Source organism: Akebia trifoliata, unplaced genomic scaffold (assembly GCF_017979445.1).
Source record: "Akebia trifoliata isolate Shusen 1 unplaced genomic scaffold, ASM1797944v1 Contig00095_ERROPOS300000, whole genome shotgun sequence".
NCBI lineage: Eukaryota > Viridiplantae > Streptophyta > Magnoliopsida > Ranunculales > Lardizabalaceae > Akebia > Akebia trifoliata.
The window spans coordinates 43524-96628 of NW_028236846.1; the positions used below are offsets into that span (position 1 = coordinate 43524).

Consider the following 53105-nt stretch of genomic DNA (forward strand, 5'->3'; position numbering starts at 1 on the left):
AGTAGAGAATGATACATCCAATTTTCAAAGGTTTATGATAAAGGACGAATGAATACAAACATATTCATAATTTTGAAGATTTAATCATCATATTTGATTTGAGCGTCTGTTTTTCTAGAGTTGTGAAAATCTGACTATCCCATGTGGCAAACTCAATCGACTACCTGACGTGACAAGTTCAAGAATCATAGATTTGTACTTCTTGGAAAACATGATTCCCTCGAGATACACTTTTTTCTAACCTTTAGATTGAGTATCTTTAGAGTACTTGGATATAATCATTTTCCAATCACCAATGATTCATTCTCTAAATCCACCAAAATATGGACTAGATATCTTGGATCAATGGTACAAACAATCGTCTACTTTGTAACATGGGATGTAACAATTATAAGGTTGATCCTAGCTTGATATACCGACATGATTAGTATGTAAGTTGTTACAACAAAAACAAATGATAGTCGAGGCACCTTCGAGGGTATTGTGAATATCCTCAATTTCAATTATTCATCTTTAATATTATAATGAGAGAAGGTAAAATAGAAGTGGTTCGAGATCAAAAATTGGATTCCAAAATTGCTCCCACTTTAACATTTAAACTGACTATAACCAGAGTCCTCTGGTAAAAAAATCATGAAAATTGTAATGTAATGGCATGTTCTTAAAATCATGTAGATTAGTTTTCAAAATAACATATATATATATATATATATATATATATATATATATATATATATATATATATTCTTTGCCATGATATCTTCAAAACTACTCTTTAATTAATATTTTGAATTACCCTTCGGGTACATGTGCACTTGCACATAAAATGAATGAAATGCTATCACATTTTATCCTCAAAGATGCAATATCTTTAATTTCTTCAACCCCTATAATGAATATGGCTCTTGGGGAGATTGACAATGAATGAAATTTGGGGAAGTAAAATAAAGGATATTTTGCAAGAGGCCAAGGATGTTGACATGATGGATTGAAGACAATATTTAAGAGGCTTAAATAGATTAATAATGATAAATGTAGTGGTTTGTACACGGTTGATGTGGCAAGGGCACATAATTATAAATATTATTTCTTGTGTGTCCCAAAGAAAAAGAAAAAACATATATGGTTTTGTGCCCTTGCCACATCAACCGTGTGCATTTATCATGACTCTTAAACAAAACTTACCATAGAGGTGAAAGACATGGCATTGGAAAAAATAAGAAATTTTTGACAAAAGGATTGAAGATGATGGCAATTTAATCATTTCCACTTGATACCAAGACATGGCATTGATTTGAAATTTTTTAGGGGTTTGTCTAGTTTCCACCTTAAAGTAGAGCTTAAAATGGGTCGAGTTCGAGCCGGATCTAAGTATATCCATATTCATATCTGGATCCGAATTTGACTCGAATCATATCTAAACCATTTTACTTTCACTAAAATTGTATCCGGATCCGATCCAGTCGAATTATTTGATTTGGTCGGTCAAGTAAGATAATTTTGAGTTGTTCAATGTTTTTTTACTATAGATTATTTTTAATAGATATACTATTATATTTTACCAGTATAACTCTTTTTTATTTAATAAGAATTTATATTATTTTAATGTAGTAGAAGAAAGGTATTTTGAAAAACATAAGAATAAATTTATTTTAAACAATATATCATTCATATCTAGATGGGTATATGGATGGATCTGTATCCGACTCGGATCAAGGAACATCAACCCATATTTGACTCATTTTTTTTAATTTGGATATACTCTAAAAAACAAAGCTCACTAAATTTGGATTTCGGATAAAATTCAACCCATTATTATGCCCTACCTTGAAGCTAGTTGGGAGTGTTGATACCATCACGTTTTCATTAGACATTAAAATCTAAATTACCAAAATATTAGGGAAACAAAACAAGAATTGTTCTAAATTAACTTCATTGGACATTGCACTCAACATTACACTGATGTGGCAATGGCCAAATAACCTAGTTCTTTTTTCTCGAGATATACAAAAAAATTATATGGTTCTCTACCCACTGCCATGTCAGCACAGTGTCCAACGAAGTTAATTCAGTCTTTTTCATAAAATAAAATGTTGATTGATACAAATTCAATTGAATCATTTGATATTTTCAAAATATGGGACAACTCATAGTGATTTTCAAATGAGTCAATGTAAAGGATATCACACTTGTTCAACAATGACATTGAAATAGTTCCATGGTTTTAAATCTCATTTGAGTATTGTCCATCAACGAGACAAATAGACGAGGCATATCAGATGTGTAAAATATCGTGAGACGAACGATATGACTTGGATGATATTTTGAAAATCTCGATCGAGTCAATAAAGCTCGTATGAGTCAATTGGGATTTTGTATACTTTAATTAAAATATATATATATTTTTTAATTTAAATATTTATTATATAAATAATATATGATTTTATGATTAAATATTTTCTAATTTATCATATATATATATATGAATAAATAATTATAAATTGAATAAACGATTTATCTCGTTCGAGACAGCTTGGTCTCATTCCATGAACGAGATGAGATGCAAAATAGATGACTCTCTCAACTCATTTTTGTCTTAGATGACATTTTAAACCTTGAGTAATGTTAAAGGAACCCCCAATTATTATACAGGGCATCCCATTACAAACTTTTTTATTTTTTTTTGTGTCTCATATATGTTACAAGTTTCGAAATGAGCCGATTTTTGGCGAGGATGACCTATATGGTGAGTAGATCATACTCACAAAAAAACCAACTCATGAAAATTCAGCCTATTCCGAAACTTTAACCCGACAAAATAATTTGGTTATAGTGTGGGCTGTCCTTATTAATACGTGGAGTGCCTTTAACATTATGCCAAAACCTCTGAGTCACCCAACGCAATTAACTATCCAACAAACAAGAAGCTGTATGCTTTATTGCCTTTGCTCCCAAAGAGAGAGAAAGAGAGAGGTGCATCCATGGCCGATCACTCAGACGATTTAGACGAACTTCTCGACAGTAAGTTTGATAACCAAAACTAACCCTTTTTGAATCTCTTTCTCTCTTCTGTAAACAGAGTTCTAAATTCTCTTTAAAATTTTTCAGGCGCTTTGGACGATTTCGATAATCTCAATCTCACTACTTCCTCACATAGGTACCCTTACTTTTGATTCTCCTTTAATCTTTTGTTTTACAACATCTTTTCTGTTTGATTTTAGTTCTGGGTTTCTCGTTTTTTGTGTTTTAATAGGAGCGAAGATGGTGGAGACAAGAAAGAAGAGAAGCCTTCTTTGCCTTCTGGGGTTCAAGGATTGGTTGTTGGTTTGCCTGATTTGCGAAGTAAGAAGAAAGGGAAACAGAAGGCTTTGAAGGAAGATCATGTTTCTGAGACTCTCGAGAAGCTAAGGGAGCAGACTCGAGAGGCGGTTCGGGGTTTAGAGTCGACAACTGCCCAAGCAAAAGTAGGTGGAGATGGTTTGGGGAAGGATGAAATGATGGAGGATTGGGTTAAGCAGTTTGAAGAGCTTGCTGGGTCTCAGGTATATTTAAATTTCCAATTAGGGTTTGTTGGGTTCTTGGAACTTTGTATTTGTTTCTAAATTTCTACCATTCACGTTATGGTTTAGTTGTGAATTGTCTTTTTTAGATAATTATAGCAATATATGTACATCAGATAAATGGAAAGCAAAGATATAGGAATAGAAGGTCGAGGAGATCCCCTTTTTTATTTGATCCGCGAGTGAGATTAGTGTTTTGTAGTAATTAGCAGGTGAGGGCGGGTTTTGAAGCCATGTTGTATTCAAAAATTGACTCCCAAGTTGGTATGCATTGGAATGTATCGGCCAATACGGTATTCATTAACCGAAAAATTCAATTGATATGATATTTGAAACCTTGCATAGTAGTGCTTAAGAATGTTGTCATGATCTTTGTACCCTCAATAACTTGGATTGCCCAAGTTGGTGATTCATATGTTATCGGTGATAATTCTACTTGCTCAACGTATTGGATTTATAATCTTATTTTCATAGGTGAAGTATTAGCTTTATATGGAATGGTTAGTATCTTATTGTATAATATTATTTTATGTTCCATCCAAAAGGTGAACCATTGATTGAATGACCCACGTTGATTCAAGTTGCATTGATGAAGGCACCACGAACCATTGTGTTACTAGAAATCATATATTGTTAGTTGGCTCACTTTGTCTATGAGAGTGTTCTCACCCCAATCAGAATCTCTCAGTTTTTCAGTAGATGGAAGGTATTTCAACAATCACAAGGCATAAATGAAAGTTCGATTTCAACTCCAAACCTTGAAGAAGGGGACATCTACCATGGGTAATTAATTCCCTTAACATTTTAAGGTCATTACACACTCATTGTCTGCCATCCAACAATTGATCTCTTGCTAAGATCTCATTTCCATGGTAATCTCTCAGATAGCAAGGTATTTGTTGTGACAGTGGAATCCAACATTGATTCTTTAGCAAAAGAATTGGATTGTGAGGTGGGTAGTTTTCCATCTTGTAACCTTGGCCTTTTGTTTGGAGCTTGTTGCAGATTGAAGATAATCTTGAATGCAACAGTAGAGAGAGTTGGTAGTAGACTCGTAGTGAATACTAGGTTCTTATCAGAAGAGGCGGTATAGCAATCATTGTCCAAATTTTTCTCTAGCATCTCCTTTAATTTCATGTTTATCTTTGCCATCCCGAAGTTAGTAGTCAAGTTGATTGAGATATTGTTAGAGATTTCTAATGGAATGATAAGGAAGATACCCCTAAATAGTATTTAGTAGATTGGAACTCTAATTGTTCACCAAAGAAAGCTGGTAGTTTGGGTTTTAGGAATTTAATGCTTATGAACAAAGTCTTGTTAGGAAAGTGTCTTTGGAGATTTGGAGTTGAACCTAATTGTTTTCGGATGAGAGTAATCTAAGCTATTTATTTTACAAATTTGAAATTTCAACTTAGCCAAGTGGTAAGACATGTGGAGTGTTGTTCCCACGTCCTATGTTCAAACTCCTTTGAACCCAACTTCATTTGCTAAACACTAACCCTATACCCATTGAAGAAAAAAGAAAAAAAAGAGAGAGTAATCTAAGTCGAATATGGAGTAGGAATTTGGGTTGTGGAGTGGAGATAGGAGTTCGTTATTTGGGTGTAGGGTATGGAGAGGTATTTAGAATGGGTCAGAATTTAGCAAGATGTTGGTTTAGAAGTAGGTAAAAAGGTGGTATTGGGAAAGTTGGTGTGATATTTTCAATTGATGACTTAATTTCTCGATCTATATTCTATTTCTTTTAAATATAGTAATTCAAATTTTTTTGGTGTTTAGATGATGAGAACTCTTGCAACCTTGGTTTTATAAGAAACTTCAATTATTGGGAGGTGAATTCCACAGCTTGTCTCAGACAATATATTTATAACATTCCCATTTCCCCTGAAGTCCTTGTCAAATGCATGTGGAAGAGGAGTTGTGATGTTACTTTTCAATTAGATCATTCCACTACAATTAAATCTTTTGAGATGTTCTAGCTTTCCTGCTTCTTTTATCTATGGTAATGACATATCCTCTAAAGTGTCTTTATTGGATCACCGCCCTAGATAAGATCTTAATGACCATCTCATATCTTGTAAGATCATCATAGTCAATTGCTCAACGTGCAAAGCTAGCTGTGAAACTATTAATTACCTAATCTATTGCAAGTTAGCCTTTATAATTTTGTGTTATTTTTTATGTATCTAGTGGACTACTATATGATATATCACCTCTTTAGTCCAAAATTGGAATTCCCAATCCCAGGTCTTTTCTTCTAAACTCTGCAATGTATTTGGGGTATACGGGTAGAGAGAAATGTAAGAACCTTCAACGGGAAGGATAATCAATGCAAGATATCATTAGTGTCAACACACTTTTATTCTTACGGTTTGAACTCTATAACGAGTTTACAGGTTTGTTTTCCGAGGATTTTGTATTTAGATGGAACCTTGTGCTATACGGAGGAAGTTAGATTGATAATTACTTTGATTTAGCTTTGTGTTATTTTCCTATGTGGGCTTATTTGCTTAGGTTCTTTAAAAGCAAATATGAGAGTCTTGGTAAGAGATGAAGAGAATAAGGAAGAGAATAAGGAAAGGTCGATTTTTTCTTCTTCCAGAAATTACTAAAAAGGACCAACAAGGAGACTTGGGGCTAGCAGGATATACATGGAAGATCCGAGTGCACATATACATCCATAGAATTATGGTACAAAAGTGGAAACAACTCTAGTAAAGATGAAAGCAAGTAGGCCCTTAAGATCAGATGATATTATTCTAATGTTAGTATGAAAATGAATGAGAAGTTTTGAATTGTCCTTGCTAACTAAGATATGGAATAATATTTTAGAGACTAATAAGATTTTGGATGACTGAAGAAAAAGCATTGTCGTACCTTTAAATAAGAATGTAGGAGCAGAGCTGTACCGACTATTGGGGTATTAAACTGATGAATCACACCATGAAACTGTGGGAAAGGGTGATCGAGTAAACGTTAAGACAAAATGAATTTATCATATAACCAATTTGTTTTATGCCAGGTAGATCAATCGTCAAGGGAATCTTTTTTACTTAAGGCAATGATAGAGAACTATTTAGAAACAAGGAATAATCTTTAAAAAGCGAATTTGGTAGGTATGGGAAAGAAAATAGTCCCAAGGACATGTATGAGAGGGTTTTGACTATTTGAGGGGAAGGATATGAGAAAAATGTGTTACCAATTACAATTGATTTATGTAGTTGAAGCTATTACAATTGCCTCTGTTTTTCTTCATTGAGAAGCCAAGGAACTGCACAAGGTACTATTGTAGCCACTATTCAAATAGATCTCTAACAACATCCTTTTTGGCTATGATAACACTTTTTTTTTTTTCCTTTTAGAAGCTTGCTCTCTCTCTCTCTCTCTCTGTCTCTCTCATGCAAGGTCCTTTTGTATTATAAAATATTCCTTATCACAACCTTTTGAAGGCTATTATTAATGCATTTTTTTATTTCTTTTGTGTAGGACATGGAGTCTATCGTGGAGACCATGATGCAACAACTTTTGTCCAGGGATATTCTTCAAGAACCCATGAAAGAAATTGGAGAAAGATATCCCAAGTGGCTGGAAGAGCACAAATCTGGATTGAACAAAGACGATTATGATCGCTACAAGCACCAATACGAGCTCATAAAAGATTTAAATGGAGTTTATGAAAATGATCCTGGTAACTTCACCAAAATTGTTGAACTCATGCAGAAAATGCAAGAATGTGGCCAACCCCCAAGTGATATCGTGCAAGAGCTTGCTCCTGATCTTGATCTAACCAACCTTGGCCAATTGTAAGTGTTCTATAATGTTTTGTATGACCATCTAAATTTGTTAAGCATGCATATATCGTGTTACGACTTGGACATATTATTAAGATATGAACTAGATTCATCAGCCTTTTAAATAATCGTTGTTAGAAGGTTTTTCAAAACCTTGCAACTTTGATGTTGGCATCATCCTTCATGCCAACATTCTCCAGCTTGTATGCTCTACCTATATGAATGTAAAATCATAGAAAACTTTTCAAACTTTATTCGGCATCATATAGATACCAAGGTTTAAAATCTTAGTTTTAATGCAATGTTTATGTTTGCCGAAAAACCATAACAATCTCAACTGAAACACTCCGAGACAATCCAAACAATCATGAAACAATGAATGTTCCAGAGTTGATATTTCGTTCCAGTCTTGGCCAAAACCAGAACCAGAATTTTCCATAAAAAAGTTTTTGGCCTGATTATGAGGTCCAGAAAAATTGGAAATTTCAGGCCATCAAGCAGTTTTTTATTTTTATTTTTCACAATTGATACTTTGAACTGATTTTGATTTTGATGCAATGACTGCCTTCTTTTTCTTTGATCTCCTTGTTCCACTCACATTATGATCACTCCTAGTCCTTGGATTAAGAGGAAAATCTGGATTGAAGAGAAAGGAAATCTAAAGAACACCGAGAGCCCGAGATACATAGGTTTCAAACTCAAGTAGCCCTTGAATCTCATCTTTATGAAACAACCATCTTTCACTTTTAATAATTAATGTCATTTTTCAATGGGATATTTTGGACCCCAGAATTTATGCAATGTAACTTTTGTTAGGGCAGTTCTAGGAATGAGGCGCTAGTTAAGCTTGATGGGCTGGAAATATCCCAAAGTGTTCGTTTATGTTATTTCAGTTCAATTACCCATAGTGATGGAGTTATTGTTGAGGATGTTGCGATATAATTAACTTTGCTTTAGGGAGCTGAATGTTGGCCAATCAAGAAACATGTCCATAGATAGAATGAGTGTGAGAGAGACAACGATGTTGAAATGGACAAGTGAAGACTAGGAAACACAAACCAGACATGAGAACATTAACGAAATCTAAAAATAGCTCCAATAGGAAACAAAGAAAATTGTTTGTAGTGGTTTGTACATGTAGAAAGAAGACTGATGACCGTATCAGTTGAAGAGCGCTTTGGTGCAAGTCAAGAGATCTTGAAGTGTGAGAGGGATGGTGAAAATGCCATGGATGGAGATAGTAAGAAAAAAAAAGTGAAGATACGTATACCTTGACTGAAGCTTTGGCCCGAGGTATAGATGAAAAGTGAAATAGAACAAACAATAACTAAATTCGTTTATGGGAGATGGTCATGTGAGAACAGAAAACGTCCAACATGACTTTTTTTTCTTTATAATTATAAGATTTCATGCAACCCAAAGAAGAGATGAAAACCTAAATAGGTCTAGAGGGCCATCCTTGAAACATACAAAGAAAATTACAGTAGAAAGCAGATTGATACCTACTACATCTCAGTCTTCAAAGAAGAAAACCTTAATTTCATGCAGTAGTACACCAGAAAACCAGGACCAATAATCACATTGTGCATCATTCTTCTTGATATTTTATAGAGAATGATATTGTAGCATTGTTACATTACTTGATGATTTGCACTTTGTCTCTAACATTATCTCTCTTGTTTTTCTTCTGTGTGCTACAGATCACCGGAGATGCTCGAATCTCAGTCCAATTGTTGTATAATGTGAGACAAATCCTCAGTTATATTTCTTTACTGCACTTTTCGCTTCCTTCTCTTGTGTACTCTTTTTAATTTCATTTCCATGATATGAAAAAATAAGGTAATTTGATTATATAACTTTATCATCTTTTATTTCAATTTCATTTATTGAGTCAGTGCTTCAAGTTTAATGTTGTGTTTATGGTAGCATGTGTATCTGTTGGAACTGCATTAAGAGAGGGTAGAAAAATTAGTCTTCACTAACACGATAGAAGATTACAACTTTTATGCAGCCACATTACCATAGCTTCACACATGTGCACACACAAACCCTTCTCATGGCCCGGCCAATTTTACAGCCACATTAATCACTATCTCCTTGTGTCTCTACTCTTACCCATTAAAGTGATAGGGAGGCTCACTTTTCTATATCAACGCAGTCCACCAAATTTTCAATGTTTTATAATCTTCTTATGTGTAGCTGTGGATCCATCCACAAAGAGAAGCTTTTGAATGATTCTCTCTTTAGGATCAATGATCGATAAATGTGTGGCCACACCCCTTGGTTGACCAACGTACCAACAACCAGTCCTGTCTGGTGGAAATGCAATTTTCCTCTCATACCTTGAGATATGTGCAATGAACCATCAAGATCTTTAATCTCCATTATCAGCTTGAATTCTATGTTAATGGGGTTATTGTGAATCTTCCATTGGACAATACATCGCAAAGGTAAGAGTGTTTGGAGGCGTTAAGATCATTGTTTAGAACAAGTTTTCATAAATGAAAACCTCAAGTCGTTGAAATTGCTAGTCTCATTGGAGCTCAAAGGTAATAATATTAAGAAAAGAAAAAAAAATGATTTGTTTTATATTAAACTTCGGCTATCTTTTTTAACGATTTAGTAGTTATCTCTTTATCCAACTGATGAGACAACGTGCAAGATGATTTACATTGAACACCCTGTTCATTAACGACGGTGAGATGACTCACTTGGTTCGAACGAGTTTTGAAACCACGTCTTTCTCTCTACATCTTCTACATCTTGAAGAAAAGATATCCATCACTGCTCCATTCCTTTCTAGTTGTAATATAAATTGGTGATTTAAACATATCCTCTATATTTTGGACAAAATTAAGAAAACCCTGTATTTTAAAAAAGCCATTGATTTTCCTCCCCAAGCAATCATCTTCCCTTGTAAGATTGTGATCTCCTTCGATCTTTAAACCTAAAAATACATGATAAAATATTTTAAGAGAGCTGTTATTGGCAACGGAAGTCTTACTTATTACACCCCACTTAAAATAAAAAATAAGTCAATGATTAAGAAACATGATTTAAAATATCATACCTGACTCATAGAATATAACGGGGAAGCCGGCCCCAAAAGCAAAAGAAGAAAGCTCAAGATACGGGTTCAAGCTAACGGGAAGTCGGTGGGAAAGAACTTCTCTTTCAATCGATCAATGAAAGAACCGTAATGTTGTGTTATAATGCTTTGTAATGTTTGAATGATGTGTTTTAATCTTTAATTAATATTTGATTAATCATTTAAGAAAGTGGATTGTAATAAGTAAAGTTGGGGTGCCAATAGGAGCTCTCAATTTAACCTATTGAAAAATGTAATTTTTTTAAAAAAAAATAGAAAATTAAGGATTTTTGACTAGAAGTTGACGTGAAATAAGACGAATTTTTTAGAGAAAAAAAAACTAGGGGTTTGGGAACTTGGGTTAGAAGTTGAAGATGGGGGCATTTAGGTCATTTTTATTAGTCTCTTTTAGAAGACCAAAAACGTTGGGGTATCTCAAATAAAAATAAAATAAAAAAGATCGATCGTTTACTTTTCTGTCGCACTTGCATCCAATCCAACATTCGATTTTGCAATGGTTTTTTGGAAGAGGTAATTGTTGATTTCATCCTCTAATTTACCTCTCTATCAGTTTTTAAATTACTGAATAATGCAAATCTTCTGTTTTTTGTGCCCTAATATCTTGTTTTCTATTACTGATTCATCACTTTTTCCCTTAAACTTTTGATTGATTAATTAATATTTCATAGTGAGAGGAGAATCTAATCTTCTACCGAGATTTAGTCTAATATCATCGGTAGTATTTTCGTCATTTTCATTAGACATCATAAAGAACGAGAAACTAATGATTGATTGGGGAAAAAAGTTGGAAATTTGATTCTTTGGAATCACTCCCATTTGGTTCTCTGTGTTTTTGTTCATCAAAGAGACAAGGTTTTACCATAATTGTGCTATTTACAGATGATAATTTTGCTTCTTGTTGAGCCCTTTAAAGGTTTGTTAGAGAGGGCATCAGTGTTGTTCTGTTAAGGAGTTAGCAGTTTTTTAGTTTGTATTTGTGAGCTTGAGTTCGTTCTATAGTTGCTAAGAACAAGATTGTTTTGGTTGAAACAGTAACCATGGTTTTAAAACTTGTTTTGATGTCTCGTCTCAGATGTGTTTTCCGATATCGTTTGAGTTGCCTCGTTCAACAATGAGAAAAATGAACTATGGTTTTAAATCTCGTCCGATACGTTTGACTTGTCTATCCATCTCGTTGGTGGACGATACCAAAACATATCGGACAAGTTGTCTCGGTCTTGGATGAGATTTAAAATCATGACAGTAACATGTCGGTTATATACAGGCCAAAGTTGTGAAAATATGAACAAATGGTATGGAGGACAATATTGGGGTTTGTATTCTATTTGTGTAAGATTTTCAAAGAGTTTAGAACTGTTTTCTTTTAGGATTTATTTATTTATTTATTGATGTTCTATGTGGAATATATGTAGGTTGAATTTATTTCTACTTAGGTTGATAGCAGATATATTATACGATCTACTTATGCACACGCTGATTTAGGTATTGTTATGTCATTTAGTATGCTAACTGCTAATGATATGTCGTGGAATGAGTCTTATTGGAGTCAATATTTCAGACACCTTGCGTCTATCTCTGCCCTCTGATCTAAATCAGTGTTTTCAAAGGCGTTGAACGTGTATATATATCTTTAGGTTTGCCTCGGGCAGGGCTCTCAAAAAATTCCCTGAAACTTTAAGGATGCCTTATTCAAAGTTGTATTGAAAAAAAAAAATCTGAACTCCTTAGTGGAGGCACATGCCTTTTTGGCTCCCTTAGATTAAGTCGTATGCCTTATGAAGATGCGTTGTATTTCTTTTTTTCTCTATGTTTTTCTAGCATCATTACATAATCAGCCTTATAATTATAAATTGTTCCTTTTAAAACATTCAATTTACATAAAGATCCTTCTTTTGTCCCTAATCTCTAAAGCCCCCCCGACACTATGCAATTCCAATAATGTTTGATTTTTCTTCTCTTTTCCTTATTTTTGTGTTTCTTCCCTCTTAATGCCAAACCTACTACACTTCTTCTAGTTTGAGAGTGTTTTTTTTTTTTCGTTCTTTTTTCTCTCTTTTTATTTCAAGTTAGAGAGGGTTGTTACTCTTCAAGTGTGGATTTTTTTGCTTGATGGATTAAAAATTGGAAAGTTGGAAGTATGAAATTATGGTCATGTTATAGTTTTAATTTGATTTTGAGAAGTTTGGAAATTGAATTTAGATATTAAGCTTTGTAATGTGAAAATATTTATTGTCATGTTATTCTTTCTTGTTCTTATAATTTTCCTGATATTCTCTTTTATTTTGAAATTTGTTATTTATTTGTACATTTTGCCACCCTAAGTATGGGAAGCGTTTGGAGGCCCTAAAGAGAGCCAAACATTGTGCCAAACAATTTTCAAAATAGGGGTCAGTAGTTTAGGAATGGGCTGATTTTTGTGAGGATCTCTATGGTGAAGAGATCATCCTCACCAAAAATCAGCTCATTCTGAAACTTCTAATCCAGTTTACAAGTTGAAGAATCGTGGACCGTCCGATTTTTCTAAACCACTTTTGATGGGGTTAGAAGTTTCGGCATGGGCTGATTTTTGGTGAGGATGATCTTCTCATCATAGAGATCATCATCACACAAAATCAGCCCATTGCGAAACTTCTAACCCATACAATGAAAAAATGTTTGGCTCTCTTTAGGGCTTCCAAATGCCACCTTTTAAGTATTTGTCTAATGCCTACTCAAGGCTTTGGCTAGTGAAACCCCTCGCTTCATGTCTGTGAACTATGTATTTCTCATTAATTGTCCTATGAAGCAATTCATTTCATGTCCCAGATTATCAGGTTAGACTGACCAAGTTAAAAAGTCTCCATACTTATTGGTCAAAGCTATGAGTTATTTTGAAATTTTTAGTTAGTTGCTTCCTTTCCACTGTCTGATGTTTGGTTGTGAAGTGCCAACTTAGCTAAGTGGTAAGACGTGTAGAGTGTTGTTCCCACGTCCTAGGTTCAAACCCCCTTGAACCCAACTTTTTTTGCAACCACTAACCCTATACCTATCAAAAAAAGAAAAAAGATGTTTGGTTGCTACATCATAATATGTGCTAACATTACAGTTACTTCCATCCTGCTGCCAAATCCCCCTACCATTAAGTTACCCAATTTACAAACCTTTGGGGGCCTCTGAGCTCTGGCCCCATCTATTGTAAGAAATTGATTTCAAAATGGTGTTGAGGGGGTTGACAAAATCAGATCCATCTTTTGGCTTCTCCTGTCTCTCAATATCCTTCCCTGATTTGAAGAGGATCAATTCTTGATAGCACCCTTGCTGGAGAAGCTGGACCAGACCTACCATCAGCTTGCCTACTGTAAGAAATTGAAGTAGAAATGATATTGAGGTGGTTGGCAATCAGAGAACCACCTTTTGCTCTTTTTCAATATCCTTCTTGAATTGAGGAGGATCAATTCTGAATAGCACCCTTGCTGCAGTAGCTGGTCCTGATCTCCAACAGGAAGGGCTGGTTGGCTCGGGCTAGCTAGGATTGGACCCCTCTCATATATTTTAGGCCAATTTAGCAATTAAAACAAACTGGATTTCCTACATTTTAAGGTTGAAGGTTTTAGGAACACCAAGGGGCATGAGATTAGGGGTGGTAATTTTAACACGACCCGCAAACACACTCGAACACAACACGTGATGGGTTTAGGTTGAGCCTAATCGTGTTGACCCATCTAACACGTTTGTTAAACAAATCGTGTCTGGGTTGGGGATGTCAACCTGTCTAACCTGTTTTGACACGTTTGGTTATCGTATCACTAACGTGTTGTGTTGACCCGTATACAAACACATTTAATAGCTTTTTTTTTGTGTGTGTGTGTGTGTGCAGTGAAACTTGATTTATGTTTTACAATACTTATGTTAATGGTAGGTTGGTAGATGTGGGTTATAATCATGTTTGGGTTGTAGTTAAGTTTATGTTCAGCTGTAATTGTGTGTGTGTTTGAGTCACAATCATGTTGTGTTTCACGAGATATATGTGCCAACCCAAATATGACACATCCCAACATGTTTATTAAATGGATTACACAGGCCGTGTCGTGTTTCCTATAAAATAAAGGGGCTAGGTTTGGCTTTAAGGTTTTGACATGGTTATTAAATGGGCCAGTTTCGGGTTAAATTTTCAGAATACCCTTACCTCAAAACGACAAGAAGACAATACAAAACCCGACCCATTGCCATCCCTACCTGAGATAATAGTTTCCAAGCCAGTTGGTTTTTGGTGGACATAAAATGGGTGATGGGACCAATTAAATGTTGGAATGGGGCCAGATCCATGCTTGTAGTGGCAAAAGATTCATTTTTAGAGTTCATCACAATTGTTTGACCTATGCAAAAGGATGATCCATAATGGTAAATGGATCTGTATTCATTGTTTAGTTTCTCAAAGGGAACTTGATTGTTTGAAAAAGGATCAAGTAGCATTTTGGCTATCATATCTTGTTATTGTCAATTTGGAGCATTGGTTCCCTTTTTTACTCTTTTCTGCCATATAAAAATTTCCCTAATAAACTTCTCAAGGTTTCGATTTTAATTTCAGATAACGATAAAACAACTAGTCAACAAATGAACCAGGCAATGTCATCCCTATCATGGCCACCAACTGTAGTTACTACAGCTATTCCCCAGGTCCAGTTAAGAAGCCTTGTACCGTGGAAAGCACCAAGGCTCCTACATGGAATCACTTTTCCCCATCTTCACCTCAAACACTCCCCTATTCGCTGCACCAAACTAACCCCTTGGGAACCTTCGCCCTTCACATACGTTCCCACCGAGGAAAGTGAAGGAAGCTTCTTAAAGGATAGTGGCAACATTTTTGAATCCATGAATGCAGAAGAAACGGTTGAATCTCAAGTTAGTACCGAGGATGCTGTTGGAGAAAAGCAATCATCCCAGCCTCTTAAATGGCCTATGTGGCTTTTGGGTCCTTCCGTGCTACTTGTTACAGGAATGGTACCCACATTATGGTTACCTTTGTCCTCCGTATTTCTTGGTGCCAACATAGCCGGCTTGCTTTCCTTGGTAGGACTCGATTGTATTTTTAACATTGGTGCAACTTTATTTCTCCTTATGGCCGATACTTGTGCTCGACCAAAGAACCCAATCCAAGCCTGTAAAAGCCGGGCTCCTCTCAGTTACCGGATCTGGAATATAATTGCTAATGTAATGGGCTTCGTCATTCCCTTGACGTTGCTCTTCGCTTCTCACAAAGGCTTTCTTCAACCACAACTATCTTTCATCTCATTTGCAGTGCTTCTGGGCCCCTACCTTTTACTTTTATCCATACAGATGTTGACTGAGATGCTGGTGTGGCATTGGCAGTCATCAGTGTGGCTAGTAACACCGGTCATTTATGAAGCTTATCGGGTGTTGCAGCTTATGAGGGGTTTGAGGTTGAGTGCTGATATTGGTGCACCCATTTGGATTGTGGAGACCATTAGAGGATTGGTGTCATGGTGGGTGTTGATACTTGGGGTGCAGCTTATGAGGGTAGCTTGGTTTGCTGGATTCACTGCGCGAGCTCACCGTCAAACTTGAATCTAAACTACCATCGACTTACAATTTTTTTTTGTTGCTGGAGGACAGGTCGAGAGACATGTTTGCAAAAGGTATACTACATGGCCATCAAAGAACATGTATGTTTTATGATAAAATGTAAATAAGAAATAGTAATGTGTAATTCTCTCTTTTCTAATTGTATTTATTGTGATTTATACAGAACTTATGCTTCTGAGATATATTCATTTAATGCGTATGGTCTTTTTCATCTTTTTTTATTTATTATTATTTTTGTGATCTGATCTAAGTAGGCAAGTACAGAGCGGCAGTTTGAGATTTTTTTTTCTTCAGTATGAGCTGGCCGATCAGATTCTCACTTAGCTGAGAGAAACCCTCCCCAACTGGTTCGAACCGATCGACATGAATTGATATCATGGTTTTCAAACATGTATCCATTTCTTCTCGGTCATGAACAAAGAAAAAGGAATAAAACTTGTGGAAGAAGATTGCGGTGGTTTCATCACATCTCGTTCATGAACTACAAGAATTGTCTGACCATGTAGTGATTGTACCGAGCTCCTCATTTCAGCATGTAGACTGCCAAGTTGGTCCAAATGGCACCCCAGCCCTCTAGATTTTGTGGTCTCGATTGGGATTATAAAAAGAATAATGATTTTCTAACATATTCCCCCATACTCTCTCGATGTGGCATGTGCTAGAACCAAAGATCTTTTTTCTCGGGATACACAACTGTACAGAGAGTATGGGGGAGTATGTCAGAGGGAGGGAGGGAGGGAGGGAGGGAGGGACTTTTGTAAGCAATTTCATACAAAAGGAACCCAAAATTAAAAGTAGTGAACTCCACTTATTTGCAAATAATGCTAGTAATTCTTCAATTATTAGTGGTCGTGGGAAAGTTAGGAAGGTGATTGAAGTTCACTTAGATGGGTTTGTGCATATTTGCTATATAATTTGTAAGTAACGTCCACCGATGATTGTATATTTAAAATTACGAATGATAAAGTATGATTCGTGATAATCTAACGCCCCCATCATAAAACCGTAAATCATTTACCTCGGAATACACAAGAAAAAGATTTATGGTTCTGCATATCCCGAGCCAAATGATCTAGGGCTCTGTGATGGGGGGATGTGTATGTCAGAGGGAGTCGTCATAAAATCATTTTTCATAAAATATAACTGTTGGATTTTAATTCAATTCAAGTGAGAATATAATGGCATACATATATACCAATGGTATATATAAATAAACTATTTAGTAATGTTAGTATATTAATATAAAAATTATTTAATTTTTATTTTTACATACATAAGAAATCTTTTTATTTTTATAAATATGCATTAATATACACATCTTTACCATTATAATGAGAGAAAGCCAAGCCTAATAGGTGATTGTTCACACCAAAATTTGTCCCACTTTTATATTATCCAAACTGTTATTAATCTTCCTAAAAAAAAAAGTATTTGAACAATCCCACAACTCCATAACCATCTTAATTGGTTTTGGAAAATATTATCTATGAAATCAACTTATTTAATATTTTAAATTACAAAAAATTCTTATACCATATTAAACTAGAAGGTGGCATATGCCAACACACATGTATCAAAACGGTTTATTTGTCATTTAAAATATTGATTATAGGGGTTTTGAAGTATATATAGTAAAAAAACCCTGAGGGGTTGGCTCAATGATAATTTTAGATTGATAAGTGATTAATTCCCATAGGTCATGAGTTCGATACCTAGCATGAACATTAATTTCTTAGGAACCACCCACAAAGGTGCACCCTCACTTACCCAGTGCATTATAAAAAAATAAAATAAAAGATTAAAAAATAAAAATGTTACATTTATAATTTTGAAAACTAAGTAACGTTAGGGTTACAATTTTCTTGTTTTTTTATAATTAAATTTATCAAAAAGACCTTGATTATAGTAAATTAAATTATAAAAGTGGAATCCTTCGTGGCCACTCAAATTTTATTATGATCACTTATAAAAACCTTTTCTCATTATAATAATAAATATGATAAAATTAGATTATCTATTTAAAGTAATTGAAAAAAATTATATTATACATAAATAATAATTTTTATAATACATGTGTGTTTGTACATGCCACCGTTTACTATATAATATTAAGATAGTTATTTTAATAAGGTCAGGTTTCGACAAGTCTTCACAAAACAAAAAATCCAAGTATCAAGATTTATAAGTACTCCCATAACACAATCTTAGAGATTCTTATCTTAAGGATAAATTTCAACCATTGAATTATGTGTTTAAATAGTTGAGATCATATATTTTTTTCATTAGTCATTTTTTACGTATCCCCGTGAGATCGACTCTTTCAAATATTTAAAAAAATAAACGTCAGCAATACTTATTAAAATGTGTTTTTTTATGAGTCATTCTTCACGGATCATCATATGTATTCCGACTATTTTAAATATTTTTAAAATATAAACGTCATCAACCTTCTTTAAGAAACATATTATTCTTCTAAATATAAGGAAGGATACATGAACCTTCCCAAGAAATCGACTAACCACTATTATAATATTTTTTTTATTTACACGTGTCATGAAAAAAACATAGTTGTTTCTAACCTGTGACGAACTAGGTACGACTAGTCGTAATCAAAAGTTGTGGGCGTGGAGGGAATTACATATACTTAAAGAAAGGGTATAATTGTAATTTCAAAACATTCATTTAAGTGTAATAATATATATATATGGGTATAATTGTAATTTCAAAACATTCATTTAAGTGTAATAATATATATAAGACATTAAATGAAACCGAGGTGAAACTTCCTGCTTGGCCCCCACGTGTCGGGAACTCTTACGATGCGGACAAGCTATGGGAAGTCGGCCAAGAGCCTAAAAGAAATTATGCCACATGGACACATACGACAACAAAGCCTTTATTTGGCAAAGCTCCTCCGTAACTTTTGCCAAATCATCTGCCACGTGTCAAGTAAGTTGTAAGAAATAGGCGGCGGCCCTTTATCTATAAATTATCCGTTTAGAGGATATTCGAATCTTTCGTAAACGGATAAACAGAAGTTGGAAATTTTAATATGAGGCCTACTAAACTAAAATATATGACGGCAACTAGTTAATTACTTAATAAAATTATTTCAATTAAACACCTCTTGATTTAAAAAAGAATATCGATAATATGATTCGTTAGGTGGCATACTCAATCGACTTCCTAACATGAATAAGTTCACGGGGAATCATGTATCCCGAGCCGTGTAGATCTGCAATTCATGAATTTGTCAGGTCAAGAAATTGATTGAGTATGCCACTTGACGAGTCATATTATCACGAATAAAATGTAATATATAGAAAATACTTTTCATATCTTTATTATTATAATGAGAGAAAATAAGAAATTGTTGGACACCAATTTTTGAAATCCACTAATGCCTCCACTTTTGCATTTGAATATAATATATTCAAGGTCATTTTGATAAAAAAAACCTAAAAGTTTTTATCGTGCAACCCTAAGAATTTAGTTGGTAGTTTTCAAAATTACAAAAAAAAAAATCCCTTTTATTTTATAATACTCAAAAACCTTCAATCAGTAATTTAATTACATATAAGCCCTTTTAATACATGTGCATTTACACGTGGCCTTTTAGTATATATATAATGGGAGATAGAAAAATGTAGATGGTATTGTAAGTGAGAATCGAGCCAGAAAGTATAGGGAGATGGGATCTCATGGTGATATCAAGAAAATGGATCCACACAAAAATATTTGAGACTTAAAAATATATCACACAATGTAAGGGAGGATCCGAGGTAGCGTTTCGTAAAAATATTATGTGCTAATTAGACCAAGAAACCAAATCATCCCACACGTGTACTGTTTCCTTGATATCATACACCTAGCCTTCGTTGGTTGACAAGATATTGGACAACTTACCATCTTAGGCATTTTGGACAAGATCGTAGGCAGTCTGGAATATCGTAACCGATGCAACAATGGAGCTTATATATTGCCATGTGCCATCATCCTACCACCTATACAACCAAGGTTTCCTAAGCTGTCGCAATGTATTCGTTGCTCCTTTTACTTTCTCCATGGTCTCTTTCAACAATTGAATTCTCCACAAAATCCATCTTAGTATTTTAATAGAATCCTACCAAGATTATGTGACTACTTTTATATGAGATTTTTTCTAATAATGAAGCACATAGTCTTTCCCTTCCACAAGATGTATCAACACATAGGCATTGCTTTCCTCATAATAATCCCTTTTTTGTGAGTCGAAAAACAAATTGATTCAATAATGCTTGATGAATATTAGGTCATCAACATTGGATTTTTATGGGAAAAATACATTGCAGCATGATTATTTTCCTATTTAATATTTTAAAGGGTATTTTTGTTATTTCAATTTGTTATTCAAAACTTAAAGTTAATTTTCCTAAGGGTGACTTTTATTGTAAATCAAACTTAGAACTTGTTTTGTTTATAAGAAAATAAATTACAAAGAACAATGATCAAATCATTTTGCATAAGAGACGTGTTAATGGTTCTTTAAGATAGTCAAAGCCTCTTATTTATCCAAGGGAACATGACAATACTATCTCCAGGATTCAACCTTAGCATAAACTCATCCTTTTTCTTTATATGTTTGCATTGATTGGTAGGAACTTATATTCTGCCTCTTTAAAATTCTCAAAATTATAATAGAAAGAATAAGTTCTCACAAAAGTATGAAATTATTATTAAAGAAAAATGAGATATATGAAAAATCTGCCCAAAAATAATAAGGTTAAGAGATTGATATAGTGATGGAGAAAAATTTGGGACTATGAATTACTATTAATTGATATATGTCCCACAATTTCTTTACGTTTCAAGATTAAGTGCATTATTGTACATGTATTTATTTGATATATATATCTGAAAATGTCTTCCAACCTCAACTTCATCTCTTTTGATCGAATTCACACGCCTCAATTTTATGAATAACCCTCGGTCTATGAATGAGGATAAATTCATAAACTTTTATCCATGAACTTAGGTTTCAAATTAAATACAATAAATTTCATTGATTCAAATAAAGCATCCCCTTTGGAAAGAGTTTAAAGCTCAACTCCACGTTTTAATAAAAAGAATTATATAAATTTTATTTATTTAAATCATAAACCAACAACCTTAGTTTTTGATATTTTACTAGGGATGTTGTTGAAGAAGAATCCTTTTAATTTTAAAAGTTATGTCTTAATATTGTTTAATAAAAGAAATAATAGTTAATGACTTTGCTTGTTGTGGCCTGTGGGGCCTTATAGAGAGAGAGAGAGAGTCAAAATTCTCTCCTGAGTTCAGCTCCATTCGGACTCAGTTCCAATTCCACCTTGCTAAAATTGACTCGGTGAGTTACTTGGCATTTTTAGATCACATGAAAATGGATTGAAAAGAATTGAATCGGTCGAGTTGGCTCGAAGCAATCCAAACTAAGTCCAAAGCCGGTGTGCGGGACAGGAGGCGTGCGCTGCAGGTAACATTCTCAGAAACGGTGTGCGACGCACGCTTTTGATACCACTTCAGTATATAAAATATAAAAGAAAATATTAATGATAGGAAATGAACACCACAATTGACTCTCAAAATGACCATAATTGACCCTCAAAGTGACTTTTGAAAGCGATACAATTATATATAGAGTATTTTAATTAAATTGGTGATATTAGATTTACCCCTTTTGCAAAATGCAAGATTATGTTTAACCCCTTTGTTTGTAAATCAAGGTTTATTCTCGAGATATGTATTATTATTATGATACAAGTAACTCTTGACCATTGCATTGAGCATTTACAAAGTCATGATCACATGTTTTTGCACGAGTCATTTTCTAGGAGTTATAAGTACCTAACATTGATAGATATATATATATATATATATAGGGTCCCGTTCAGCAACAAATATTTTGGCAAAATATTTTTCAAAACATGGGTTAGAGGTTTTGGAATGGGCTGATTTTTGGTGAGGATGATCTCTCACCGTAGAGATCATCCTCACCAAAAATCAGCTCATTCCAAAACTTCTAGTCCCAGTTTACAAGTTGAAAAATCGTGGACCGTCTATTTTTTGTAAATCATTTTTGATGGGGTTAGAAGTTTTAGAATGGGCTGATTTTTGGTGATGATGATCTCCTCACTGTAGAGATCATCCTCACCAAAAATCAGCCCATTCCAAAACCTCTAACCCATATTTTGAAAAATGTTTGTTGCTGAACATTTCCCATATATATATATATATATGGGAAATGTTCAGCACCCTAAGTTTTACCACACACTTTAACAAACGTTTTTTGTCCTACATGGGTTAGAAGTTTTGGAATGAGCTGATTTTTGGTGAGGATGATCTCTATGATTAGAAGATCATCCTCCCCAAAAATCAGCCCATTCCGAAATGTTTAGCCCCATGTTTGCACGTTGAAAAATCGTGGACCGTCCATTTTTTGTAAATCAATTTTGATGGGGTTAGAAGTTTTGGAATGAGCTGATTTTTGGTGAGGATGATCTCCTCACCATAGAGATCATCATCACCAAAAATCAGCTCATTCCGAAACTTCTAACCCATGTAAGACAAAACGCGTTTGTTAAAGTGTGTGGTAAAACTAAGGGTGGCGAACGGGACCCTATATATATATATATATATATATAGAGAGAGAGAGAGAGAGAGAGAGAGAGAGAGAGAGAGAGAGAGAGAGAGAGAGAGAGAGAGAGGGCGGTTCGACAGCCCTAAAGATTGTCAAGTTTGGTGTCAAACATTTTTTGTAAATCACTTTTGATGGGGTTAGAAGTTTTGGAATATACTGATTTTTTGTGAGGATGATCTCTACGGTGAAGAGATCATCTTCACAAAAAATCAGCTCATTTTGAAACTTCTAACCCTAATTTACAAGTTGAAGAATCGTGGACCGTCCAATTTTTGTAAATCACTTTTGATGGGGTTAGAAGTTTTGGATTAGGCTGATTTTTGGTGAGGATGACCTCCTCATCATAGAGATCATCCTCACAAAAAATCAACTCATTCCAAAGCTTCTAACCCATATTTTGAAAAATGTTTGGCACACAACTTGGCAAACTTTAGGGTTGCTGAACCGTCCCCATATATATATATATCCATCAAAGAAAGATTCATTAAAAGTTTAATTGTACCTTTATCCTTTTAAGTAGATTGGTAAATGGAAAATCAAGTCTCTCTAGTCTTTTGAATCTTTGATTCCATCTCAAATAGATATTTAAATCAAAGATCAATCACCCCAATTAGGGATTTTCTAAGTATTGAGTCAAAATATTTTTTATTATTAACTAAAAATCATGGTAGAAAACATTAGGCTTTTAAGTATGATTTTAAATCTCGTCCGGGGCCCAAGTCAACTTGGCCTCTTTGAGCAACGATATGGATATATGAAGTGTCTCAACATTCACATCATCTAACCATACAAATGAGATGTCTTGGATGATATTTTGATGGTCGAGTCAATTGGGATTTTGTAAATTTTAATTAAAATAATTAAGTTTTTTTTTTAATTTTAAATATTTATTATATAAATAAAAAATAATTTTATAACTAAATAATTTTAATCTATTTTACTTTAATTTAATTATATGTAAATTAATCAATATAAACCCAATTTACTCGTCCATGGACGGGACGAGACGAGACGAGAAACCAGGGTTTTAACTTTTAAGCCATTTTTTTTTAACCAATTCATGGAGGGCAATATCGTAATATCAATAATAAAGAATTCATAAGGGTATTTTAGTAATTGAACAGCATCATCAGCATTAATAAAAAGCGTCGAGTAGCAGCAACCAGTGCATTCGTTCGTAAGCAACTGAAGTGAAGAACACAGTCAGAGAGCAAGCGAGGTATGTTCATCTCTTCATCATCGACTTTCTCTCTCTAACATTTCTTTTTAATTTTTATAATCTTTTTTTTTGTGTAAACTGGTCGTCTGCCTGGTTTTTGTTCTTGGTGGAGCTGTTCTTCTTTCCTTTTTTTTTTTTTTTTTAAAGAGCTGTGGGTATTGAATATGATCATTTCATGGTAATTTAATTAATGGGTAAATTTATAAATGATCGATCTTGGGTATTTCTCATATTGTTTAATGGTTAATGTTGTAGTTTTTTTTTTTTTTTTTTACACTAATGTGAACTAGTGTCAAAGTTGTAAGCTAATACGATTGATGGTTAACTTTTCTAAAGAGTAATTTATGTTTGTGAATTTAAAACATGGGATTATCTTTGAATTTCCAATTATTTAAGTTCATGTTAGTAATTTCACTTTGTGTTTTTCGATGAAAGGGTGAATAAGTATTGAACCTGAATTTATGTAAAAATCACAGGTTTATCTCTGATGTTTCAATGATTTCTGTTAATTTGTTTTTGTTTGTGAAATAAAAATGATGAATGTCAAGCCAGAAAGATCATTGTAAGATAGATTGATTCATGGGTTTATTTTCAAAAAATGTAATTTATGAATTTCAAAATCATGGGTTTATATATGTATTTTAGTGATCTTGTGTAATATTACTAAAATTTATTGTGTCATTTTTCGATTCATTCGGTTCTGAAGGTAGACTCTTTTCAAAGGAAGGGACTTGATGTTTAGATTATTACATCTGTTTTGGGTTTCTATGTTTTAATCCATATTTCTAGATGGATTTATCCAATTTGCTGTTTGTGTTTCAAAAATTGATCTGAATTTTCTAGACTTGTTTGAGTTCAATTTAGATAAAAATAAGTTGAAAATATGAAAATGGATGGAACTTTTGGTCAAACTATGCAAGTGGATATGCTTTTAGAATATTTTTGATAAATTCTGTATTTATAATGAATCTACCTTGAGTGCAATTTTGGAGACTCAGCGAGACCACACATTCCCAAAATTACAAAAATACCCACATTATGCACATTGGGATGCCCTTCAATAGAAGTGGACCAGTGGGAATGTGTGGTCTCACTCTTAGCGCGGTCTCCAAAATTGCTCTCATTTTATATCCCTTTGGTTTTATAGTATTCACACTCACTTTATATCCCTTTGGTTTTAAAATATTCGGTTATGTAATTTTTGAAAACACAAGGGTTATAATTTCACTACAAAAGTTTTTAAACCGAAGGATAAATTTATCTGGGTATGTAAATATTTTAAAACCGTATATGGTTACATAGTTTCGAAATTTGTTTTTTTGATGTCTGTGTAAAATACCCTAATAATAATCAGTTGGAAGACTTGAAGCCCTGTTTCCCAGTAAAAGAATTGATGTCTAGCTCTTAGTATACAAAGTGAACCTTTTAATGTTACATTGCCCGACTGAAATTCAATATAAGATTGTTAACGCCCATGGTGTGGTAAAAAGCTGTGAGATCATTTATTCAGAAGCTCAGCTTTAATATTATTAAGGCCCACTTGTCATTCGAGAATTTGATGCAAAGTACTCTTTTTGAGAATTATGGAGGAAATACTGAAACACCACTGACGCTTCCATCTTTAAATTTACGATATAATAGCTAAACATATGTTTAATTTACTTGTTTACTTTTGTGGCTCCATTTTAATGTCGTATGTCTTCCTTAATTTTTGTTGTGGTAGATGTCTTAATCTAGTTGTTGTGTTCTGTGTGTGTTCTTTTATTTATATTGCCTTTGTGGTTTTTTTTATATCTTTGGTTTGAAGTTCACATTTCTCGTTTCCTGTTTTCAGATTTCAGAAGGCACACATTGTTCTATAAACAGAAGACCAAATCATTTCTCCCTTACGACTCGTCATCTTATTAGTGCCACCTATGGGTTCACTAGAGGAACCAAAATCTGAAAAAAACTGTTCAAAACCATATGGAATTCAATTTCTAGAGTACATCAGAAACTCTGCTGTCTCCTATAGAACATACCAAGCCATTGTCATAGTTTTAACATTTTTTGCATATGCAAGTTACCATGCCACCCGGAAGACCACAAGCATTGTCAAGAGCACCCTCGACCCCGACGCATCACAATTGGGTTTGGGTTTCCGCTTCTCCTCCTCGCTGACAAGAAAATACTTCCGTAATTCCACCGACAACGGACAAGTGTCATTGGTCCTTGAAAAGGGTTGGGCCCCATTTGATGGTTCAGATGGCACAGCTATACTAGGAGAAATCGATCTGGCTTTCCTCTCGGTATACTCTTTGGGAATGTACTTTTCTGGTCACTTAGGTGATCGTTTGGATTTAAGGATCTTTTTGACTGTAGGAATGGTAGGAACGGGTTTGTTTACGTCACTCTTTGGGTTTGGGTATTGGTTAAACATCCACAATTTCTACTATTTCTTGATAATTCAGCTGTTTGCGGGTCTTTTCCAGTCAACTGGATGGCCTTCAGTGGTTGCGGTGATTGGGAATTGGTTTGGGAAGAAAAAGCGTGGTCTGATTATGGGGATTTGGAATGCCCACACTTCCATCGGTAACATCTCGGGATCTCTGATTGCTTCAGCTTTATTGAAGTATGGTTGGGGTTGGTCTTTTGCTGTTCCCGGTCTTCTTATTACGTTCGTCGGATTGGTGGTGTTTCTGTTCTTGCCGGTTAGTCCAGAGTTTGTGGGAGCTAATCTTGAAGATGACGATGAGTTGGAATCTCCGAAGAAAAGCAATGAAGGAATCACAGAACCTCTTCTTGGATTGAGAAAAGAGGTTGTTAAAGAGAAAGCTGTTGGGTTCATAGAGGCATGGAAGATTCCTGGGGTTGCCCCTTATGCTATGTGTCTCTTCTTCTCCAAATTGGTGGCTTACACATTCCTCTATTGGCTTCCCTTCTACATTAGTCACACAGGTATCAACTTTTAAATTTCATATGCTTTTTTTGGTATTTGGGTTTTAGTAGGGAGTCTTCTGGGTGTTGCGAAATGTGTTTCATAACAATAATGATAATCTGTTGAGTAAATGTGTTTTGAAGTCTCTTAAAAATAATGATAATCTATTGGCTCTGTACTTAATTATGTTTATTATCATCTTGCAGCAATCGACAGTCAGTATTTGTCTGATGAGACAGCCGGGAACCTATCAACGTTGTTTGATGTTGGAGGGGTAGTTGGGGGAATCCTTGCAGGCCACATATCTGACCGTCTTGGTGCTAGGGCAATAACAGCGGCAAGCTTCATGTATTGTTCGATCCCAGCTTTGTTCTTCTACAGGAGTTATGGTCATGTCTCTTTGTACTTGAATGTAGCCCTAATGCTTATCACGGGTATGTTTGTTAATGGACCATATGCCCTTATAACAACAGCGGTATCTGCCGACTTGGGTACACACAGCTCATTAAATGGGAACTCCCGTGCATTAGCTACGGTTACAGCAATCATAGATGGGACAGGTTCAGTGGGCGCTGCACTCGGACCATTGTTGACGGGATACATTTCTTCAAATAGTTGGAATGCTGTGTTTTCAATGCTGATGATGGCAGCGCTACTTGCAGGGCTGCTTCTAACACGACTTGTAATGGCGGAGGTGTCGGAGAAGATTGAAGTATTGAGGTCACAAGCTAATCCCTCTTCCAGATCCCCCGAAGTGTGATTCAAACGATAAGGAATTTAGTGTTAGGTTTTGCTTTAGTGCATTGGCGAATGGGTGGAATGAGATGAAGCAAATTCCACCCATATGTACATAAAGAACGAAAAAAAAAGTACTTTTGTTTTATTGATTTTAAAGTTGGAAATGGGGAAGAAGTACCAAGTCTTGGTTCTTTGTCATTGTATGTATTTTTGTAAGCTTATTTTCTGTGTTTCACCAAGGATGGTTCATTGAGCATGAATGAAAAATTTTGAGGTTTTGAGAAAGTTTGCAATTAACACAATGTTGTATCAAGTGATCTTTTTTTTCTTTCTAGGCTTCTTTCTAGGCAAGCTGAGAGTAGTGGTTAGCAATTAGTAGGTGAAAGTGGATTTTAACCATATCAAGTGATTTAAACAAGAATAATTTATTATAGAAGATAAGAATTGGAGAAGATCGATTTCTTTGAGAAGGGATTGGGACCTCCAAAATAATTTTGAGGAGATTAACCTCTTAGGTGAATATTTATTTATTTAATAATGAGAACATTTTAACATTTATGAAAATGACCATCAAATGACTGAATTTCACTTTCTGATACTTTCAGATACCTGCTTACCCCGTAATGTCGGTTAACACTTCGTTGTTCAGACTCAAGGCCATACCTTATTACCCCCCTCTCGCCCCCTCTTTGGAGTCCGGGCAGGCGGGGCTCTATGGCCGTGAACTGACCTCTATCTAGATAGCTACTTGAAATTTACTCTTTTCATAAAAGAAAAATTCACTTAGTTGTAAGTTGGAGGGAGTTTCGATAACAGAATCCATCCATAAATCTAAACCCATTAACCTTTGACCAAAGCATCACAACATAATCCAAAAGTGACCTTTCTTAACTAAGGGGGAAAGAGGAGCATGTAAGAATGCCGACGACTCCCTAAGCCACTAGTGATTGATACGTCGGTTTTCATAATTAGGTGCCTTTATTTTTATTTTTTTATAAATGAAACAGTCATTTGATGTACTAAAAAAAAAAATGATTGATTCGATAATTTTTACAATATGCTTTCCTTTTCACAGAACTGATGGTTTGTAATTATTAATAAATTTTATGATGGGATCCCATCTTTCCACCTCTTTCTCAATTGACAGTATGACAAAAGTTGAAGAAATCACAATGGGAGCACATCTTACCACTCTTTTTGAATTAATTTGTCCTTAATAAAACATTGAAGATAAGATTTCTTTGTCCTTGTAAAATTCAGAGCCCACCACATCAAAAAGTAAACTTGACCACTTGTAGCAAAATTAAAGCAACCATAAGTTTTTGGCATCCCCCCTATAGTGGAATAAATATATGAATGTCTTTTAAAGTGAAATTCAAATTATCAGTATTTTTTTTTTCCCTTTTTCTGTGACCGACCTCTATATAGACCATCAAAATCTGGGATTACGTGGTTGTCATACCAGATTGTATTAATCACTGGAATTGGAGGGAACAAAAAAAGGGTGAGATTTTCTTGTCCTGCTATCTGGACAAATAAAAGCCTACATAGCCACTTGGTCATATGGTGGGCCACGTCTTAATGTGGAATGGTGTATGTGGGCTTTTTTTATCTTGATAGGTCCATGCTCTAGTTGATGTTGTTCAGATTCTTGGATCATATGATTGCACCTGAGAAGATCAAGTCAATCTAAATTTCAACAAATTTTAGAGGTTTTACTGATAAAAAAATAGTTTATTAGAGGTTTTTTTTTTTTATATATCAAGATTTCCTACCTTTGCCATTTCAACTTACTTGTATAGATTTTCAAATCCCTAGCTTTATTGCATCACATCCGGATCACAACACTCGAAAAAATGTAAACAATTGTCAGTTTTCAAATAGAGCACCATCCATTCTATATGAAGATCACATGTTAGCTTAGTGTTACAGTCAGCCTATCAATCAAATCTGTATGCTCAATGTCACTTGTGTGTGAAGGTGTGCTTTTAATCATTCCACGTATCCACCGTTGGTTTGCACTTAGGTCAGGTTTTTGATCATGGTTCTGAACCAATGCGGGCTGATCCTCACTCTGCAGATCAGTCGGTCAATCAGACTTGTGTGTAAATTTGACAAAGAAGACAAGATTTTCTTGTTCTCTCATTGTTGGTATGGTATTACATTGACCATGACAATTTGCACGACCACTGGAACCATATAAGATTGCTTATAGTACCTCTTTGGACGACAAAAGGTAGTCAGCGAGTTTGATTGAAATTGTGAGCTTATCAAGAAGAATCGAGTTTACCAAACATAACAAATAATCGGTTCGGTTGAGTTCAACGGAAATAAGATGTGAAATATGCTGAGATAAGGATAGTGAAGAAGAGCTATCCAACAGTTACCTTGAGAGAGGAAGCAAACAGAAATGAAGAAGCAGCCATTTAAATTCGAACTACAGAAGCATCAAATGAAGAAGTCATTTAAATACTTGTATATAGTTTCACTTGAGACTCCTTTGGCTTAGACAGATCTTCTGAAATATGAAGCAAATGCCCAAAAAACGAAAAGTTGATACTATATTCAGATTCTATCAATCAGAACACCATTGGATCTACCATTTCAAGTTCTGAAATTGGTTCGGTATAACATTTGGAATTCCAAATCAGTATAACACTATTGTATAATGTGTCATAAAGAGTACTACAAAACATCTACACGAAGTCAATTATGAAGTTACCTTCATTCTTCTACCATGCTGTTAAGCCAGATAGAATTTCGAGTAGTTTACAAGCACCAAATAAAAAATTGATTGTAGCTTGAAATACTTCTTCATCAACATATTGTGGCTAGTTGCTGCATATTCAGCACTCTTAAGACTTGTGCAGTGACATAGGATAGGTACTGTTATCATTCCCAAATGCAACTCCAATAAATAGCTTCCACACTTACTTTTGTGGATGTACCATGAACCCTTGTGCATAGATCATTATATTTCAGAAAGCTTTTTTATAAAATTCTTTCTCCATCCACATCAGCTTTAGCTGCTCTCTTGTTGTTTCAGATCCTTGCTTTGAAAAACTACATGAGGCCCTAGTAAATAACCTATACCAAGCAATTCAATTAAAGCTTCGAGGATCGATCTCAAAAGCACTGCAGTAGGACTTTTTCATGTTTCACCAAATGGTAGTTCTCAATTATCTTTTTCCATAGTTTGGCAAAAAAATATCGATCAATAAACTCTCATTTCCTAAAATTGAAAGGCAATAACTCATCATTAGGTCCTACCACATCAATCTCCTCCTATCCCTCTCCTATGAAACCCTGACCTTTTTTTTTTCGTTAATCAGTGTGAACTCCTCCACTTTTTTATTCATCGGGATGAACATACGGCCTTGTTGGGTTTTTGTATCACTATCTTCAAGTACCTTCTCTATAAGCCACACAATCTCGATGCCACCAAAACTATTTACCATCGTGTGCATACTAGAATGCATCATTGGCGGTAGGATATCCGTATCCGCAACCACCCTTGTTAGTTTCTTTATACGCTTCGTCTTTTTTTGTTTGTTGATAATTTGGAAAAATTCATTGATCCAAACGAAAGCAAGGTCAGCTGAGATGACAAACCACGCGAGATATACGGACAAAAGCACTAATCTCTTGAAATACAACACACCCCTTCGCTCTTTGAAGACTTTAGACCACAAGAACAAGAGACCCAATATTGTAAGGATGATATCTTGAGAAGTGAAAGATTTTTCGACAAACTTGTGATTGTCACATTCTGACTAAAGGCCCCAAAAAATTGCGAAGTGTGTTATACTCCATATGGCTTGTTTCATCCTGATGAAAGCGTACCCAATAGCATTCCAAGACTCGAATAGTGACCTCACCGACCCGGGCACACATACCGTCATACTAAATAAACCAAAGAAATATGACCACATCATCTCTGTCGCCACCTTACAATGAAGTAAAATGTGATCAACTGACTCCACATCACTCATGCACAAGATAAATATGTTTGCCTAGCAAAAACCTCTACGCAGCACCAAGTCCATAATTTGTATTCTCCTTAACGATGTTGTCCAAGTAAAAAACACCATCTTGGACGACAGTACGTTTGGTCCCCAAATTGCGACCTTGGGAAAAGATACTTGGCCATCTTCATCTTCTTTTGCTTCATTGTTACTTTCTTTTTTGTTGCCTTAAGTGCCTCCGAAGCAGTACTACAAGACCTTTTTCATTCCTTGAGAATTTAAACTTTATTTGTGGCGGCTACTTTAGTGTCATGATTGGATCCTTGCTCAAATTATTCTCCAATATGCAGAGAGGCATTTGTGGTCGTGGGTTTGTGATGTGAAATTTCTTAGGTGCTTCCATCATAGTGACAAAGTTGTGGATCGGGAATAATTCGACAAATAAAAAAATCGAAAAAACATCGAATAATACCCCTATCTATTTTGTCTTTTAATGAAAAAAACAATGGTATATTAGTTATTTACATAATAAATGCTAGTATTTTACATATAAAATGCTAGTGGCATTAGATTTAAATCTCTTGCTTGCAATATATGCTTTGGCAATCAATGCAAACAAGCATTTATTATGTAAAAGACCAACATAACCCTATATTTTTCACTCACAAAAAATTAGGTAGGGATATTATTGGAAAAAAATGCTAACGTCCCCATGAGGTCTTGGACGTTAGCATTCCCCATATATATGATAAAAATGTGCATTCGTTTCTTCAATGCTATCTTCTTTTTTCTTTCTTTTTTAAAGTAAGAAGTCCGTGTGTGAAGCAGCAAAAAATCCTTTGAGTTTAAGGAAAGGGTATTTTAATTTATTAGAAGAAAATCCCTAACCTTTTAAAATATTTTTTTCTCAATCTCATCTCAAATTTTTGTAGAAACTCCTTACAACAAAATAGTGTGTAAGTGTGTAACCAATAGATAAACATTTTAAACCTTACTAGGGTCATTCTACTCAAATGGATTACCACATTAGCAATCCAACACCACAGTTCTTTAAATTTTATCGAGAAACTCTGATAAAAAAAAGAGTTTCAAAAAACAATTTTTTTTTGGGCATGATCCAAGGTTTTGAAAATGGATGACTACCGAACTTTCACCAAACTCCAAATTTTAAAATTAAAATTCAACGGTAAAAAATACTTCTTATTTTCAAAGGTTATAGAATTTTGTCCTCTACAACCCTAAAGCATCGAATCATGTTTTTTGATGTCACAAAGTGAAACCAAGGACCCTTAGTAAAGGTGAAATCCTTATTAAGTTAGTAAGGCCAGTCGAACTCTAACCAATAACCTAGTGAGTAATGACAAAACGACGTGTACAGTGTAACAATAATAAATAAATAAATAAATAAAACGACAAGAAAAAACCTCACAATCTATAAACCGTGACCTTTCTCAATTAAACATGATTAATTGCGTTTTTTCAATAACTCGCGAGTATTTCAAAAACTTGCGGTTAAATCAGCTTATAAAAATTTCGCAAATTAATTGCGATTTTTTCAATAAATTGCCGATTTTTGCCACAATGACTTCTATTAATGGAACTTCCACTGCAAATTTCTTCCAATCACTTTCAGAATGGTTGAATGACATATGCTTGAAGAAGGAATTTACACTAGTGAACAAATGTTTACAAATCAAACAACTAGTTTTGTTCGACTCAATTGTCAATGGTGTTACCCATAGTTTAAGAATTTCATCCTTGAATATAATTTTTATTTTGCTCTGCTTATCATCACCACCACCACCACCACCACTATTTCTTACTCTTTTTGTCATTCTTTCTTCAAAATGAATAAGAGAACAAATCCAGAGAAAAAAAAATTAATGAGAAAAGAAAGAACATAGAGAAAACGAAAATATTTTGCTTGTTAATAGAGAAAGAAATCTTTCTCGTTGTAAAATTCTAAACGTAAGCGCCATTTGAGATCGAACGACTGAAATGGGAGCATACCCTTACAAGCTTCCTAATAAATTATATCTTAAAACCAATAGTGATCCCCACGAAATCACTACAGATTTTTAGGAAATTTATTATCTCATTCTCATTAGCCGCATGTGTAATAGAAAACTTCAAATCTCATTTGAGGTTAGATTAAAAACACTTTCTTGTTCACTTTGAAAACAATCTCTCTTTGTTTAACTCTGTATTTTGGAACTAGCTTTCCCTTTACTTTGTTCCTAGTAGAGATGGAAGTAACTTAACTGAGCACCATTGACACATCTCACTTCAAAGAAACAAAACATCAAAAATCCAAAACCCTTTTTGTCCCTGCTAAACCTATAAAAATGGTTTTTGAATTTGAAACCCTCACAAAAGATGCCAAGCCAGTACTTGAACCACTCGACGAATTCCTTGTGAGATAGAATTTAGAAAAGATCCTCTAGATCTGGTAGGATTTTCATCATAGATTTGTTGTGTCTAGGCTTTTAACTCAAAGTTTTGCGAACTTTGGTGATAAAAGAGGATCAAAGATGATGACGGGAAGAATTGTAGAAGAGATTTTATTAGGTGAAGAGATCGTGACTCCAACTAATTAGTTTCTTCTCTCATTTACTATTTTTTTCTATGAATCTGTTCTCTAATTCACTTTGAAGAAAAATGACAAAAAGAGTAAGAAATAGTGGTAGTAGAGGTAGTGGTGATGATGATAAGCAGAGTAAAACAAAAATTGTGCTTAAGGATAAGATTCTTAAACTATAGGTAACAATATTTACAATTGAGTCGACCAAGACTAATTGTTTTGATTTGTAAACATTAGCTCCGCAACGTAAATTCCTTGTTCAAGTACATGTCATTCAACCACTCTAAAAATAATTGAAAGAAATTTATAATGAAAATTCCATTAATGGTGGCACGTAAAAAGAAATTTCACATCATGGACTGACACTGAAGCTCCTGCCCGTCTAAATACCAAGCAATGAAAAACGGTCTTATAGTACTGCTTAAGAGGTGTCTAAGGCAATAGAAAAATGTAACAATAAAACAAAAGAAGACAAAGCGTATAAAAAAACCAACAAGATTGGTTGCAGATATCCCATTCCTACCACCACCACTGATGCATTCTTGTATGCGCACGATGATAAATAGTTCAGATGGGTTAGAGATTGTGTGGCTTACGGACTAGGTGCTCGAAGATAATGATACGAAAATTCAACAAAACCATTTCTTCATCCCGAAGAGTAAGAAGTTGGAGGAGTTCATGACAACCAACGAAAAAGAGAAGGTCGAGGTTTCGAAGGAGAGGGATGAGGGGAGGTATTGAGGTTGATGTGATAGAACCTAATAGTGAGTTGTTTGATTTCAACTTTAGAAAATGGGAGTCTGTTGATCAATGTATTTTTGCCAAACCATGGAAAAAGATAATTGAGGACTAACATTTGGTGAAACATGAAAAGGTCATCCTACTTCAAGTCCCATCAATCTTACCTTATTTTTTCCTTAACCAAATGGTAACCATTTGGCCATGTTGCGGGTTTGAGACTCTGAAGCGACATCAGATCCTAGTCATCCTGCGAATCTATCTATGTGTAGAAGACCTTATCCACTTTTCGTTCCAACAATGAAAAACGTCTCACCCATATATTTATATTTTTTTACATGTTTTACATTATCCTTCCACTCTTACATCTCTTTCATTCATTATGATTTTTTTTTTTGTAATAGAATAAAGGGTATATATAGTGTTACTTAAATGCTTTGGTCCATAACAAAAGATTCAATGAAATCTTAACTCAACCAATGAGTCTTATGTTGGAATCCCTTCGTTACAAAAGTTCTACATTTTTTATTTGAATCTTATGATTCAAATAAAATCCATGATTCAAGTATGTCATTACTTTTCTATTCTTCCTGAGCTTTAAACAATTAAAAAGAAAATTAAAATATGGCCAGCAACAAATGCATGTCCATGTCTACAATCTGAAAGTTTGAGAATTGATATTGTTGATAAGGGATGCTAACTCATTTAGTGTGACAATGAATCAATTATACATGATTTTGATTTTCTTTTCCAGGAAAGATCTCTTGTTTGTATAACTATGGGTTTAGCCAACCATAGATATACATAATAAACCAAACAAAGCACACATTGTGGACACTTAACATCACATAAATGGATTCCTCATTTCGAAGAACAACATGGGTTATCAAATTGATATCATTGCTTCTTTTTTTTTTTCAATTTTTTTTTTCTTTGTTTTATTCAATCAGGAGATCATATACAATACAATTAATCACACATCCGAAAAAGATCTCCATTTTCACTTTAATTTATTATTCGATTAATAACAAGAAAAAAGTTCCCATAAAAAAACAGAATGTAAATTCTATCATATCTCAATGAACATAGCAACCTCAACAAAATTAAAAACCCAAAATAGAGAAAGAAGAAGAAACCTCGTTGTCTATAATACCATCTGTATCTGCAATTAATCGTCTCCGTCTCTTTTCTTTGGCTTTCGATAGGTTTCTTCGATGTGCTTCGCCATTAGGAGACCTGTGTTGGCGAGCTTCTTTATATTGGGAACATTGTAGTTCTGAGCTATGTAAACTCCACATACTGTACCCATCAAGAATGAGAAACTGCTCTTTATTATCCCCATTTACTGCAAATTTCTCCCCCAATTTGAAAATCTCTAGAGTTCGATTGGTTTCATCCAAGGTTTCGATCTCTAGGGTTTATGAGAGATGAGTGAGGACTTGAACAAGTACGAGACTATGAAAGAGAGGTTTCGTGAAGGGTTTATGAGAGAGGAGTGAGGATTTGACGAGTACGAGACTATGAAAGAGAGGTTTCGTGAACCTCAAGCACTTAAGCCCCAAAGTCGCGACTCGCGAAGCAAATGTGATCAAAAGATTGGATGGAAATTTCCGGAATTTAATTTTAGAGAGCTGCTATTGCCACATCAACTTTTCTATTTTCACACCAATCCCTATATAAGAATTGCACACAGCTGGTGTGGTGTTAGTAAAAGTTGGTGTAGAAATAGTAACTATCTAATTTTAAAGATCGTTCCGGTCCGGTCGTAACCAGTCCAGGCTATATCAGACCGACGGTTGAACCAGTGAACCGGGTTCTTGACCACTTTGGGTTAATATCACCTCTGCTTAATGAATAGATAATAGGGATGTAAATGGATACCCATCTAATCAGAACCAAACCGAAATCAGGATTGATAAGATGGCTCTCTGGATCTCTTTTTGGAATCGATCAAAGTCCTTGGAATCAAGCTGATTGAGGATCAAAATTGATTTCTATTGCGAACTAGAACAGTGTAAACAGAAACATTTTGAAGGTACGAACTTTAATTCCATTAATTTGAGAATTGGAATCTATACCTATAAATATATGAGTAAAAATAAATAAATGGTCCTAGTTCTTATAAGAATCGAATCAAAATAAACCCATTGGCACCCTTACTAAAAATTACTATGTAGTAAAAATAAACGGTTCTATTTGGTTCTTATAAGAATCAAATCGAAATGAATCCATCAACACCCCTATTAGGAATTAGTATGTAGTAAAAATCATTTGATACAAGCAATCCAATAAAAAAATAATTTTGTTAATACTTCAACTTTTTTACTTATCCCATAAAATTGTATATTATATCGAAATAAAGTTAAATTGACACCAAAGTAATCCTCTAATTTTTTATTTTTTTAAATTTTGTTATGGAAAAGACTAACGATAAATTGAGTCACAAAAGCTGACAATCTTGACGTGGTAGTGCACAAAATCATAGATCTTTTCCTTGTGTATCTCGAAGAAAAAGATCTATGATTTTGTGCATTGTCGTGTCAATGGCGTTAGTTTATCATGACTATAAAAAATCCTAAAAGAGAAAAAGCGAGGGGGGAGAGGATTGAGGAAGGGGAGACAAAAAAAAAAGGTTAATTTTTCGAGAAACTCAGTCTTGGCTAAGATAAATTTTTGATATATTTAAATAATTTTAAGAATTTTAATGTATATTATTTGATAAAATATAAAACTTTTTATGGTTGTATCTATGTTACTGTTAAATCTAAGTGAATTTATGCCGAATACAATCGATTTGAATCAATTTGGAAAAGATTGCCTCTGTTAATTCAATTAGAATATTAGAAGACACTTGTACATCCACAAAGATCATAGAATAATCACTTTAAATTATTATTCAAGTTGTGAACTAACAAAAAAAAAACATTTTAATCCCATTTAAAAACTGATTGCAAATCCAACAAAATCTGAACCTCAACAAATATTCACCCATTTCCCAAATACAGACCCTTTGAACACCATCTATATATATCTGCAACTAATCTTCTTCGTCCGTCTTCTTCTTCGGCTTTCGATATCGCTCTTCATTGAGTTTCACCATCAATAATCCTGTGTGCACCAGCTTCTTTATATTGGGGACGTTGTAGTTCTGAGTTATGTATACTCCACATGCTGCACCCATCATGAATGAGAAACTACTCCTTATTATCCCCATTAATTTCCTACAAATTCCTCCCTTAATTTGTAGAGAAAAAAAGATTGTTTGATCTTCGAATTCAATCTAAACTCCAAAAGAGAGGGATTTAAACAAGTATGAGATTGAGGTTAGGTTACGTGACAGTTAAGTTGTTTGACTTTTGAGAGGATGGTAAGAACTAAGAACATTTAACCCCTTCTCCAAGACTCAAGTTGTCTTGCTTGCATCTTATAATAAATTAATTATAATATTAAAAGGATATATTAGATTTTTATTTAAGATTTAGCTGATGAAATTGTCATTTGATAATTAGGAAGCCCCAAAGCCATCAAAGATTCAATTTTGGATCACATCATTGGTTGAACTGGTAGACCAGTTACGACCCAAAAAGATATGGGCTTATATATATGGGAAATGTCGGCACCCTACACTTTACCCTATGTGTTTTGTCTTACATGAGTTAGAAGTTTTGGAATAAGTTGATTTTTGGTGAGGATGATCTTTATAGTTAGAAGATTCTCCTCACAAAAAATCAGCCAATTCCGAAATTTCTATCCCCATGTTTACAAGTTGAAAATTTGTGGACCGTCCATTTTTTGTAAATCATTTTTAATGGGGTTAGAAGTTTTGGAATGGACTGATTTTTGGTGAGGATGATATCCTCACCATAGAGATCATCCTCACCAAAATCAGCCTATTCCAAAACTTCTAACCCATGTAGGACAAAACACGTAGGGTAAAGTGTAAGGTGCCGAACGGGACTATATATATATATATATTGGTTGGGTTTGTATTATTTGGTATCAAATTAAGGATATATCTCAATATATATTAGAAATAGAAATAATTCTTCATGTCTTAGTAGGAAACCTTAATGAATAGGAATCCTATTAAAAGAGAATCTTTGGGCCTTCTATTCTTATCTATTTAAGTGGATTGGCACCCCATAATTGAAGAACGTGAATAACGACTAAGAGAAATGGGATTTTGAACTTCTGGTGATTTCCATCAATCACTAAAGCCCTAGGTTGAACCATATAAAGAAGGAAAAGAAGGTGAGTCTGGGAATTAGAGGACATGGAAAAAGGTTCACACAATTTGAGGATTTATGCACATCGAATCACAAACACGTGGATTGAGACAGGCACACCTCCAACATATTGATACATCAATTTAACTTATGGCAAAAGGTAAGTATCCATAACTTTTAATCTCTAGGAACATGAATAAGTTTCTTGAGATATATACATGATTCTTGATCTTGGAAAATTAATGACTAATAATTATGTAGATATAAGATTTAGAATGGATTAAATCTCACAGTGTTTTCCAACCCCAAAGAGATATAACCCCGAGGGGATGGCTCAATGGCAATTTCAAATCCAATAAGCGGTGAGAGTCTATAGGTTGTGTGTTCAATACACAGTAAGAGCAATATTTCCTCGGGGCCACCTGTGAGGGTATTCCCTCACTTACTTGGTGTGTGTGATGTGTAAGCTTTGCACATGCTTAGGGGGGGTATGCCTTGGTTCTGGCCCTAACTCACCCGGTCCCCCTAGTTGGATGTAAGTCCGGACACCCCCGATTATCACAAAAAAAAAAAAAAAAACCCCAAAGAGACATGAGCTTAACTTTACTGCATTAATAACACCTAGGTATTTTAGGTGGGTTCATATTATCTTTCTACAACAAATAGCAAACAAGTGTCCTTAAGATTTCAGCACGTTGTCTGTGGTCGAGTTTATCATCTTGATGAGAGATTGTACCTATCTTTAAAGGGATGTAAATATTGTATCTTAAGAGATGTATTGCCACAAACTTATGGAATGATGAGCTATGACCAAGTGGAGGTGATTAACACCTTAAGGACAACGTATCCGACACATGCATTGATGTCTTCACTCCCCAAGAAACCTTTTCTATCATTTTCTTGTTTAATTTTATTTTTGTGGCATTATATATTGTAAATTTTGTATGTGCTATGGAACTTCTTCAACCCATCAATTATAAAGCATGTATCTATTTTATTTAAGTAAAAGAGAAATTCCTAATTTTACTATGAGTTCCATATCCATCAATTTGCAATTTATGTCAATGGTGAACAGTTCGTTTGTATCTTGCTATTATGCATTTTTGATTAATTCTTTTAAACTAATCTTGACTAATCCTATAATTGTTTTATAATTTTTGAAACAATATTAATGTATTAATTTTTATTACTCAAGTCTTACATTCCAAGTGAGACCATATATGTAAATATTTCCTTGTTTGCAGAACGAAAAATTGTAGGCCTCCATGATGGACAAGTTTAACTATCCCCTCAAACAAGGAACATAGTTTTAAACCTCGTTTTGACATCTCGTCTCGTCCATGAATAATATCGAGTCGTCTTGGATGAGTTTTTCGATAGATTTGACTCTTTAGTTCAACAATGAGAAAAATGAATCACGATTTTAAATCTCGTCCGATGCGTTTGACTCGTCTATCCGTCTCGTTGGTGGACAATACCGAGATGTATCTGACGAGTCATCTTGGTCTTAGATGAGTCATCTCAATCTTGGATGGGATTTAAAACCATGACAAGGAATGGGGACACTAGTATCCCCTCTTTCTCGTCGAAATATGATGGGCTATAATTGAGTTTATAGAAGAAAACAACCCCTTCTGTTGGTGTTCTTGAATGATACGAGACCCGATTGTTGGCTAAATAATATCCTCAATAGCTCATCAAAGATTACAAAGAGACTTAGAAAACCTCAAACAGTTTGTCTTGTTACATATATTACAGGGCATTTCCAATGTCAGAAACCCATTTTTACATGGGAATCTTGTCAAAGAGGTCTATATCTATCAAATATCGAAATATGTTGATCTTATTATGCCTAATCATATTATGCAAGCTTGTAAGGCTATCACCGTGTATCCAAGCTCATAAGACTATTTATGACTTTAAATAAGTCTCATGTGCCTAGTGTAATGCCCCAAGCTCACAATAGTATAATATTATTCGTTTTGGGCCGAAGTCAGTACGACTTAAATGCGTTGTACTATGTAGGGTATAGTTTATCTTTATAGATAAAGATTTGAACGTTCTCTTGTCCGATGTGAGACTAATTGCATTCCTCCTTACCATTCCACTTTGCCATGTAATGGCTTCACTTCAACTCTTTGGTCTCCATAGTCCTTTCCACGTCAAGGAAGTACCACATTGACTGGTCCATGAGACCTAGTTGCAAAGTTTGAGCTTTGATTTCCATGGGATTTCAATATAGTCACGTAGATTCCTCTACGTTTGTGCTACGACAGGTGGGCTTTACTATCATTCTCTTATTAAATGTTGTTGGTATAATCATACCTGACAATAATTGGAAAAATCTTTGAAGCGCCCATCTTACTTCAGAATTTTGGTAGAACTCTCTCCCTTAGATGACACATTGTGCCTCTAAGGAGGTATCACAAATATATTAAAAAAAAAAAAAAGATTGTGAAATAAAAACAAGAAAGCAATATGTCATGTCAGGTTCCTACAAAATTTTGAAGGGGCCTCGACGCTTCAAAGCAGGACTTAGCAACAATATCTCCTTCCGGTACTTCCTCGGATGCAAGCCCACAAAACTAAAAACGACCTCTTTCTTCATCAAATGAGATATTCAATAGTACTATACTGTATAAATTATCCACCACAAATGCAGAAATGAAGTGACTGGCCGATCTTATTGGCTTCAAATCATTGAATTGTTCTAAGCTTTTGTTTGACAATCTTGGTGACACTTATTTAATGTCGAACCCGACTTTACTTTTCATGTTAAAACTTACAAGTAGATGTTCATTATGTTAAAGAAAAAGATTAAAATGGGTGAATTACAAGTTTTGTTTACTCCAAGTGACAGCCAAATTGTTTACATTATGAGCAAGGAACTCTCCTCCAAGCAATCACTGGAGTTGAATTGCATAACAAGATTTTGCTCTACATTCAAACTCTATCTCCAAAGAGAGTTCCACCAAAATATCCATCTTTGTGGGTGAGAGAGAGAGAGAGAGAGAGAGAGAGAGAGAGATATAAGCCATTTCATCGTCTTCTTGTCAAAATCCTTATCTTTTTCTTTGGATAAACAGCTAAAGATAAAGTTGAATCCTGAAATAAGATTTCTTAATAGTAAAATGTTGCGATAAGGCAATCTAATGAGGACAAAAAACAAGAAAAAGAAAAAAAGAAGCAATACTCACCAACAGATCTAAAGGTGTAAAAAAAAAAAAGTGTGGGTTTCCTAAGTTGGGTAAGACAATGATGACAACCACATTGATGATTGGTCAGAGAGAAGGATCATGTAATGCTTTTAAGGTATGACGTATGGTGAGCCATGGATTGGATGGACAGGAGTTCTTAGGACCACTGTGACACCAATCCATACGAGCGGTCCCCCTGCCTATACACTCTCAAAAGTTCAAATCCACCTTCATAAAACCATTCAAGTGGGTGGATAGGCGGCTGACTATAAAAGATATCACAGTCACCAATCACCATCACAACTTTTATTTTAATCAATTAATAAACTCCTTACTAGGGCTGCCAATGGATTAAATCGGACCTAATCTGATATTTTAATTCCAACCAAATAAATACGAAATCTAACGGTTGAAATTTATCTTACATCCTTGGTGTATTCTCAACGTACACATGTTCTCCTCGTAGTTGGATTTTGCATTTAGACGATTAGGATTGGGTGCGAATATATGAGTTTAACAAATATATATATATATATATATATACAGAGTTTGTCATAAGCACGGGCATCCTCTTTGGGGTTAAGGGTAATAGAGAAAAATAATAAAATTTGAAAGATGGGATAAAAATAAAAAGTAAAATTAAAGGGATATTATTGAAAATAAGAGAAGAGATGAAAGACAATAAAATTGAAGGGAGTTAAAAGAAATGGGATGAAGTAGTGTAGACCTCACTTCAAAATTATGATCGGTTTTCCCTCATAATTGTAGTCGGAGTGGGATCTATAATTGTATTTTATTAGATACACATTAACATGCTGCATATATCCAAATAACGTAGAAATGTGGATCATTTATATAATAAAATCACGTATGATGTTTTTCATCACATAATGGTGTGATAATATCACAGCTCTAATTATAGTTTAAGAGATTCAACCCGACAACAAATTCATAAGAATTTTTTTTAAACACACTTCTACCATGAATGTTTGAATCAAAATTCGAAAAACACAAACAAAACTTCCAAAAGACAAGATAATTAAATAACAAAATTAAATGTTGGTGATCATGGCTTTTGTACATATATAGCATGTTCTCATGCTATTTTATATTTCCTAAATTACCCATTTATACCATTTATATATGAAACAAACTTTCATTATCACCTGCAACATGGTCTCTCTCTCTACAAGTTTGTGTGTTAAAAGAAAAGGGGTAAGTCTAAGCCATGTGATTTTGATTAAGAGAAGTACTAAAACAATCTAAAATAATAACAAAGTTCAATGTACAAGGACAGTTAGCATAAATATATGAAATATAAGCTAAAGTCTCCACCATATAATAATGTATAATTAAATACATTAATACAATTCATAAATACATAAATAATGCAGCCTTATCAAATGATTGTGATTGTTCGACAAGGTAGGTAGGCGACACACCTTAGTTAAGAAGTCATATTAAAACTTGGTATTAGATTTTCATCCCACAGAGTCTTGATTGAAGAGATTGTTCTAAAGCAAATTGATATTTTTATTTTGAAAATATATAATTAAATAAATAAATCTACAAGATGGCCATAAAATCAACTATGCTTTATGGAGACAAGTAGTTGTTAAGAACCATCATATAAATGAATTAAGTGATAAGAGTCAAGAACATTGAGATGGATGAATGGAAAGACTAGGAAACATAAAATTAAAAATGAATGCATTTAAAAAAAATGTATGAGTAGTTCTTATAGAAAATATACTAAGAGAAATTCGACTGAGATATTTTGGACATATTCAACGAAGACCGATTCCAAACTCAATTAAAAGAAATATTCAAGTTGAAGGCGAGAGAAAAACCTAAACGAATCTAGATTGTGATAGTTAAGTTAAATATGAACATACTTTCAACAACAAGAGACGTGCCTCTGGGCAAAGTGGAATGGAGTAACACAATTCTTTTATCCAACCCCAAATCCTTGGGATATGGCTTTGATGATGATGATACAACTAGATACTCTAAATGCCCAAAAAAGTACTTTTGAATAGGGTGATTTTCCAAATCCCAATAATTCCATTGAAGCTAAAGTTCAAAGCAGCTCTTATGATGCTATCAAACTATTAGAGTTACCACAGCAATCAAACATCCATAAACAGAATTCATGAAGGCGTGATGTTCAACAGAACGACCAGTAGGCAAAGAGATATGAAACACTAACCTTGAAATTTATTTAAAGCTCAAGCTCAAAATCATGATCATGAAGATATTACAATGGCCATTTAATGATCCAAGAAAAACATTAGCATGGACAAACTCCACATATACCATCTACTGAAGCAAACAAACATTTATTCGTAAGAGCCAAAATCAAAATTCTTACACCAAGAAGGATCCATTCATAGCAAAACCGAAGAAGATGGAAGATTATGACATCACTTCCAAATTATATAGTAGTTGCTGAGCCGATCAAAGAGAGGCAAGACAAGTTCAGTTTCATTAAACTACCTTCGAGATTACCCATTTCACTTATCCAGATCTACATATGGTTTGCGTTAATTTGTACACAGAAGTACTATCTAAACATAGGAAAGTGAGTCCTACTAGGGTCTGAGTTACAATTCTAATGCCTCTTCTATAGGGAAAACAGGTTAAAATTATGATGAAGCAATTCCCATTACATGATAACAGAGCACTTTTAGGGGTAAATTACAAGTAGGATGTAACATTCAACATTCCTGGAAAGGCAAAATTTACAAATCATGGACTGATATGTATGTCTAAGGGGCACAAAACCTATCCACATTTCCTTATGTTTCTCTAGAAATTATAGGTAGGGTGTAAGTACCCATATTAACAGAGGAATTAGCAATAACATGCTTCAATGTACATGAATCAAATCAAGCATGTAAGCAAGAGAATTATCCACAGCATCACCCATAAAAAGAAACTAAATTTCTTTTTATGATAGACAAACGATTTTATTAGAAAGAAAAGAAAGGTGGCAACTCAACAAGCTTACAAGAGAAAAAAAACAAAACAAAAAACTAAATTTTCGGGGATTATTTCTTCTTTTCTCCATGTACAACAAAATCACTGCTGGTATCACTTCTCTCCATAGCATTTATACACCACATGAGCAATATCCACATCCAATTTCTCACATGTATGTTTTACTTGGAAACGATTTCCCTAAATCATGTATAACAAAGCAATAAAATGCACAATGAGTAAGCGACTTGTGTTAACAAAAGAATTGATAAGTAAAACAAAACATGAGTTCAACACAAAGTTGGGTCACTAAAACTCATGATTAAATCAAACATGTGTCCAAAAGAATTATCCACAGCTTCACCACAATAATAAACTAAACTTTTGGGAATTAAAATTCTTCATTTTTAATTTCCAATTTTTACCCGTCTTTGTGGATGAAAACCCTCCACCACCTTAATCAGATGCGAGTGTCACCACCCATCACATCATTAAAACACCATAGGAGTGATACCCATGTCCAAAATAAAGAAAGAAAATAGACTATCCTATATCTTCCATCTTCTCAAACGTATAATTTACTCAGAAACAGTTTCCTTAATACAACATAGAAATGAGGAGAGAGAACTGCTTCTCAGCACCTCCAAGCCGATACCGAGGTAAGCTCCCGCCGCTGCCAGCTGAGCACGAGTGAGACCTGCCTCTTCTCCACATGGAATCCTCTCAATTGAAGCCTCTTTACTAGGCACTCAGCTTGAGTCTCCGTAATGTTACTGAAGGCAAAAGGGGAGAACCCCACTGATGCGAAGAGAGTCCTCCAAGGAGGTATCTTTTCTGAAGAGTGGTGACGTCCCAATACATTACTCTCAATCCTTGGCTGAAGAAAGAACTTCTCAATCTTATTCATAGTTTCAGATTTCACATTTACAACATTAAGTGAGTCCAGCAAGATCGAATATGACTGAAGGGCGTGTAGGAAATGATATGCGAAGGGTAGGTCACTGCGGTCGCATCCTTGGTCCACAGAAACTACAATCTTTGGAGAAAGCTGCTTCACAAGCCGGAGTAACAATGGGGCAGAAGTCGGGTAGTTCAAAGATAACCCAACAGGGAAGTTCACAGCGACTGCCTCACTTTCAGACACGTGGAGGCTGTGCAACGAATCAAAGCTCACCATATTGATTTCAAGTGGGATCCTAAGTTCATTGGCAAACTGAAATAGGTTCTCCCGGGTGAGTGAAAGTTCGAGTGGGTTGTGTGACGATTGAGAGACGAAGGCGGTGATCTTAAGCAATGAAATACCACAAATCCTAATTGAGATCTCTTGCATGAAGGAAGCCCATTGCCCACCAAACCCAATATCGAAATCTAAAATGTGTATACAATTATAATTTTCTAGTGCTTCAAGTAAGGCCTGGTTGCATGTAAAATTCGTGAACTGCATAATGGGAGATACCTCGGAGAAGGCCTTGTAGGCATTGATCTTCTGAATAACATCAATGGGGGCACAAGTTCTTCGAGGAGGAGAATTTCTTGTGTTATTGTTGGTAATGAGGAGCAGTTGTAGGGCCTCCTTGAAGTAGAAAGCAGCCCTTTGAAGGGGCTTTCCAACAGGGGAGAGCTGGTGATTGAGCCGTGCCAATATCCCTTGAGCATGAACCGAATTCCCATTCTCGACCAACTCTGCAGCCTTGAAGAGCTGCTCAACCAAAGCTTGTTGTTGATTCCACTGATAGACCACTTCTTCGCCAAGCTTTGGCCTTGTCATCATTGTTGGAGGGAATTGCAGCTGATGAGGGAACAAACCCTGTTGTCTTCTTTGAAAAATATCTTGACCCGGATCGGTAATCGGCATTTTTTGGATCTGATCTTGTTGGGTGTAGGATAAGGGCACAAAGAAACCTTGGTTTTGAAGCTGAGAATTGGGTATCTGAGGCTTTTCTTCCTGCTTCTGTTGTTGCTGATAAAATACATTGGGAGGTAAAGAAATTGGGAGAGAGAGATTGTTAGGATGATAAGGAGAGAAAATGGGTTCTTGAGGGTTACTGTAATTAGGGAGCGAAGATGAGTTTGAAATTGAACCAAACCTTCCATTGTTGTCATTTGGAGAAATGTTACTCAAATTCATAGTGGTGGCAACCAAAGAACCTCCTCCACCATCCAATGTTCCAAAGTTCGAATCGAACTCCGAAGGACCGACTTCTTGCAAAAATTGCTTCAAACCCAAAGAGGGATCCTCTAAATCTCCCATAATCCATTGAAAAAGAGATTGTTCTTGGGTGGGTGAAGCTTCTGTTTCTGATAACATACTGTCCCACTCTTCCATGCCAAACCCACATTTTTCTGCTCCACTAATAATCTCTGCATCGGTTCGAATCGATTGAATCTCTGAAACCCATTCTTCCTTGTGAGGAGCCACCACAACAGCTTTGTCTCCCAAGGAATAAGAGAGGTTTGAGGAGGATGTGTGAGAGTTAGAACTTCTTCTTGTATCCAGAACAGAAGTGGGTTCTGTACCCAAGCAGTTAATATCCTTCAAGTTCTCAAATTCGCCAAGTGATGATGATTTTGAAGAAGAAATCTCTGGTAAAATTTCTAGCAACCCTTGCCCCTGCAAATTAAAGGGCAACCCCCACATCTAAACCTCAAGAAAACCGAAATTTCTTAAAGCAAAGCAAAGAACTTGAACTTAAGAAGAGAGTTTGATTGTTAGAATGGTATCTAAAAAAATGGGTTTTTTCAGACTCAATCAGAGTCAGAGAGAGAAGTTTCAATTTTTTCAAAGAGAGATTTTTGAAAAAAATGGGTCTTAGTTAGATGATAATGAAAAATCTAACCAGATTTTTGTAGACCTTTTGAGCTCATCAGCACCACTTGTATATCTCAAGAAACCCATTTCACCAGAAACCTGCAACTCCAACTACAGCCCTTCTTCATCCTCTCTCTCTCTCAATAACTCTAATTTCTGCTCTCTCTGTCTCTGTTTCTCTCAATAAGCAGGTGTTGTTCTCTTCTACTTTGGTTCTTCCTTCCTTCTCTCCTGCGTTTTGATTGTAGGATGCGTGCAACGTAAAAAAGGTAACGAAAATGCCCCCTTCCCGTCCCTCTCATCTCTCTCTCTCTCTCTCTAGATTTTTATTTATTTATTTATTTAGTTATTTTAAAATTATGTGTGGTTTGTTTTTGATGTAGTAAACCCTCTCTGCCAAGCTTCTGTCACACTCGCACCCACGTAGGACTGCACTCACCCTAATTTAATTTATTTTTTCTTTTTGAGTTTCGTTTCTACAACTTTCTAAGGAAAACAATCAATTGAAGTCTCTACCGTTCGATAGTCCTAAAGATGCGCTTTTTAACTCTCGAGAAATATCAACAGCATTGATCCTCGTCGTTGCTGTCACACCAACATTTATTTATATATGTTGCATGACACAAACCTAACTCCTCGTCCCGCCATGTTCATGCTGCCCTTGAGCTTCAAATAAGCCTACCCCCAAAGACTCCAAGGAGATCACACACTGATGGGAATTCTCACACATGTTTTGTTTAATCTTAAAATTTTTACTCACTCTTCACACTTGCACGATTCCAAAGGGTCGATGATATCAGTGTGTGAGCAATCTCTTGCTAGTGTCCCAAGGACTCAATCGTATGGATGTGTAAAATACAACAAGTTATAAGCGATTCAACTAAAAATCTCATGCAAAGTTCGATCTTGGTTCAAGATAATAACTGGTGCATGAGAAAAGTAGCCCGATTCGACATTGGGTATGTTCGGATTCCTTGGAGAGTTGGAATAATCCAAAGACGCTCTTAGTTTAGAATGATTTGAACTATTGATGTGGAGACTTGGTTCAAGAGCCACAAGGACATTAAATAAGAAAATGTTGTAATGACAAAAAGTATTTACTATGATTCTCACAAGTCTGACATGGGATGTGTACATAACCATAGATATTTTTCCTCGTGATACAAGTAAAAATCATCTACGGTTATGTATGCATGTTCACGTCAGAATTGTGAGAATCATAGTAAATCTTGTGTCACCCCAGCACGACTCCATTAAATAACACGAAAATGGGTGAACAATTCCTTGCAAGTCCTTACCATTTTGGATCGTTGTAATATGATCTAAAATATGGACCATAGATGATCATCCCAATATCAAGATCTAACCCATCTAAATCTTGAAAGAAAACTTCATGGCACCAAAATGAAAAAAAGAAGTAATAATACATAATTTGGAACAAATAGTCCTCTCCAAAACTCTACAAGGATGTGATCGATGCATTTGTGGCAACTTCGAGCAGTCGTAACCCCAAAACTCAATGGAACCAACTTGTTGAGTCAATTTGGAAAACCACCAAGTCAACTCAACAATTCAGTCGAGTCAAGTCAAAAATGCACTGAGTCGGGTCAAAAACTCAATTGAATAACTTGACTATATGTAATACTTTTGTGAAGAACAAAAATAAATATTTTAGTTATTTTAAATTTGACTAATCCAATTCGAATCATAAGTTTTTTTTTACTTGACTCAACTTGATAGACAGTAGAGTCTGGTCAAGTTTTTGAGTTTTAAAATTTTGGACAATTGAGTTGACTCAATAGACAGTCACTCAAATTTATGCCTCATCCCCCCCCCCCCCCCCCCCCCCAAAAAAAAAAGTTCCATACTTCCATGTGTTTTAATAAGAAATTAATGGATCTTATTGTGATTGACCTAATAAAACAATCCAACAAAATTTTATCACGTTACGTGGGAGAGTTCTTGTCTTAGAAACCAAAAAACAATAGGGTTGATGAGTAGAAGAAACGAAAGTAACTTAAAAACTGGTGAAAGAAACAACATAGTTGTGAGGAGAAGAAACCAAAAAGGACTACAAAACGTGGGAAAGAAATAAGGCAAGGGGGGGGGGGGGGGGGGGCAAAGAGGGTTGTCTTGGATCACTTAGCACTTCACATAAAAAAGAAGCGATGTCTTCAGCCATCACATGTTGCTTGAGATGAACTAAGCCTACTCTCAGACGAGGCCCAAATTTTGGGTTTTCTAAGTACTTGTTTAGATTTGTGTTTAGAAATGCTTTTAGCCTAGAGTAGTGCTTTTCGAATTTAAATCATTGCCTGAAAAATATCTAAGAAGTACTTCTCATTTCTCCTGGAAGCCAAAAAATGACCATAAGTGAAAAGATGTTTAAAGTTAACGAGTTAATACCGGTTTGTTAGAGGAAGAGATGGGGGTTTGAAACTCCGAGGGGTTAGTTCAATGGCAATTTCGGAGCAATAAGCAATTAATGACCGTAACTCCTGAGTTCGATGTCCAGTATGAGCATTAATTCGTCAGGGGCCACCCGTGAGGGTGCACCCTTACTTACCTAGTGCGTGTAATGTGCAGGCGTTGCATATACCCAGGGATTAGTCCTTGAACAAGACCATGGTCTATGGATTGGGCAAAGCCCAAATACGGGCCCAATCCTTTGTCTACACGGATACTCGATTATCAAAAAAAAAGATGGGGATTTGATGGCCTGGCGTACCCTATTATAGATTGACCGCTTGCCACTTGTGGCATTTGTCGAAAATGAATAAAAATGTAAAATTCTGTGATTTAAATTATCCCAAGTCCAATGTCGATAGTGGTAGACGAGAATTTCCTCATACCCTTTCTAGGGTGAAAGATTGAGGATAGTCTAGTAGTAGTTATAACTTGTACAATTTTTTCATACCCTTTCTAAGGTGAAAAATCAAGAATTTTGGGGACTTTAAAATTTTTGTCTAGGTAAGGGTGCACTTACAAAAGAACAATGCTAAAGTGAATGGGACACTGCATTTGACACTGAGCTAATGTGGAGTTATGTTCAAAACCATAGTTGCTTTCACTTGTATTTCCAGAAAAAAAGTATTTATGGTTCTAACCACAGTTCCACTCCAACACAATATTAAACGCAAGAAAATTTTCTTTACAAAAAGGGGGTATTGAAAAAGAAAAAAAAAAAAACCCACATTAAGATTCATTTTTTTATTTATATTAGAGCTAGGATAAGATTAAGAAACACATTATTTATAAATTTCAACTAGAAGGTGCCATGTGAAAACATACACATATCAAAAAGGGTTTATTTGTAATTTAAAATATTGATTAAATTTTAAAGATTATTTATTTAAAAAATGACATTTTGTAATTTTGAAAACTAAACAATGTTTGGTTGCAATTTTTTTTTTTTTTTTTTTTTTTTTTTAACGAAAATGACCCTAATTATGTTAAAGAATAATACTGGAGTGACTTTAAAATTCACATAGATTTATACTTTGTTGACGTGGATGTGTATACAAAACCATAGACAAATCCTCAAGATACAAGTGAAAACCATCTATGATTCTGTGCACACCTCCATATCAGCAAAATATGAATCGATGTAAATTTCAAAGTTACTCCAGCACGACTCTACGTTAAATTTTGGTGTCAAACCATTTCTACTCAACCTTCTATGGTAAGATATTGACTAAAGGAATTTTAAGATTACATAGTAAAATTAGGATATTTTTATAAGAATAATGCTGAAACAATCTTAAGATTCACCTTAATTAACACTTTGCTAACATGAGTGTGTACAAAATCATAGATGTTTTTCATCAAGATATGAGTGAAAAACATCTATGGTTCTGTGTGCACCGCCATTTTCAGCGAAGTGCAAAATGAGGTCAATCTTGAGGTTACTCCAACAAGATTTTTTTTGTAATTTTGAAGACTAAGCAATATTTTTTTACAAAAATGATCTTGATTATGTTAAATTCAAATCATTTCTACTCGACTTCTCTTGTTATAATATGTTAATTAAGCTTAAGAGTTGCAATTTAGAACAGTATCCCATTCCTTTAGGAAAATACCGGTGTCTGCATGGCATGTGTTTAACGGAGATCAAACACATTGGGTAGAGTGCCATAAATAAAAATGGCTTGGTTAGGAGTCCAATGCATCTAAAACTCCTATAGCATATGTCATGTAAACATCATTCCTATACCTTAAGAACGGGACACTGTTCTGGATCCCAACTCTAAACTTAAAATCATCTTATTCAACTTATTACCGCATGGTAGATAAGACCCACAACCAGGTACTTGGGAAATTGGTGGTTGGACAGGACCATGAATTCCTTGATAAATGTCAATCATTTTGATGTAAAAAAACACATAAATGTGAGGTTAATCTTGAAAAATATGTCAATGGCATGTTAGGTTTTGGAGGAGTACTAGTCTACCGACCATTGCCACCTGTCACTAACTCTTGGTTCACGTCAATGCTATTACTAATTTTGATGAACTAAGGGCATCATTGTTTTTCACATTGTCGGGTACGTTGTTTATTACTATGGCTGTGTGGGACAATGAGAAAGAAATTCACTACTAATCCACATGGGACGACAATTGAAAATCAATGGAATCCATGCCCTAGGTTAGCCTCTTCTATTCCCATTGAATCCGCTCCTTATCTTTACTATTATAATGAAATAAGGCCAAGTAGAAGTGGTTAGACACAAAAATTTGGATTTCAAAATTTCCCTCATCATAAATTTTTTTAATCTATCATAATTAGAGTCATTTTGGTCAAAATCAATAATTCTCTTAGAACTTTCCCTTCATTTAGAAAGGAAATTCAATGGAATTTCTCTTTATTAGACTTGTAGAGTATGGTATGCCCTCATAATAATAATAAAAGCAACTTGATCAGATCAAGTCTCTACAATTTCAGAACGAGTCAGAATTTTCTAACTCCCCCTCTACTCTCCAGGCGTGACATGTGAATGACATGTTCTCCTCAATCAGAATAGAGGGTCAATTCCTTTCCT

At 34.8% G+C, this 53105-nt stretch overlaps 6 protein-coding genes across 6 annotated transcripts; 3 read left to right on the forward strand and 3 right to left on the reverse strand.

Moving 5' to 3' along the window:
• Positions 1–2887: 2887 nt before the first annotated feature.
• LOC147381967 (peroxisome biogenesis protein 19-2-like) lies at positions 2888–9233 on the forward strand. Its single transcript, XM_086429728.1, has 5 exons — positions 2888–3021; positions 3109–3157; positions 3254–3542; positions 7047–7363; positions 9052–9233. Exons 1-5 carry the CDS (start codon positions 2982–2984, stop codon positions 9095–9097), a joined length of 741 nt encoding a protein of 246 aa, XP_086285854.1. The 5' UTR covers positions 2888–2981; the 3' UTR covers positions 9098–9233.
• A 1589-nt stretch (positions 9234–10822) lies between these two features.
• Positions 10823–16256, forward strand: LOC147381968 (uncharacterized). Its single transcript, XM_086429725.1, has 2 exons — positions 10823–10970; positions 15028–16256. The coding sequence occupies exon 2, from the start codon at positions 15054–15056 to the stop codon at positions 16023–16025; it is 972 nt and encodes a 323-aa protein (XP_086285851.1). The 5' UTR covers positions 10823–10970; positions 15028–15053; the 3' UTR covers positions 16026–16256.
• Positions 16257–23763: 7507 nt separating this feature from the next.
• On the forward strand, positions 23764–27874 carry LOC147381969 (putative glycerol-3-phosphate transporter 1). The gene is made up of 3 exons (XM_086429726.1): positions 23764–23917; positions 25752–26854; positions 27041–27874. Exons 2-3 carry the CDS (start codon positions 25834–25836, stop codon positions 27592–27594), a joined length of 1575 nt encoding a protein of 524 aa, XP_086285852.1. The 5' UTR covers positions 23764–23917; positions 25752–25833; the 3' UTR covers positions 27595–27874.
• Positions 27875–34519: 6645 nt separating this feature from the next.
• On the reverse strand, positions 34520–36381 carry LOC147381970 (uncharacterized). Its single transcript, XM_086429716.1, has one exon. It carries the CDS (start codon positions 36196–36198, stop codon positions 36025–36027), a length of 174 nt encoding a protein of 57 aa, XP_086285842.1. The 5' UTR covers positions 36199–36381; the 3' UTR covers positions 34520–36024.
• A 1384-nt stretch (positions 36382–37765) lies between these two features.
• Positions 37766–38239, reverse strand: LOC147381971 (uncharacterized). Its single transcript, XM_086429730.1, has one exon. The coding sequence runs from the start codon at positions 38068–38070 to the stop codon at positions 37894–37896; it is 177 nt and encodes a 58-aa protein (XP_086285856.1). The 5' UTR covers positions 38071–38239; the 3' UTR covers positions 37766–37893.
• Positions 38240–45594: 7355 nt separating this feature from the next.
• On the reverse strand, positions 45595–48381 carry LOC147381972 (scarecrow-like protein 6). The gene has a single exon (XM_086429719.1). It carries the CDS (start codon positions 47894–47896, stop codon positions 45893–45895), a length of 2004 nt encoding a protein of 667 aa, XP_086285845.1. The 5' UTR covers positions 47897–48381; the 3' UTR covers positions 45595–45892.
• Positions 48382–53105: the final 4724 nt, after the last annotated feature.

Bases quoted from the DNA above. Each gene is read 5' to 3' on its own strand.
- LOC147381970 (XM_086429716.1), bottom strand. From the start codon at position 36,198: ATGGGGATAATAAAGAGCAGTTTCTCATTCTTGATGGGTACAGTATGT.
- LOC147381968 (XM_086429725.1), top strand. From the start codon at position 15,054: ATGAACCAGGCAATGTCATCCCTATCATGGCCACCAACTGTAGTTACT.
- LOC147381971 (XM_086429730.1), bottom strand. From the start codon at position 38,070: ATGGGGATAATAAGGAGTAGTTTCTCATTCATGATGGGTGCAGCATGT.
- LOC147381969 (XM_086429726.1), top strand. From the start codon at position 25,834: ATGGGTTCACTAGAGGAACCAAAATCTGAAAAAAACTGTTCAAAACCA. The intron at 26,855-27,040 runs GTATCAACTTTT...ATCATCTTGCAG, and splicing joins CTTCTACATTAGTCACACAG to CAATCGACAGTCAGTATTTG.
- LOC147381972 (XM_086429719.1), bottom strand. From the start codon at position 47,896: ATGTGGGGGTTGCCCTTTAATTTGCAGGGGCAAGGGTTGCTAGAAATT.
- LOC147381967 (XM_086429728.1), top strand. From the start codon at position 2,982: ATGGCCGATCACTCAGACGATTTAGACGAACTTCTCGACA. The intron at 3,543-7,046 runs GTATATTTAAAT...TCTTTTGTGTAG, and splicing joins AAGAGCTTGCTGGGTCTCAG to GACATGGAGTCTATCGTGGA. The intron at 7,364-9,051 runs GTAAGTGTTCTA...TGTGTGCTACAG, and splicing joins CTAACCAACCTTGGCCAATT to ATCACCGGAGATGCTCGAAT.